This window comes from Balaenoptera musculus, chromosome 15, assembly GCF_009873245.2.
Source record: "Balaenoptera musculus isolate JJ_BM4_2016_0621 chromosome 15, mBalMus1.pri.v3, whole genome shotgun sequence".
In the NCBI taxonomy this organism is placed as follows: Eukaryota; Metazoa; Chordata; class Mammalia; order Artiodactyla; family Balaenopteridae; genus Balaenoptera; species Balaenoptera musculus.
The window spans coordinates 81852359-81924447 of record NC_045799.1 but is presented as its reverse complement, the minus strand read 5'-3'; the positions used below and the strand labels follow the sequence as shown (position 1 = coordinate 81924447).

General features: G+C 41.4%; 1 protein-coding gene across 2 annotated transcripts; it reads left to right on the top strand.

Moving 5' to 3' along the window:
* Nucleotides 1-27600: 27600 nt before the first annotated feature.
* LOC118880767 (cytochrome P450 3A24-like) lies at nucleotides 27601-71074 on the top strand. 2 transcript variants are annotated; one of them, XM_036824691.1, is made up of 13 exons: nucleotides 27601-27765; nucleotides 30207-30300; nucleotides 32152-32204; nucleotides 34577-34676; nucleotides 41524-41637; nucleotides 41899-41987; nucleotides 43668-43816; nucleotides 49456-49583; nucleotides 53308-53374; nucleotides 56313-56473; nucleotides 58918-59144; nucleotides 67694-67856; nucleotides 70532-71074. In XM_036824691.1, the coding sequence occupies exons 1-13, from the start codon at nucleotides 27695-27697 to the stop codon at nucleotides 70625-70627; spliced, it is 1512 nt and encodes a 503-aa protein (XP_036680586.1). In that variant the 5' UTR covers nucleotides 27601-27694; the 3' UTR covers nucleotides 70628-71074. The 2 variants fall into 2 exon arrangements, with proteins under 2 accessions (XP_036680586.1, XP_036680587.1); XM_036824692.1 differs by lacking the exon at nucleotides 30207-30300 and having other exon boundaries at nucleotides 27701-27765.
* Nucleotides 71075-72089: the final 1015 nt, after the last annotated feature.

The following is a 72089-nucleotide window of genomic DNA, read 5'->3' as shown; positions in this document are numbered from 1 at the left end:
ACTTCTTTCTTTTGCATGTGGATATTCACATTTCCCAGCACCATTTGTTGAAAAGACTGTTATTTCCCCACTGAATGGTCTTGGCACTCTTGTCAAAAATCACCTAGCCATTTTTATGAGGGTTTGCCTCTGGGCTCTCTTTTCTGTTCCATTAGTCTATATGTTTGCGTTTATACCAGTACCACACTGTTTTGATTACTGTAGCTTTGTATTAAGTTTCAAAATCTGGAAGTGTGAGACCTCCAACTTTGTTCTTCAAGATTGTTTTGTCTACTCAGGGTCACTTGAGATTCCATATGAATTTAAGGATGGGTTTTTCTATTTCTAGGGGAAAAAAACATGCTGTTTGGGATTTGATAGAAATTGAATTAAACCTGTAGATTGCTTTGGGTAGTATTGACATCTTAACAACATTAATTCTTCCAGTCATGACCATGGGGTGTCTTTCCATTTATTGGTGTCTTTAATTTCTTTCAGCAAATTTTTATAGCTTTCAGGGTACAGGTCTTTTGCCTCCTTGGTTAAATTTAATTCTAAGTATTTTATTCTTTTGGCTGCTATTGTAAATGGAATTGTTTTTAAGATTTCCTTTTCATACTCTTCATTGTTAATGTATAGAAACACAACTGATTTTTGTATTTTGTAATTTTAAAAAATTTATTTATTTATTTATTTTTGGCTGCATTGGGTCTTTGTTGCTGCGCATGGGCTTTTTCTAGTTGCAGCGAGCGGGGGCTACTCTTCGTTGTGGTGTGCGGGCTTCTCATTGCAGTGTCTTCTCTTGTTGTGGAGCATGGGCTCTAGGTGTGAGGTCTTCAGTAGTTGTGGCATGCGGGCTCAGTAGTCGTGGCTCACAGGCTCTAGAGCGCAGGCTCAGTAGTTGTGGCACATGGGCTTAGTTGCTCTGCGACATGTGGGATCTTCCTGGACCAGGGCTCGGACCTGTGTCTCCTGCATTGGCAGGAGGATTCTTAACCACTGTGCCACCAGGGGAGTCCCTGTATGTTGATTTTTATATCCTGCAACTTTGCCGAATTTGTTTATTAGTTTTAACATTTTGTGTGTGTGGAATCTTTAGGGTTTACAACATATAAGATCCTGTCATCTGTGAACAGAGATAACTTTACTTCTTTCTTTCCAATTTGGATGCCTTTTATTTCTTTTTCTTGACTAATTGTTCTGGCTTGGATTTCTAATATTATGTTGAACAGAAGTGGTGAAGGCCCTTGTCTTGTTTCTGATCTTAGAGGTAAAGCATTTAACTCTTGACCATTAAGTATGATGTTAGCTGTGGGCTTTTCATATATGGCCTTTATTACATTGAGGTAATTTCCTTCTATTTCTAATTTGTTAAGTGTTTTTTATCGTGAAAGGATATTAAATTTTGTAAAATAATTCTTCTGTATCAATTGAGATGATTAAGTGATTTCTTTCCCCCTTCATTCTGTTAGTATGTTCTATTACACTGATTGACTTTTGTGTGTTGAACCATCCTTACATTCCAGGAATAAATCCTACTTGGTCATGGTGTATGAGCCTTATAATGTTCTTTTGAATTCTGTTTGCTAGTATTTTGTTGAGAATTTTTGCATCAATATTCATTAGGTGTATTGGTCTATAGTTTTCTTTCTTGTCGTGTCTTTGCATGGCTTTGGTATCAAGGTAATGCTGGTATCATAAAAGTGAGTTTGGAAGTCTTCCTTCCTCTTTGATTTTTTGGAAGAGTTTGAGAAAGATTGGCATTAATTTTTAAAAATGTTTGGTGGAGTTCACCGTGAAGCCATGTGGTCCTGGAGTTTTCTTTTCTGAGATATTTTTGATTACCGATTCAATCTCTTTACTAGTTATAGGTCTGTTCAGACTTTCAGTTTCTTCATGATTCAGTCTTGGTAGGTTGTATGTTTCCAGGAGTTTATCCATTTCTTCTAGGTTAGCCAAGTTTTTGATGTACAGCTGTTCATAGTAGTCTCTTATGAACCTGTGCATTTCTGCAGTGTCAGTTATGATGTCTCCTCTTTCATTTCTGATTTTATTTAATTTATTTCTTTTCTTTCTTTTTCTTAGTCTTGCTAAAGATTTGTCAATTTTATTTTTTCAAAAAACCAGTTTTATTGATTTTTCTCTATTGTCCTCTTAGTCCCTATTTAATGTATTTCTGCTACAGTCTTTGTTCTTTCCTTCCTTCTCCTAACTTTGGGCTTAGCTTGTTATTTTTCTAGTTCCTTGAGGTGTAAAGTTAGGTTGTTTATTTGAGATTGTTCTTTTTTCTTTTTAATGTAGGCATTTACTGCTATAAACTTCTCTCTTAGAATTGCTTTTGCTGCATCCCCTAAGTTTAGGTATGTTGTGTTTCCATTTACGTTGGTCTCAAGATATTTTTTGATTTCCCTATGATTTCTTCTTTGACCTATTGATTGTTCAGGAATGTGTCATTGACTTCTTTCAACTTTTTAAAATAGATCTTTATTGGAGTATAATTGCTTCACAATACTGTGTTAGTTTCTGTTGCACAACAAAGCGAATCAGCCATATGCATACACATGTCCCCATATCCCCTCCCTCTGGAGCCTTCCTCCCATCCTCCCTATCCCACCCCTCTAGGTCATTGCAAAGCACCAAGCTGATCTCCCTGTGCTGCTGCTTCCCACCAGCCAACTATTTTACATTTGGTGGTGTATATATGTCAATGCTACTCTCAGGAATGTGTCATTTAATTTCCACATATTAGTGAATTTTCCAGGTTTCCTCCTGTTATTGATTTCTAGTTACATGCCATTGTGGTCACAAAAGATGCTTGATATAACTTCAGTCTTCTTATGTTGGTTAATACTTTTTTTTGTGGCCTAACATATGATCTATTCTGGAGAACGTTTTGTGTGCACTTGAGAAGAATGTCTATTCTACTGCTGTTGGATGGAATGTTCTGTATATGTCTGCTAGGTCTATTTAGTCTAAAATGTAATTCAAGTCCAATACTTCCATATTGATTTTCTGTTTGGATGACCTACCCATTGTTGAAAGTGGGGTATATCACTATATGTTTTCAGATATGTTAATATTTGTTTAATATATATAGGTAATCCAAGGTTGGGTGCATGTATATTTACACTTGTTAGATCTTCTTGATTAAATGACCCCTTTATCATTATATAATGACCTTTTTTGTCTCTTATTACAGTTTTTGACTTAAAGTCTATTTTGTCTGATGCAAGTATAACTCCTTTGCTCTTTTTTGGTTTCCATTTGCATGGAATATATTTTTTTCTATTCCTTTACTTTCAGCCTATGGGTGTCCTTAAAGCTAAAGTGAGTCTCATATCAGCAGCATAGAATTGGGTCTTATTTTTTAATCCATTCAGCTACTCTGTGCATGCAGAGTGGTCATGGAGTCAGGGTCTGAAGTGTGGGTGCAGGCAGAGCAGCCATGGCTCTGGGGCCTGGGACATTCACAAGATTAAGGAGGGCTGACAGCCCTCATCCTGAAGTGGTGCAACAACAACTCCTTCTTGGGAGGGGTGTGGAGTGGTGTCTCCCTCTTCAAGTAGTCTGTAGTCTCAAAGGCTACCTGTGTCCTCTGCAAAGCAGGTCATTGGGATCCATGCTGATGAACACTATGTGACCCTCCACTGAGATATCTGCGGGAGCCTGCAGTTTTTGATTCACAGTCTATTTTGTCTGATATTAGAATAGCCATCCCTACTTTCTTTTGGTTATAATTTACACTGAATATCTTTTTCTAACCTTTCACTTTCAACCCATGTATGTCATTAGATCTAAAACAAATCTCTTATAGACACAGTATCATTGGATTCTATTTGTTTTACCCATTCTGACAATCTCTGTCTTTTGATTGGGTAGTTTAATCCATTTATATTTATATTTAAAGTAATTACTAATAGAGAAGGACTTGCTATTACCATTCTGATATTTGTCTTCTGTATGTCTTATAGCTTTTTTGGACCCTCATTTCTTCCCTTACTGCCTTCCTTTGTGTTTGGTTGATTTTTTTGTAGTGACATGTTTTGATTTCCTTCTCATTCCTATTGTGTGTATTCTATAGATATTTTCTTTGTGGTTACCATGGGGGTTACATAAAACATCCTAAAATTATAACAACCTATTTTTTAAATATTTATTTTATTTTTGGCTTTGTTGGGTCTTCGTTGCTGCGCGCTTGCTTTCTCTAGTTGTGGCGAGCGGGGGCTACTCTTTGTTACAGTGCGTGGGCTTCTCATTGTGGTGGCTTCTTCTGTTGCAGAGCAAAGGCCCTAGGCGCGTGGGCTTCGGTAGTTGCGGTATGTGGGCTCAGTAGTTGTGGCTTGCAGGCTGTAGAGTGCAGGCTCAGTAGTTGTGGCGCATGGGCTTAGTTGCTCCATGGCATGTGGGATCTTCCTGTACCAGGGCTTGAACCCATGTCCCCTGCATTTGCAGGTGGATTCTTTTTTTTTTTTTAACATCTTTATTGGAGTATAATTGCTTTACAATGTTGTGTTAGTTTTTGCTGTATAACAAAATGAATCAGCTATATGTATACATATATCCCCATATCCCCTCCCTCTTGCGTCTCCCTCCCACCCTCCCTATCCCACCCCTTTAGGTGGTCACAAAGCATGGAGCTGATCTCCCTGTGCTATGCGGCTGCTTCCCACTAGCTATCTATTTTACATTTGGTAGTGTATATATGTCAATGCCACTCTCTCACTTCATCCCAGCTTACCCTTCCCCCTCCCCATGTCCTCAAGTCCATTCTCTACATATGCGTCTTTATTCCTGTCCTGCCCATAGGTTCTTCAGAACCATTTTTTTTTTTTTAGATTCCATATATATGTGTTAGCACATGGTATTTGTTTTTCTGCTTCTGATTTACTTCACTCTGTATGACAGACTCTAGGTCCATCCACCTTACTACAAATAACTCAGTTTCATTTCTTTTTATGGCTGAGTAATATTCCATTGTATATATGTGCCACATCTTCTTTATCCATTCATCTGTCGATGGACACTTAGGTTGATTCCATGTCCTGGTTATTGTAAATAGTGCTGCAGTGAACACTGTGGTACATGACTCTTTTTGAATTATGGTTTTCTCAGTGTATATGCCCAGTAGTGGGATTACTGGGTCATATGGTAGTTCTATTTTTAGTTTTTTAAGGAACCTCCATACTGTTCTCCATAGTGGCTGTATCAATTTACATTCCTACCAACAGTGCAAGAGGGTTCCCTTTTCTCCACACCCTCTCCAGCATTTATTTTTGTAGATTTTTTGATGATGGCCATTCTGACTGGTGTGAGGTGATACTTCATTGTAGTTTTGATTTGCATTTCTCTAATGATTAGTGATGTTGAACATCCTTTCAGGTGTTTGTTGGCAATCTGTATATCTTCTTTGGAGAAATGTCTATTTAGGTCTTCTGCCCATTTTTGGATTGGGTTGTTTGTTTTTTTGATATTGAGGGCAGGTGGATTCTTAACCACTGTGCCACCAGGGAAGTCCCGTAACAACCTATTTTCAACCTCACTTACATAAAACTCTACCTCTTTACAGTTCTGCACCTTCCCACTTTATGTTATTGATGTCATAAATTATATCTTTATATGTTGTATACCCATTAATATAGAGGTATAGTTATTTTTTATGCATTTGTCTTTTAAATCCTATAATAGAATAAAAAGTGGAGTTAGAAATCAAAGTTACAATAACACAGGTATTTATATTTGTCCATATATTTACCTTTACTGTAGATCTATATATTTTTGTATGGTTTTGAGTTACTGTGTAGAAAAAAAAAGGTGACTCCATTTCTACCAGCCTATCAGAGAGTAAAGGCCTCCTTCTTGAGAGGTATTTGAAAATTTCTGGCTTCTGCTACTGCTAAAGTAACTTCATAAGCATTGACTTATTAATTAAATAAGTTAATAATTTAATTAATAATTTAATGGGTATGAGCCTATAATATTTCAGGCAATATACATAAGGCCTTTTTTTTGGGTGAATATAATTTCTGGGCATGCAGGTAACAAACTTTTAGGTTGTCTTTCAATGTACATATTCTTAGAGAATTGAAACTGTCAAAGAAATCTTGACTTTTAGTGGCTGGCACCGGAGTTGTCCCATAATAGTGTGTTCCTGGGGTGAGCTGAATGCGTATTCTCAACTTTCCTGAACTAGTCTGATTATAATCTGAACTTCATAAGGTTCATGTGCCACATTGAGGTCGTTGTTTAATATTCAACAAGGATTATGCCAGCAAAGTAGTGCTGCAGGAAAACATGAGTTAAGTGTTGTCACTGGTGTCACTTGATTTGTGTTGCAACATATTCCACCTGGTTAATGATCTCAGTCACCACCCTTGCCTTGTATCTCTGTCTTCTAGGTCTGTAACCTTGGAAGTTTTGAACTTAGCTCATGGAATCCTAGTACCTGGCACTGAGAACATGTTGTACAACCTCCATATGTGACAGATAGGGAGCTGAGAGTGCAAGGGTCTTGTCCATCAGGTGAGTGAGCGACAGATTGGAGTGGGACCTTGGGGTCTGGACTCTCACGATGACTTCCTCTCAGCAACACTGTTCCAGTTATTCCTTCATTTCTTCTATAATCTCACGTCTGGTCAGATACAGCTGATTCCTGCTTTCCACTCCCTGCCTTCTCCAATGCTCCCTTCCATAGGTCACTCTGTGCCTCAGAGACCCTCTGTGGCCCTTGACTACATTCTTAGAAGGAATGCTTAGCCTCAGTTTACAAAGCTGTTCTGGGTGAAGCCGATGGGAGGCCTGGGCCTTGTCCACTTGGCATCATCATCTTCTGACGTCTGTTTCCCACCTTTAGGGGTGGTCCTCGCTTGAAAAGAGCTGATCCAGAGGGTCAGACTTGACTCTTTGGCTGATCTTGCAGTGCTCACTCAAGCTGCTGCCCTGTTCCTTTCTGCTCCATCGTTCATCTCTTAGACATGTCCTTTGTTCCAACCCAGCAATTCTGTGTGTTGTCTCCCTGCAGAGACTTTGCCTTCCAGGGCTGTGCCGGGCTCCATGGGGAGAGCTGTAGGCACTCAAGAGTGGCTTGTAGAAGGCTCTGGAACAGGAGGTAAGGCCAGCGTCAGCAGTTGGCAGGGCAGGAGGGAAAGGCTGGGCCTCAAAAGGCCCTCACTGTCATTCAGTTGGATAAACATGTCTTCCTAAGCTGTCTTGCCAGGCATGGTGCTTGATGGTGGAGAAATAAAAGCAAACTTACTTCCCTGCGTGGAGCAAGTCTATGAGCACCATTTTTTTCCAACAGCATGTGCTCAACTTCGTGTCTCTGTCACGTTTTGGTAATTCTCACGATATTTCAAACCTTCCACCAGCAAAAGATTATGACCTGCAGAAGGCTTAGATGGTGTTTAGCAATTTTCAGCAATAAAGTATTTTGAAAGTAAGGTATGTACATTGTTTTTTTTTTAAAGACATAATGCTATTGCACACTTAGTAGACTACAACAGATTGTAAACATAACTTATATGCACTGGGAAAACAAAAAATTTGTGTGACTTGCTTTACTGCGATATTCACTTTACGGCAGTGGTCAGGCACCGAACCTGCAATATCTCCAACGTATGACTACACTGTATTTGCATTCCTACCTTCCTTGAGTCACTTCTTTATCCTCTCAAAATGCTTCTTGGGATCACCCTCTAAATTAACTATTTATATCCAAGTATTTATCTCCGGGTCTGTTTGGGGGAAATTAAAACTAAGAGCCCTATTATGTACCTGGGGTTTTACATCCATTTTCTTATATACTTTTCACACAAGCTGTGGAATACGCATGGAATCCTTCTTAGAGATGAGGATGCTGAGGTTCAGAGAGGTTAAAATATTCCCCAGGATCACATAGCTAATGAGGGTAGAACCAGTGTTTGAAACTCTGTGTGACTCCTAAGCCTGTCCCATTTCTACCATTTCTGCTCTTTCAGGGAAAACCCCCTGCGTCAGGGTCAGCAGACCTAAGCTCTGGGTTCAGTTCTTCCTCCACATCAATGTGTGACCTTGGGCAGACCCCTTGGTTGTTCTTGGCCTAAATCTCATTTACATATTTAAAGGTTATCTCCCTGGAGCTGGACAGGATCAGACCTTTCTTTGGAATGTGCAGGGTTTGGACAACTCAGGTCTGCTGAGTTAATCCTTTACTGCACACTTTCATAGCTCTTTCTTGTCACTCAAGACCCAGCACAAACACGACTTCCTTAGAGGCTTTTGCCAACCAACCATCCTGAACTACCCTCATCACTTCTTACCGTTTTGCCTTGGTTTGTGTCATCATTGCTCTTTGCCATCTGTTTTCTTGTTTGTGTATCATCTACCTTCTCCTCTAGAATACAGATTCTTTGCGGGTGGAGATTTTGTTGATCATGTTGTATCTCAAATGCCAAGAACAGAGGATGGCAGAGAATAGTCATGAATAATAAACACTTTTTGCTGAATGAAGGAATCTGGACCACCATAGGCTGATTTCTAATATCTTTTCTAACTTTAAACGACCATTAATCAAGTTAAAGTATTCATATTTTTTAAACTAGATTTTGAGTTCTTGTAAAGAAAGACTTTTTCCCATGATTTTTCTACCTGAAAGTTCTGAAGGCTATTAGGCAGTCGGTTCTGTCAAAGGAGACTGGAGCCATGTGGACATATCTTGCATATGTTCTATAGCATTCCAGAGTTTTAGTTTCTTCAATCAATCTTTGTTGAACTCTTTTTTTTTTTTAAATTTTAATCCACTAGCTACTTCAGTCATTATTATTATTATTATTATTTTTAATTTAATTTTGGCTGTGTTGGGTCTTCGTTTCTGTGTGAGGGCTTTCTCTAGTTGTGGCAAGCGGGGGCCACTCTTCATCGCTGTGCGCGGGCCTCTCACTATCGCGGCCTCTCTTGTTGCGGAGCACAGGCTCCAGACGCGCAGGCTCAGTAGTTGTGGCTCACGGGCCTAGTTGCTCCGCGGCATGTGGGATCTTCCCAGACCAGGGCTCGAACCCGCGTCCCCTGCATTGGCAGGCAGATTCTCAACCACTGCACCACCAGGGAAGCCCCTGTTGAACTCTTATTGTGTGCCAGGTACTTTTTCAGTGTTGAAGATATGAGGGCCAACTAGACAGACGGGGTCCCTGCCCTCGAGGGGCTCACATTCCCAGTGGGGAGACAGACAGACAACGAGGAGACAAATACAGCAATTACATATCACTTAAGCGCCAAGACGGAAATGAACATGGTGCTGAGATGGCAAGTAACGGGGGATCCAATTAGTACGGAGGGTCAGAGGAGGCCTCTCTGAGGAGGCAGTATTTTAAGCTGAGACATGAAGAATTAGGGGAGGAGCATTCCAGGTGGTGGAAACAGCAAGTGCAAAGGCCCTGAGGCAGGAAAGGTCTTGGCTTTGTCTGACAATAATAGAAGACCATGTGTCTGGAGGGCCACGAGTGAGGCAGGTAGTAAAAGGAGATGAGGCTGGAGGGGTGGGCAGGGACCTCAGGGGCCAGTGGCAGGAGGCTGACTTTTAATAAGTGCATCTGGAACCCACTGGTGGGTCTTTAGCAGGAGAGCAACACAGGGTGCTTCCCCTGCAGGGGCAGTGGGGAGACTGGCCAGGAGGGGGCAGAGTGGAAGTGGGGGGCTGGCTGGGAGCTGCCCAGGTGCTCAGGTGAAAGATTCAGGAAGTGGAGGTGGTTCAGAGCAGACACAGCAGAAATGCGTCCTGTGGGAGGAATAGACAGGCCTTGCGGATGGACTGGAGGTGGGAGTGAGAGAGAGGGGCCCAGGGTCCTGGCCTGAGCAGCTTGTCGTCACTCACAGTGGCTTCCCTTCCGGCCTGTGCCATACATACCTGCTGTGCTTTGGGGACTCAGGTCTGACTCTTTGGGGCTCCATTATGAGAGGTTAAAGCCCAGAAAAGCGGAACAAGAGGCCAGACAGGGGAACTGGATCGCCCACTTCATGCCTTAAAGTGCTTAGTCAGCGGCTTCTCAGCCTCGGTTGGGTAATCTGAGCTCCTCGAGTTCAGTCTTGGCAATTGGCTCATCATTTCCCAAATCCTACAAGATGATGTCTGGTGTGTAGGGCGGGGTTGGGACTTTCGGGAATACGAAAGTGGGCCTCACAGGCCTCCATGGTCAGGGATGGGCTTCACTCGAGCTCCGCCCTGGGGCTCCCAGCATGGAGGGAGGGGCCTCCAGGCTGAAGGGGAGGTGGGACGCTGAGGCTCCGCACCTAGACGTCTCGGTGGGGGAGGCGCTGCTGGGCAGCGTGAGCCCCGGCTGCACCGAGGCGTCTGGAGTGCGGCCCTGCTCGCAGAGCCTAGTCTGCAGAAAGCCCAGGGCGCTCCCTCCCCTGCGTGCCCCCAGGAACCTCTGCTCCAAGGGTGGTGACAGGGGCCCAGAAGTGCCCCCCGAGGGAAGGAGAAGGGACTGTGTTAGTTTCGCAGGGCTGCCATAACAGTGTACGACAGACTGGGCAGCTTAAACAACTGAGATGTATTCTTTCACAGTTCTGGAGGCTGGAAGTCCAAGATCAAGGTGTCAGCAGGGTTGGTTCCTTCAGTCTTCTCCCTGTGTCTTCACGTGGTCTCCCCTTTGTGCTTGTCTGTCCTAATTTCCTCATCTTATAAAGATACCAGTCAATTGTGAGATGGGAATTGACATATATACACTCTTGAAACTGTGTATAAAATAGATAACTGGTGAGAGCCTACTGTAGAGCACAGGGAACTCTGATTATTGCTCTGCGGTGACCTAAATGGAAAGGAAGTCAAAAAAAGAGGGGATATATCTATACGTATAGCGGATTCACTTTACAGTGGAAACTAACACAACATTGTAAACGCAACTATACTCCAATAAAAATTAATTTAAAAAAAAAAGACACTCGTCGTATTGGGTAGTACTCACCCATATGACCTGTTTAAGCCTTAATTGCCTTTTTAAAGGCCCCATCTCCAACCACGGTCACATTCTGAGGTACTGGGGGTTAGGACCTCAACCTATGATTTTGGAGGGGACCCAATTCAGCCCAGAACAGGATCTCAGGAGAGAGCCCGTGGGCCTGCACATAGCTGTCACAGGAGGGCGAAGGAGACCTGCAGCAGTGAATGTGCACTGTCATCAAGGCTGGGGGGGGCGGGCGGCCGGGACCCGCGCCAGCGAGAAGGGCCCAGGTCAGCAGGGGTGACTCTCAGACCAGATAGAACCAGACCTGTGACCTTAGTCATTAAGCTGTGCTCATTCCAAATGACCTCATTAGTCCCCCTGCTGGGATGAACCACCCAAAGAGCAGGGGGGCTTTGAGGCTAATGTTGGCCCCATGGGTGTCCTTTTAGGGCCCAGCCCGCTGCTAAGCACATTGCAGACCCTCTGCAGAAACATCTCCTGGTTGTTTGTGAAACACCCTGTGGACGCCCAGGGGCACCGCTCATCCTTATGCCATTTGGGGATTTCCCAGCACCCGCTATCAGGAGGTTCATCTGAACCTCAAACATGCCTGGGAGTTCAGCAGGGGGGTTCTTATCCGGGCTTCTGTTTGGATTTACAGAGATTTCCTGGGTACCTCTCTGGGTCAGGCATGAAATGCTTCCAGTTTGGTGGGGAAATGTCAGACTCATGAACAGACCAATTCAATATGGTGAGAGGTTGGCCCTGGGGCTTTGAGAGCAAGAGACGGAGCACTTCGTCCCAAAGGGGTTTGGGAGGAAGTGACCGCTGAGCTGGCGCTTTTTAAATTTATTGTTAAAAACCAAATTCATAGACATACACGCTTTAAAAAGTGGAACAGTCCTACCCAGTTTACAGCAAAATTAGTGCTGCCTTGCTCTACCTGTTCCCCGCTCTGGTTTTTCCCGCCAGTGTCCATTTTCACCCCACTTAGAAGTTTCCTCTGGTGTTTGTTGCCATGTCATTAAATGACATGCTTATCCTACTGTTTCTTGATTACTCTGGGATATGAGAGTTCAGGTTTCTGGTATCCTTCTTGCCTCACACCCACTTCCTGCCTTCCCAAAACAGGGATAGGAATGGAATTCTTATTTGCTGTTTGCCTCATTATGACCTAAGTTCTCATTCACACTGAAGCCATGCACACGTCTATGCTTCTGTTTCTGTTCTTGACATCTTTTCATTTTCCTTGGAATCAATAATTCCTCTAGTAATGATGAGTTTTCTGTGTCCCAATCTATCACCTGTTTTCCACCAGAAGTGTAACTCCCCTCTCAGGACGTTCAAGCCCTCCCCAGGCTCTCTCCTTGCTTAGGCCTAGGCTGCTTGTTCCTGCTTCTACATGGCCGTTATCCTGGGCATTCCCCTTGCCTCTCTGCTGCACTGAATTACCTGGATCTGTCTCTTTCTTGGTTTTGTCCCTTGTTTTGGTAGAGGGCATCATCTTGTCACTTTCTGAGGAATGATACATAGGAGTAAATTTTTTTTAAAGAACTTGCATGTCTGAATAATGTTCTGTTTTGCATTCATGCTTGTTTCGGTGTAGAATTCTAGGTGGGGCAGAATTTTCTGTCTGAATTTGAGGACACAGAGTCTTGCTTCTGGTATTGCTGTTGAGAAGTTTAATGCCCTTCTGATTTCTGTTCCTTTGTGTGTGACCTGTTTCTTGTCCCCACTCCCTTTTGGAAGCTTTTGGGATTTTCTTTTTGTCCCTGGTCTTCTGAAATGTCATGACTATGTGTCCTGGTGGATCTGCTTTCATCCATTGTTCTAGGCCAGAGCTGTCCAATCCACCTTTCTGCGCTGATAAAAATGCTCTCTACCTGTGTTGTTCAATACTGTGGCCTCCAGCTGCTTGAGGCTGCTGAGCACTTGAAATCTGGCTGATGTGACCAAGGATCTGCTTGTCTGGTTTTATCTAATTTTAAGTAATTTATATTTAAATTTAATTAGCCATATGTGACCAGGGGCTACCATATTGGATAGTGCACTTCAATGACCTTTCAGTATGGAGACTCTTGCCCTTTGGTTCTGGGAAGTTTTCTTGAATTATTTCTTTAAGTTTTAAAAATTCTCTGTTCTGAAACCCCTATTGGTCAGATGATGAAACTCCTGCAACGATTCTTTATTTTTCTTATTTTTTCTCTCCCATTTTCCATCTTTGTCTCTATTTTTCTTTTGGAGTGAATCATTTAACTTCACTTTCATACCTTTCAGTGGGATGCTACATCTTGTGTTCTTTTTATTTCTATGAGTGCCTTTTTGCTCTCCGTTCTGATTTCACGTCAGCACAGCACTCAGGCCACTGTGACTGTTTTCCAAAGCTCCCTTCCTCCTCCCACATTGCTTCTGTTCCTTTGAGCTCCTTTTTCTGTTTATTTGGATCTTTCCCTTGAATGCTGGCTAGTCCTTGCCTGTCTGCTTGATTCTGAGGATGTGTGGGAGTTGTCAATGGTGGGCTTCGGTGTAGAGCTACCGGGCTGGAGGATCCCTGAATATCAGGATCTATAGATCCTTTGGGCTGTTCAGCTTCCCAAGAAGGAATTCCCTAGTCTTCTGCCCAGGAGACGGAGGGTGGTGGAAATCTCATGATTCCTTCTGCTTTCAGTAATGCATCCTGACCTCCTCTCTGCCAGGCGTCTCCAAGTCCAGAGTACGTCCAGTTCAACATGTGCAGAGAATATCCCCCAGTCTTCTACAGGCTAGGGGAGGTGGCCATAATAAACTACCACAACCTGAGTGGCTTAAAACAATAGAAATTTATTGTCTCACAGTTCTGGAGGCCAGAAGCTCAGGGTCAAGGTGTCAGCAGGGTTGGTTCTTCCTGGAGGCTCTGAGGGAGAATCTGCTCCATGCTTCTTCCTAGCTTCTGGTGATTGCTGGAAATCCTTGGTGTCCTTGGCTCGTGGCAGCATCACTTCTGTCTCTGCCTCCATCTTCATATTGCTTCCTTCTCTGTGTGTGTGTCTGTGTGTCTCTTCAATCATTGAATTAGGGCCCACTCTACTCCAGTATAACCTCATCTTAATTACCTAATTACATCTGAAAGTCCTATTTCCAAATAGGGTCATATTCTGAAATTGCTGGTGGACATGAATTTTGGGGGAACTTTATTCAACCAAGTACAAGAGGGAAGTCTAATACTTTATTACATAGACTTTACACAGTCCTCTGTTTTCACCCTCACTTAACACTTCCAATTACAGAGGTACCTGGTGCATGCAGTTCCTGAGTCTTTCTGGCCTCCAGTGGCGTGGTTCTGTTTACTTCTGGTCTCCCGAGTGCTGTGGGCTCAGCTTCAGTTTTCTCTGCTCTGCCAAGTGAGTGCTTTCATGGTAGATACACAGTGGTCATGGGCATAGACTCTGGGGCCACACCACCTGGGTTTAAAGCTTGACTCCGTGGCTGTGTGACCTTGTCCAAGTGACCTAACTCCCCTGTGCCTGTAAAAAGGGGGTGATAATGAGAGAACCTTCTATGTACTGTTATTCTGAGGACTAAGGAGAGAACTTAGGAAGGTGTCTTGCACGAAGAGCTCTTGATGACTCTTGGCTACATCTACTTGTAGGTTCAAACAGTTGGTGGCTGTGGTCTCCTATCTGGTTGTCTTTGTCCCTATGGATTTATGCCTTTTAAGAAAGTTCTTTAGGGACTTCTCTGGTGGCCCAGTGGTTAAGACTCTGCGCTCCCAATGCAGGGGGCCAGGGTTCGATCACTGGTCAGGGAACTAGATCCCACATGCATGCTGCAACTAAGAGTTCGTGTGCCACAACTAAGGAGCCAGCGAACCACAACTAAGGAGCCTGCGAGCTGCAACTAAGACCTGGTACAACCAAATAAGAATAAATAAATATTTAAAAAATTATTTAAAAAAAAGAAAGCTCTTTAGTGCATTTTACGGGGGCTTCAGGTAGCTTCAGAAGTAAATGCTCGTGTTAAACCCACCATGTTTAAGCTTCTGAGAGGAATCTTAAAGATGAAGAGGCATTCAGGAGGGAATAAACAGGTGGAGCAGCCTGAGCTAAGGTGGGGAGGTGTGAGGTAGCATGGGCTGTGCAGGGACCTGCAAAGACTCCAGTCTCATGCAGCATAAGGTCTGAGGAGGGGGGTCTGGGACGCAGCTGGGGTGTCACCTGTCACCTGGATGAGGCACAGGCCGTGCGGGACTGTGGGAGGGGTCAATCGGGGACGCCCTGATTAGATGTGCAAAGGCTACCCTGTGATAGGTGATCAGACAGGAGGCTGTGGTCATTGTCTAGGTCAGAAATGGTGAGGGTCTGCATGGGGGAGGGGAGTGAGAAGAGAGGAAATTTTTGAAAGATATTGAAACTCTTAAATATATTGTTAGTTATTCCTTCCTAAAATTTTATTTAAAAGAAATTCAAATACAGAAAATTTGAACAGAAAGATGGAAAAAATCTTATAGTAAACACCTATCTACCACCTTCTGGACTGAATAATTAGCATTTTGCTTTCTCTGTTTCATCACCCATCTTCCCATCCCTCTATCCATCCATCAGCCCATTTCACTTTTTGACTCAATTCAATGTACGTGCAGAATGAGAATACTTTACCCCTGAACACTGCAGCATGAGTGTCATTAACTAGATGAACCATGATGAGTAAATAAAACTGATCTACTGATACTATCTTTCTTTAAAATTATGATATTTTGTTCTTCCTAGATTTTTTTGCATTAATATTGATTTTTTTAAATAGTAGGTTAGAATATAATTTGTCTTGATCACAGATTTTTGACAATTTTCTGCTCAAGTGGAATGCCTTACTTTCCTCGCCCTATTCCCTGCCCTGCCTGGAAGTCCTGACTGAATTTTATAAATACACTGTGTCTGTAAGGAGGAAATGAGCTCTCCTTACTCCTGTTTTTGGTTCCTTTGGGAATTGTCTTTTCTCTGTCAACAATGCACTCACTTTGGGAATTTTTAGAAATAATTTCTGCCCCAGGGTAGGAGGAGGAGAGTGGGAGGGATTTCAACCCAGGGTCTTTGACATCCTACAGGGATGGGGAAACCTGGGGCTGGAGGTCATGCTCAGGGCCCTGAGCTCACACAGCTGGACAGACACCCCCAGCCCCAATTAGAAACCAGGAAATTAAGTCCTGAACATTTATGACTCAGTGTCTCCACACACAGCAGGTGGTAAGAGGAGCCATTTAAACACGATCAATAAGAAGGAAAAAGGTAAAGAGTTCAGAGTCAGCAAGCTCCCAACCTTTTAATTAGTTTTCAACTACAACTTGAACTCATGTCTCCTCCTCTTGCTAACAAAAAGTACATTCCGTAATCTGTGATTACTCTATAATTCTTGTCCTTTTTAGCCACTAGTTGAACAGTTTATGAGCTCATATGAGTGAACGTTTCTAGAGGGTCTGCTGAGGGTCAGGTATCTGATGGGCAAGGTCACATGTTCTCTTCACTCAAAGCCACCAGGAGGCCAACTTGCAGATCCAGGACCCAAGCCCTTCAGGTCACAGACCAGGGTCTGGTCTGATCTGGGCTCCTTTAGGAGGAAAAGACATAACTATTAACGCTCATTTTATAGATTAGGCAACTGAGGTTGAGAGGGTTTAAATGACTCACCCCGGGCCCGCATATCAGTCACATTTTGTGGATCCCTACTAGCCAGCTGTCTACACAACAGCATAGGTGTCCCTGGAGTCCGTAGAAAGCTCAAGGACCTCCTGCAGCGGGTTCCCAACCACACCCTTTGCTTGTCCCCCTCTACCTCTGGCAAATTCTCACAGATTCTTAACTAATGTGGTTGCACAAAGTCAAAATCCCTGAAATTTTGCTATTTCACAACCACTAGGATGGCTATTAAAAAAAAAAAAAAAAGGAAAAGAACAAGTGTCGGTGAAGATGTAGAGAAATTGGACCCTCATCGTTTGCTGGTGGCGATGTAAAATGGTGCAGCCGGTGTGGAGAAGAGTTTGGTAGCCTCTCAGGTACTTAGGCATAGAATAACCATACGACCCAACAGTTACACCCCTGGGGAGATACCTAGGAGAACTGAACACAGTTTCTCAAACAAATACGTGTACCTGCATGTTCATAGCTGCACTATTTACAGTAGCTAAAGGGTAGAAACAAGGCAAATCAGTGGATGAATGGATAAACAAATTGCAGTGTATCCATACAATAGAGTATTATTCAGCCATCAAAGGAGTGAAGTACTGATACACTGTACAAGAGAGATGAACCTCAAAAACATGTAAATAAAAGAATCCAGACATAAGAGGCCACACAGTACATGATTCCATTTATATGAAACATCTAGACAAGGCAAATCCATGAAGACAGAATGTACTTTGGTGGTTGTGAGGGCTGGGGAGAGGAGAGGGGGGGGAGAAACTGCTTATTGAGCACAGGAGTTTACTCTGGTGTAATGGGAGTGTTTTGGAACTAGAGGAGGTGGTGGCACAACATTGTGAATGTGCTAAATGACAACGAATTGTTCACTTTAAAACGGTTAGCTTTATGTCATGTGAATTTTATCACAGTAAAAAAAAAAAAGTAAATCCCAGGAACATACCCCAACAAGTACAAGACGGGTCATTATGGTGCCTGCGAAGCCCAGTGGCTTTTTCCAGAGGCCCTGAGCAACTTTCAGCCCCCTGCTGAGCTGTCCAGGATGGAACCTTGGTCCTAGAATGATAGGATCCCCAGCTTGGCCTGTGATCTGATCACTTCCTTATTAGCAGCAGTAAAAATTGGGTTGATTTAGACCCTGTGCTTTGCAACCAAGAAATGACAAACATACTCAACAGTGATAATGATGGTAAGATGGGCCATTCTCACAGCCCACAGTGCTGTGTCCTTCTCTCCTTCTGGCCAACATCGCTGTGTCCATGGTAATGCGAGCAGCACCGCCTCCTCTGGGAAGCCCATCCATCGCCGCGGTGGCTCCAGATCCCATTATCTCTGCCTTCCCCAAACTCCTGATGCCTCTGGAGGTGTCTGCTTGCCTGGAGCATCCCACCTAGGTAAGTGCCCTTCTTGACAGTCCTGTTCACACTTTGTCCCCATGATGGTGCTATGACGCACCGGGCACAGTGAAGACCAGTGAAGACTGATAGAGAGGGCCCTATGACCCTGGGGATAACTGTGTCACCAATGGAATAGGGCATCTTGTATTGGAGTCCAGGTGTGGGCTGAACTTGGCTGGGCGGGGTCCCTGGAAAATGTCACTGGACTTGGCAGGCACCATGGTGACGTGTACTTAGGAACCTCTTGGAATTGCATGCACAAATGAACGGTGTTCATTTATTTTCTGGGGATGTGGTTTATTTTTCCCATCTGATTATCACAGGAGCCTGTGTTCTAACTAAAGATAAAGAACTCAGCTTGTGAACCTATGTGATCTCTGCTGAGTGAACCTGCTGAATGAACCCTTGTTTGGTCAGTTCAAACAGCCTCACAAGGTAGAATATATATAATTTATTCAGTGATTTTGCAATTGTTCACCCTGGGATCCACAAGCTGGATTTCTGACAAAAACAAGCAATGACATTCTTTTCATTTACAGCAAAAAGTTAAATTGATGGAATTTTATTTTTTTTTCCTTTTTAAGAAATTAATTTATTTTTATTTATTTTATTTTTGGCTGTGTTGGGTCTATCATTGCCGTGTGCGGGCTTTCTCTAGTTGTGGCGAGCGGGGGCTACTTTTCATTGCGGTGCGTGGGCTTCTCATTGCGGTGGCTTCTCATTGTGGAGCACGGGCTCTAGGCTCGCAGGCTTCAGTAGTTGTGGCTCATGGGCTCAGTAGTTGTGGCTCATGGGCTCTAGAGTGCAGGCTCAGTAGTTGTGGCACACAGGCTTAGTTGCTCTGTGGCATGTGGGATCTTCCCCGGGCTCGAACCCGTGTCCCCTGCATTGGCAGGCGGATTCTCAACCACTGTGCCACCAGGGAATTTTCTTTACTTAAAAAAAAGTTTCAGGGGCTTCCCTGGTGGTGCAGTGATTGAGAATCCACCTGCCAATGCAGGGGACATGGGTTTGATCCCTGGTCCGGGAAGATCCCACATGCCGTGGAGCAACTAAGCCCGTGCGCCACAACTACTGAGCCTGTGCTCTAGAGCCTGTGAGCCACAACTACTGAGCCCACGCGCCACAACTACTGAAGCCTGCGTGCCTAGAGCCCGTGCTCCACAATGAGAAGCCACTGCAATGAGAAGCCTGCGCACTGCAACGAAGAGTAGCCCCCGTTCGCTGCAACTAGAGAAAGCCCGCGTGCAGCAGTGAACACCCAACACAGCCAAAAATAAATAAAATAAATTTTTTAAAAAATGTTGCTTTAAAAAAAAAGTTTCAAATTTTGAAAAGGCTATATGTGCATATGGTAAAACATTAAAATGATATAAGCAGGCAATGCTTTTATACTATGAAGAATGATGTTTTCTTAGGTTTTCTGGTAGATACTTTCATTAGATTAAGGAAATTCCCTGCTGTTAGTAGTTTAAGATCATCTTATATCATGTGATTTGAATATTATCAAATGCTTTTTCTGAAACTATCGGGATGATATGACTTTTTAAATTGGTTAATATGATAACTATTATTTATATTTATTCTCTGGTAAGTATCCTCCTTGAGTTCCAGGGTCAAATCCCGCTTAGTCATGATTATCATCACTGCTAGATTTGGTTTCCTACTATTTTTTGGGGGGGGAGGGGAGTTTTGCATTGATGCCCATGAGTGAGACTGGCATGCAGTCTGTCTTTCTTGTCCTGTTTTTTGTCTGATTTAGATCAAGTTGATACTATCTTCCTAGGATGAGCTGGGCATGACTGGATTGTTTTTATGTGACGACTCAGAAGCCCTTGGCTTCACCTCTGTGGTCGCATCCTCTAAGGTGGCCGCCAATAGTGCTGCCTCCTTGTAGTTATGCCCTGTTTAGCCCCTCTCACTGGTGTGGCTGGGACAGGTGACTTGCTTCTAATAAATAGCATATGGCCACAGATATGGGATGCCACTTCTGAGATTAGGTTATGAAAAGCCTGTGGCTTCCACCTTGGGCTCCCCCTCTCACCCCCTCACTCTGAGGGAAGCGGCTGCCATGTTGTGAGCTGCCCTGTGGAGAGAACCAGGTGGCAGAGATCTGAGGAGGGCTCCTGGGCCACAGCCAGCAAGGAACTGAGTCCTTGAGCTTGTGAGGGTCTGAATCCTGCCAAACCACCTAGAGGACCTGAAAGTGGATCCTCCCCGAGTTGAGACTTTGGATGAGATGCAGCACAGCCTGACATCAGGACGGTAACCTCATGAGAGAGCTTGAGCCAGAGGTACCCAGCTAAGCCACACCTGGTCTCCTACCCCAAGGGACTGTGACATCATAAATCCTTGTTGTTTCAAGCAGTTACATTTGGGGATAATCTGTTGGACAGCGTTGAGAACTAGTGTACCTATCCTGGTCTCTGTTCCAGCCACAGCTGCAGGGACCATCTTCGCATGGATTCCAATTTAACTTGTGTAGGTGAAGCCTGGCAGTGCCTCCCAACCTAGCAAATCATGTGTAATACAAAGTTTTAGAGAGTTACTTCTCCACGGGAGGAACATTTTCCCAAAGGGAGAAGGAAATCAGTGGATACCCCCTTACCCCTTCCTTCCCTTGGATGGGCTGTTCTGGATGTAGTGGTCATATGGCCTCTCAGAAGATGGTCTCTGTTGATCAAAGATTTGGTTGCTTTCAATACCAAGTGTTGGCCAGGTTGGTTAAGGAACCTGGTATAGATTCTCCTTCCTTCCATGCTTTGTTCCTGTTTTCCTTCACTCTTGCTTCCCTGGGTGCAAATTCCCATAAGATAGTAGAACAAAAGCCCGTGTCTCGGGCTCTCCTTTCTTGGGAAATCAAGCTAAGTCATATGTGTTCTTTGAAGGGTAACATAAAACTCCCTGGACATGATGTTTTCCTTGTGGGGAGATTTTGACTTCCACTTAATTTTATTTTACAACTTTTTTGACTGTTTATCTTTCTATTCTTCTTGGGTTGGTTTTGGTCAATTACGTTTTCCTAGGAACTAGCCTATTGCTTCTAATATTTCAACTAATGTTTTTTGCAATTCTTAGCAACAAATAAATTAATAGGTATGATTTTCTTGAGTTTGACTTCATCCCATCAGTTTCAGATTTCAGGTGCACCCAGGCATGTGTATTTTTAAAAGTTCCCGCTGCACGTGGATTATAATGAGCATCATGGTCTGAGAGTCACTATGTGTTTCTATGTAAGAACCGTGGTCATGCAGAAGCGGGAGTCTCCCCGCCACCTACATGCTGAGGCAGTGGGCGAGGGTAACTGGGGAAGATGATACCCTGACTGACTCCCGGAGCAAGGAATTCACCAGATGGAAAATGGGTTGGGCCCATTCCAGGGGGAAGAACAGTCTTTTTTCGGACCCTAGGAGAAACAGTTATGTCTCATTTTGGGGGGCTTGGGAACTGGCAGATCATACCTTGTTTAGAACATCATGTGCTTACTGGAAGTGTACTGAGACAAGACTGAGGAAGCCGGCTGAGCCCAGAGGCACATGGGGCTTTGTTTTTCACCCTTTATTTTATTTTATTGTTTATTTTTTATCATTTTTGAAAACTGAGTTATACTTAACATACAGTGTTATACAGTTTAAGGTGTATGACATAATGATTCCATATTCTAATACATTATGATTTGATCACCTCATTAATACCAGGAACCATCTGTCATCAAACAAAATTGGTACAATATTATTGACTATATTCCCTATGTGTTCATTGTATCCCTCTGACTTATTTATTATATATTTGGAAGCTTGTAGCTCTTAATCCCCTTGGCCTATTATGTCTGTCCCCCATCTCCCTCCCCTCTGGCAACCACCAATTTGTTCTCTGTCTATGAGTCTGTTTCTGTGCTGTTTGTTTTGTTTTTTAGATTCAACGTATAAGTGAAATCATAAAATACTTGGTTTTCTCTGTCTTATTGACCTCTAGGTCAATACAGTGGATTGGCCAAAAAGTTCATTCGGGTGTTTCTATAACCTCTTATGGAAAACCCAAATGAACTTTTGGACCAACCCAATATATATAAAGAACAACCTGATTTAAAAATGGGCAGAAGACCTGAACAGACATTTTAATTTTCCAAATGAAGAAATACAGATGGCAACAGGCACATGCAAATGTGCTCAACATCACCAATCATCAGGAAATGCAAATCAAACCCACAATGAGATACCACTTCACACCCCTCAGAATGGCTATCATCAAAAAGACAAGAAACAACAAGTGTTGGCAGTGAAATGGAGAAAGGGGACTCTCCTGCATAGTTGGTGGGAATACAAGTTGGTCCAGCCACTATGCAGACTAGGATGGAGGTTCCTCAATAAACTAAGAGTAGCACTACCATATGACCCAGCAATTCCACTTCTGGACATTTATCCCAAGAATATGAAAACATAAATTTGCACACTGCAGCACTATTTACAGTAGCCAAGCTATGGAAGCAACCTAAGTGTCCAACAAGGTTCTTGAGTTGCCACCACAAGGCATTTGGATTTTATCCTGTGGATGATGGGAGTGGTTGGAGAGATTTGAACAACAGAAGAATGTTATAAGTGTAACATTTTAATGTGTTTTAACAGGTTCCATCTGGTGGCAGAGTAGGGGGTTCTCAGGATGAGGCCAGTGTAGGGTCAAGCAAAACTCATTAGGTGGTTACTGCAAAAATTAGGAGAGACCGCCAACCCTTCACCCCCTCTTTTGCAAAATAACCTGTGATGTTCATCTTTCCCTTCATCTGACACTTGCTGTTTCATTAATTACCTTCCTCATGGTCTTCTGAAATTTGCCTCCCGGCCTGTGATTCCCCTTTCACTCATTGATTTCTTTTTTTTTTTTAATAAATTTATTTATTTTATTTATTTTATTTTTGGCTGCGTTGTGTCTTCATTGCTGCACACGGGCTTTCTCTAGTTGCGTCCAGCAGGGGCTACTCTTCGTTGTGGTGCACGGGCTTCTCATTGCGGTGGTTTCTTTTGTTGTAGAGCAGGGGCTCTAGGCGTGCGGGCTTCAGTAGTTGTGGCACTCAGGCTCAGTAGTTGTGGCTTGCAGGCTCTAGAGGGCAGGCTCAGTAGTTGTGGCGCACGGGCTTAGCTGCTCCGTGGCATGTGGGATCTTCCTGGACCAGGGCTCGAACCCATAATCCCCTGCATTGGCAGGCGGATTCTTAACCACTGCGCCACCAGGGAAGCCCCACTTATTCATTTCATCATTTTTTACTTCCTGCTTCTTGGAAACCCAAATGATTCTGATTGCTACATGTCAGAACTGTTTGCAGCATCCCCTATCTGCTGACACCATGAGTTCAGTGAATACATAACATTTAGTAGGCAGAAGGGTGTGCTGTCATTTTTGTGGCCAAAATCACCTCTGTAGCATTTGCACAACAGTGGAAGCATGGTGGGAGGAGTGGAAGGAAATATTTATCCCATGTGATAAGTTATAACCTGCCAAGTTATTTCAGGAGGCCCTTTGGAGCCCAACCATATATGCCACTGGCACAATTTTGAATCACAAGATGTGGCTCTGTTTCCTGGATTCATGGTTTAATTGCTTGGGCAAGACCCTTCCCCACCCTGAGCTTCTGTTTCCACATCTGTAAAGCGGGAACTAAATAATCCCAGCACTGTTTATCTCACAGAGATTTCATGAGGATCAATTAAGAGAGACATGAAAGAACTTTATAAACTGTACTTTGCAGTAGAGATGTTAGTGGTTAGTTTATAATGATAAAAATTCTGAGATTGTGGAGAAAGTGAGCAGCCAGAGGAAGTCCTCCTCCTCCTCTTCTTCCCTTTGCTGTAAAGTCTATGGAAGTGCTTCTGCTTCTGGGCCTAGGGGAGGGGGTGTGTAGCGGGGCTTTCTGCATGGTGAGGTATGTGTGGGTCAGAAAGAGCATAGCCCTGCCTTACCCCAGTCCCCACTGACAGGCTTGCTAGGGGGCCTTGCCTCGTCTCTATGCTGGGGCAGAGCCCTGGGTCACTACCCTCTCAGAGGACCTGGGCTCTAGACCCAGTCGTTCCACTAATTCTTGGGCAAGGATGGGCCTGGTAAAGTTAAGACCTTGGGTTATAAAACTAGAAGATCTAGGTTTGAATCCCAGCTCTGCTAGGAGTTAGTTATGCATCCTTGGCTGGTCACTTACTCTTTCTGTGCCCCAGTTTGCTTATTTGTGAAAAAGGGACACGTATTTTGTAAGTTTAAGGTGTACAACATGCTGATTTGATACATGTATATATTGCAAAATGATTACCAAAGTAAGGTTAGTTAACGTATTCATCACCTCACATAATTACAGTTTGTGTGTGTGTGGTGAGGACCTTTAAGATCTGCTCGCTCAGTAACCTTCAAGACTATAATACAAAATTGTTAACTCCACTTGGATTACTCAGGACTGAAAAAGCAGATAAGCCACTTACAGTTGATGAGGACACTGTGTTTCTTATATCTATATAATTACTTTAACTTGGTTGTATTGTACTATAATTACCTGTTTATTTGTCTCTATCTTCAACCTGATTATTGTCTGGGTCTTAGTCATATCTGTACCCTAAGCGCTGAGAACAGAGCTTTGAACGTACATGCCGTGCCCTTTAGTGCACAAATGAGTAGATGAGAGATGTGGGGTGTGGGGTGATCTTCAGGCACACGTCTTCCTTCACAATCTTAGCCTGTCAGACTTTTAAGTTAGGTGTTCCCTGCTGTGGAATGAAGGGGCACAAAGATCATGCCTTCTATTATTTCCCCTTGCAGAGCAAGGTCATTTGCATTGATTAGAACAGGGTACTTGCAAAATTTCAGTCCTAAACAATGAGTAGCCTATCGCCTTTGGGATAGATTCCAACCGGCTGGACCAGGCCCTGAGGCAAATAGGGCAGCAGATGGTCCTGTGGGTTTAGTGAGAAAAATCATTGTAGCCCAGTATGTGTTTTGGAGGAAGATGAAGGCATATAGTTTCCACAATGGTTTTGTTTCCAAGAAGAATAAGAAAGGCTGTGGGTTTAGTTGAGTGAACTAAGTTGTCAGAAGTTATCAGATGACACCGCAGTCATCCCATGTGGGATGTATTTTGTGTTCCTCTCAGTTGGGAACATACAGAGGTGGATCCTGCACACAAGACCCTAGTGTCCTCATGACCTGCACCTGTCTCTGTTCCTGCTGAGGTGAGGCAGAGTCCTTGGTTCTGGAGACCCGTGGGGGAGCTCCTGGGCAGGGGTAGCCATGGAGGTAGGAGCCAGAATTGTAACCAAGTTGCTGTTGTAGTCTTGGGTCTCACTATTTCACATAGTGACCCTCATCATGAAACAGCAAACGTTGAATACTGATATTTCAGTGCAGAAGACTTGCCAATCTATCTCATGTTAGCTTACATATGACAGGTTGTGATCAATAGCTGTTGAGAAGCCACCTGCAGTCCCTGAGCCTCATTTTCTGTATCTATAAACTGGGGATTGTAACATGACCCTACTTAACAGCACCCAGAGAAGGTACCGAAAGAGGGCAGAAATGTATCAGAATTTGTGGGACTTTCTAAGCTACTTTTCCTCAGGATCATCTTCCAGCTTCCCAGGTCTGTCCTTTGTTGGTACTCAAGCTTGTATCCACTTCTCTCCTTCATCACCTCTCTGTAGGGCTCCATTATCCTAGAGGTTCCAGAGGTATGCTACATACTATCCTTGGTTGTGTGTCTCACTCCCTCCTCTGGGAAGCTGCTCTCAAGGTAGGGGACTGTATGGGCTTCTAGCCCCCAGCCCAGCACAATACCTGCACCTGACATTCACCCACTTGGCCTTGAATCAATGCGTGGATGAACAGATATATTCAGGCATTGTATTTCCAGTGGCAGCTATGGATTTTAACAGGTGCCTCCTGGAGAAAGTCTGAACCCAAACTTGACAAGCTATGATGGTAGAAATTTCATGTTGCGTGACAAGGTCCCAAGGAAATAAAAAAGGCAGGTGACATAGTTGGGACTTACTATAATTTACCAATGAGACCTCCACCCACTCAGGCCAGTGTTGGGCAACCCTGGGGACTTTCAGGCCAGAGGGATGGAATGTATTGGCAAGAGGTGAGTATCGCTTGCTCCAGAAGGACTGAAAATGAGAAAGGATAAAGGGAGAAGGAAGTGCACAAACACAGCTTAAATGTCCTGTGTTTCTATTGAGTTTTAAGAACTTTTGAGGTTTTGTTTTTCGTATAATGCACAGTTTCTCAGGCCAAGGAGATACAGGATTTTGGTCAGAGGGAAGACAATGAACCAGTGTAAATTTCAGACCCTCAGTCCTCTAATTTCTCCCATGAGGAATGGGGTGGGGGCTCACAGATGCCACTGACTTCTACTACAGACCTCCTCCTTAGTAACACCTTGCTACCCCTTAAATATTTTCCATCTAGTCAATGATAAGGAAGCATCTGCTCTGACCGCCCCCGCTTTGCCCCATAGAAAAACCTCATGTCCTCTTTAAGGAGTCTTGTTTGCTGTGTATGCCACATCACTGGTGAATAAGGAGGTTGGGGTCCACTTGGTCACTGGGCTGCTTTCTCCGCTTCGCTCCCTTCACTCTCATTGATTTTGGATTTGTGGCCTTTCCAGAGAGAGGGGGTCATTCTTTGGTTAAGAATCTGTGTAACTGCTGTCCACTGAAGGACCCTCTGAGGGGCGGGAGAGGATGACTGAATGGATACCCCTTGGTGCAGCCGTCACCACAGGGTCCACGTCCTGTCTCTCCTTCGGGGGCCCTCTTGTCAACAGAACCCTGATGGATCACCCTGAACGTGCAGGGATGGTGGCCAAGGCACAGCCAGGCCCTCTTGTATTAACAATACAGGAAGATGATGCGGTCACCAAATAGCCACAGGAAACAGACACACAGGGGCCCAGAGTTCTCACTACCACCAACTCAAGTCCACCAACCTTTCTGATTTCCATGCTGCAGAAAGCACTCTGCAAGGTACCAGGGGCATAAGGGTGACTAATACTCGGACTGTAGCCCAAACTCTCAATCTGTTAAGGGAAATAGGTGTGGAAACCAACAATGATTCTGGAGGATAGAAGGACAGTGATAGAATTTTGTGTGTGTGTGTGTGTGTGTGTGTGTGTGTTGGGGTGGGGGTAGGGGGCACGATAGAAGTCATCCAGAAGAGGAAGTGGTTATTCCTGTTGGTTAGGGAAGTCTCTAAAACAATGTTCTTTCTGAGCTGGGATTTGAAGGATGAGTAGGTGCCTTATGGGGAAACAAGGATATCTAGGCAGAGGAAACTGCATGGTAAAGATTAGTAGACCTAGCATGTCTGAAGGATTTCAAGTTTTGGAGTTCAGGCAGTTAGAGAGAAAAGGGCAGTTTAGAGGATATTTATGGCTAGTGGTTTTATTTGAGTTTCTGTAACCTTTGAAATTACTGATAACACTGATTGAGTTGTTATTGAATGGCCACAGAATATGAAGGCAAGGGAGGTCAAACTGAACTGTCTGTGATGCTTTGCCAACTATCAAGGCAGAGAGGGCTCATGCAGGTGGAGCACAGGTAGCCCTTCTATTGGCTGCAACTCCAGCTCCACCCCCTTCCCTGGACATAAACATTTCAGCCTCAATGAATCATCACTGGATGTGAAAGGAAGCAGGCAGGCAAAGAGTAACACACACAGCTGAAAAGAAACTCAGAGGAGAGAATCACCGAGGAAAGTAGCCATGGACCTGACCCCAAGCTTTTCTGTGGAAACCTGGGTTCTTCTGGCTACCAGCCTGGTACTCCTCTATCTGTGAGTATCTGTGAGTCTGATCTCCCCTGTAACCTTGGACTTGAGGTGCTCATCAGGTCCCACTTTCCCTTTACTGTTTTGAGGATCAGTTAGTGGAGGGAAAGTTGCTTAAGCTGTGGGTGCTACAAACACCAAAGGGGTTATTATCGATCTTAACCCAGTTCTGTTGAACGAGTAACCAACCAACAACCCCCCCTACCACCACCCCGCAAGTTTTTATCTTCTGTAGCTAGGAGGGTTTAGTGACGTTATTTGCTCCTGGGGATGATTGACTCCCCGTTTCCATGGACCCAGACTAATCAACCAGAATCCAGCAGGGGAAGATTTAAAACAACTGGTCCCTGTGCAGTGGGGTGCTGTCCCGTTCCCAAGCTCTGGGGATCCTGGAGACATGAAATAACTTGGGATTTGTCTCATGATCTTCACCTTCTGGTTTCAGTATCTGCTGCAAGAGTTGTGTAGAAGGATTGGCTCCTGTGTCACTCAGGGGGTTCCTGCTTCCTTCCCTCCCTCCCCGGATGTCATTTACACAAGGCACCTTGTCACCCAGGGGCTGGAAATTGATCACCCTTCACTTCAGATCAGCTCTTCCCCCTTTCCTGTGTCCCTCCTATTGCACCCTCTTCCAAGACTCAATTCCCCCACCCTGTACTATGCAGAACTATCTACCCCCAAATGAGAAATCTTTAGAGGAGAGGACACTTGGCAGAAATCTTGAAATTATATTCATTTCTTTCAGCTTTTCCTCTCGTCTCTGAGAGCTTTAGCATCAGCATAGGAATTTGAGAGTTCATAGAACACATTGAAAGTTCAGAAAGAGAAATTGATTTGCCCTGGTTGTGAAGGCGAAGGAAGGAACTGGGGTGGGAATAGCCCAAGTCACTCTCATTTTGGAAGCTGGTACTCACACCTCCACCAACTTTTCTGGAGGAAGGATCTAAACACCCAGCTGGGCTTGGCCAAAGTGCCTCTGCTGCATCTTCAAGCACAGTTTCTTTCAGGCAATTTTTGGGTTTATTTTATCACATAGTATAAGATTTGATGGATTTGTACAGAATATGTGGAACCTGTGAGACCTTAAAAACTAAGCTTCAGAGAAGAAAAAAGTCTTAATCAAACATTCTGGAACATTTTATGGTTATTCATTCTGTGTTGCACGATGCCTCTTTTGCTATCTTCAGGGAGGTATCTGAAGTTTGCAAGGCCCACTTTTAGCTAAAAGTGCTTGCAGAGCATATTGAAGCATTTATACATAGCACACCCTTCAGCCATACCTTTCTAATTTGCCCCTACAGAGTTAGTTTTGGTGGCCTAGCAACTTCATCACTAAAACCATTGCCAGCAACCTCTTCCCCTCAACCTCTCTTTTCCTCCACTCTGTCAATTCTCAGAAACACCAGACTGAGAAGACCTGCAAGATTTCAACCCCCCCCCCCCACTGTGGGATTCCACACAGAACACATGTAGATGAGTTTCATGTACACCAGCTGTAGGAAGCACCAGCCTTAATGGCTTTTTGAGGTAGTTGGCGCACAGAGGCAGTAAACAAACTAATCTGTGATTGAGGATCTTGAAAAAAATGAGTGTGCCTGGTACTGTGTTTAGCAGGTGAGTAACACAGGTTGGAGGACCAGATGCCATTTGAGAAAGAATGGTCTGGAAATGGATCCTCTCGTCATTGGTTCACTTATACAGTTATATTCAGGGAACATATGTTCAGTCACCCTTCTCTGTAGGGCAAGTCAAGCAAATTGCCTGACAACAGAGACTTGAGTGTAGCTGAAAGGTGCTCACATTTCTATGATGCCAATGGAAGCCTTGAACGCAGTTTGTATTTTATAGAAATAAGGACACTGTTATTCTCTAAGGCTTGACTATGACGTTGGATTTAAGAAGAATTAAATCCTAAAATGGGGTCAGGACATAGAGGGAAAGAAAAACATAAAAATCTCCATGCAAATTGTAAGAACAATGTCACAGTAGACTCTCAATAACTGTTATTTTGCAGACGAAGTTAAGCAAAATCTCATTATTGGAACAGAAAAAGAAATTTTCCCTTTCTACCTAGAATGAGAATCTCCAAATCATGTAAGAGTCAAGTTACTAAATAAATATGAGTGAATTCCCTGGAAGAATTCCAGCCTGAACCTCTCAGGACCACTCAAATTAGAAACATTTATAAAGTATTCACCCTAAGATTGGAACTATGAAGACTTCAGCTGCCTTTAGCTAATCGTCATTACCTTTTATGGGTCTCATATTGGTGGTGGGCAAGGAGATGATGAGTGAATGTAATGATTGCTTTTGGAGTTGCTGATATTATTTATTGCCTACATGTTATCTCCCTAGGTTGACTGTTCCAGTTCTGAGTCAGTGACTGGCCAGCTCCAGCACCAATATTCCACAATTCCTGTGACCTGGTTTCCTCTTTCACTTTATAGATATGGGACTTATTCACATGGACTTTTTAAGAAGCTGGGGATTCCTGGGCCGAGACCTCTGCCTTATTTTGGAAATATTCTGTCCTACCGAAAGGTGTGTGTTATTTGAGCTCCAGCTTTGCTTCTTATGGTGGCAAATCTCAGCTGAATAATATAGTAAAACTGCCCCTCGTCAGGAGGAAGTTCTGAGGTTTCACACTTTCCAGAAATATCATGGACCCCACCCAGCATATGGCCAATTTTACAACACGCCATTTTTAGCTGTTAGGAGCCTCAGGTTTTGCCGCCTCAGACAGCCCAGCTCTCTAGCTGATTCAACACAGGACTTGATGTTCCATCTGGTGAGTATTGTGAAGAGGATTTTCTTTCTGCCAGGTGCAGATTGCCAGGAAGGCACCATCCCTTTAGTATTAGGAGAAAAGCATGAAGAGGGTGCCTGGTCGTGGCTTATTAAGCTGCGTACACTACAGTCGGGCTTTCCTGTTGGTAGCATAAGCTCTGGGTAGCATTTTTTTCTTCCTCCTGGATCGCTTGGTAACTTCAGTTTCTAATGCAGCCTGAGTATTCAATGTCGGGTAATTTGCACATACTTGAATTATCTCAAGAACTACTAATGCCTGCGGTTATTTCTGTGGCTCTACTCCATTTTTGCTAACCCTGACATCTTTTGCGTTTCGAGGGGTGGAACAAGAGCTTTTTGCTTTACTTCTGTGCCTCCAAAGAAAGCACCTTATGGTTGCATCTGAGCAGTGAGTAGGTGTAACGGAGACAAGATGGTGGTTGTCTAGTTACTTCAGGTATTTAACCACTAAATAAGTTGTGGGGTTTAAAAAAAAAAAAAAGTAAGGCAGAATCACATATACAAAATCACTAGAAAGGATATGATTTGACAAAATTATTAAAAATTGAACTGAACTCAATAGAATGTACTAGGTGGCATATGGGCTATGAATTCTGGCCAAGCCTTGATATTAATCCAGCTCTGATGCCTTGCCCAGGGCCTGGCCCCTGAAATGAAGGCCATGAGCTACGTCCACGTGTCCAGGGGGCAGAGCCTCGTGTGCAGGCTGCTCTCTGGCTCAGATTTCCTTTCCTGCAGACATAAGGCTTGTTTCTCAGATCCTGATTCTCCCGATTGAGGTCTTCATTGTCTCATTACTGCCTATGAACTTCATGAACTTTTTTCTCTCTGAAAAAGCAATAATTTATTTTCCACCTTTCCCGGATGAACTCCTTAGTAGATGCACACCAAGACCCATGTTTCTGAGACCTTCATTTTCGTTGGTAAACCATCAAATATCACAGCAGAAACTTAGTAACAGGAAGTTTCTTTTTCCTTTAAGCAACAGAGGGAAAATTCAGGGCAAGTGTTTTAACTGGCGTTGTTGTTTGTAGTTGTGTCAACTCCCCATCTTTTCTGTGTTGAGCTGGAAAACTAGAAGGTGATCTACTTTGTCATTCATTCATTCACTCGTTTATTTTCTCACTCAACACACACCCCTTAGACTTATTTAAATCTGCTGGACTAAAAAGGTCGCTGGTGTCTTTAACTTCCTAATTCTGCTAGAAATCTAGAGAGGGCTCATGAGATAAACGAAAAGGCTGCTTAACAAGGAGATGAAAGTGTGTACAGGCCGATCTAACTTACCCTTCGCTTCAGTTTTCTCACGAAAGACAAGGAGGTACTTAGTATTCACAGGCAAAGGTAAGCATTTAGTATCTGTAACAGTTAGAGGAAATGCAAGAGTGATTTAAAATTCTCTGTTTCCAATATCTCCTCTATTTTCCTTCATTTCCCCTAAGACGTCTCTGAATAAGAACTTCCTTCCAACTGCCAGTGGAAAATAGTAAACCTGATTTCATGGGTTTCAAGATATTTTTGTCCCCAAAAGAGGTAGGGTTCAATACATTTAGTTTAATAATCTAATTTTGTTTCTCCTTGCAGGGTCTTTGGGAGTTTGACAACAGATGTTTTAAAAAGTATGGAAAAATGTGGGGGTGAGTATTCTGGAAAGTTCCATTGGATAGACTTGTTATGACGTGGCGCCCCCCTGTGGTATGGAAGACAATCTCAGTCCAGAGCTTCTTGGGATGAGGTCATCTACTGTAAAGCTTTGGAGGCTTGTTCTATCTACCAGGGATCCAAGGTGTCAGCCAGGTGTCCAGGTCTACAGTCTGAATTAGGCCTGGAGATTTGCAGGTCATCACTTTTCTCCAGACTTTGAGGCCCAGGGACTCCTAACATCGCTTTCTGTCCAGTGTCATGCTTCCCCCCTTCTCCATTTTTCTTTCCTTAGGTTGCATTTAATTGCATAAAATGCATTATTCCAGAACATTCTAATATGTGCCCATAAGTGCATTTTTTGACCCTTTCCCACATGATTCACTTTTAATTAAAAGCCAAGAATCCTTTATTTAAGTTTTGCATTTAATATGTCCTTTTGGAAAAAGAGCTGGGGGTTATAGGTAAAGAAAATAGGAAACAATTTCTGCTCAGCTTTTTACTTTCTCTACAAGTATGGAGGTTTTTTGGTTATTGTTTTGTTTTTGTTTTTAATTTTCAGCCAAGACTTTCCAATGTAATTGTATTCAATTATTGTTTTATCTACTATTTTTCTCTGACTTTGAAGAGATGTGGGATATATCTAACCCAGAGTGTATCATGTGGGCTCAGAGATTTTAGGAGTTTTGTAGGTTTGATGAGAGCAGCAGGAGAGGTGTAATGTAGTGACTATTTGCCAAAAGGAAGTGGGAGAAGCCTCTGCCTCTCTGTACCTCTTCATCTTCTCTGATCAAGTCCTCAAGAACCATAGGGCCCTGCTGAGTTGCCATGGCCCCAAACGTCAATGTGATTGAGTGGACAGAACACATAGCCCTGGATCACGACTGGACCAGCTCCAACTGCCCCTCCAACATTTAATACTTGTGAGGTCTGGATAGAGTCACGTTTTCTTGGTGGATCCCAGTTCTCTCATTAGAAAATGGTTCTCATGCTTGGGTGTAAATGAGAACCACCTGGGAGAACTTGTTATAAATACAGAACTTTGACCCCACCCATCAGCATACCAAATCAATATGATCTGGGGTGGGGCCCAAGAATCTGAATTTTAACTGGTAGTATAAGAAATACTAAGGCTGGAGTGACATCTGAATATAAAGCGTCACCCCAAACCACTATCCCTTCTCCACCCAGGTGTTTTTGAAAAAACATGATGGGAAAAAGGGAATCATCCAAGTAATATGGTCAATCAGATGGAAGAGCAGGTTAAGTGCCTCTTCAATCCCTTCCGTCACTGCTTCAACTCTAAATGCACATGACACCCGCTTAAACCCTCTGAGTTTTAGAATTTTTTGGGGGGGGGGAAATAATGCACTGGTTCTCATCCATTTTTATATGAAATCACAAAACCATTTGAAATTCCTGTGTGAAGTCAGAGGAATAATAGGTAACATGTAGAAAACCTTCCATTGTGTTCTAGCCACTGCAAATGATTGATAGAGGAAACAAAATGCCAGAAGACAGTGTGATTAACTTAGAGTCAGCCTCATGCCAGCGGCCCATTCCCATGAACGGGCGTCCTGCCAGTCAGGACATCAGGACAAATTGGGATGTATCACATCTGAGGAGTTGGCTTTTTGTGGTTAGGTGGGTCAAACGTAGGCCTGCCCTGCTGCTAATGGCTGTTACCTACACGGAGCCTGAGGCCCACTTGGGACTCATGTCGAAGAATAAATATAAGTAATGAAAAGAAAATATTTTTAAAATGAATTATACGTGTTCCTCTGAATTTCTTTATTCTCTTTGTCCTTTTGTTTCAAATTTTTATAACCTTGACGCTACCAAGGATATCTCCTTATTAATATAATATGTCCTTTTAAAAATTATGAACTAGAAAGCAAATTTTAGAAAATAGAACAGAGAAAATCTTTCATAATCCCACTCTCACTTGTGGAGTATTCCAAATCTTCTTCCATTTGCAGACACATTTCACCTATTTATGATCAGTGTGTCTATAAGTTTCATAGGCCTTTTTCATGCTTTTGATATATCTTCAAAAATGAGTGGGTGGACTCTCCTTAATTAATTATTTTTTTCATTCTTAGACGATTTACTTGCCTTCAATTATTTACTAAGCTAACTTCCTTTTTGATAATGAAATATTTTAAACCTATAGAAGTTATGGAGAATGGCATAGGAAATACCCATGTAAACAACACCTAGACTTAACAAATGTTCTAATGTTATTTCTAACCATGATCTCTAGGAGTAAGGTTTATGTAATGTCAGGATGAGAGTCTGGACTTAAGCTGTGACTCCAGCTGCAGAAACCGGATCATTAAATTTAATCACATCTCTTTTCCCTACACAGGTGTTATGAAGGTCAACAGCCTCTGTTAGTTATCACAGATCCAGACATAATCAAAACAGTGCTAGTGAAAGAATGTTATTCTGTCTTCACAAACCGGCGGGTAAGCATCCATTTTTTTTTTTTTTAATTTATTTATTTATTTTTAATTTATGGCTATGTTGGGTCTTCGTTTCTGTGCGAGGGCTTTCTCTAGTTGTGGCAAGTGGGAGCCACTCTTCATCGCTGTGCGCGGGCCTCTCACTATCGCGGCCTCTCTTGTTGCGGAGCACAGGCTCCAGACACGCAGGCTCAGTAATTGTGGCTCACGGGCCCAGCTGCTCCGCGGCATGTGGGATCTTCCCAGACCAGGGCTCGAACTCGTGTCCCCTGCATTAGCAGGCAGATTCTCAACCACTGCGCCACCAGGGAAGCCCAGCATCCATTTTTTAAGTTTACATTTTATTTATTTATTAAATATTTATTCTGTAATAATTATAAAATCACAGGATATTGTCAAAAGAGAAAAATACAGGAAGGTGCTCTGAAGGAAACCCTTCATCCTGTTTCCCCCAAAGGTTAATATCTTGCATAATTATAGTACAATATCAAAGTAGGAAATTGACATTGATACTATCCACATAGCTTATTCAGATTTCATCAGTTTTATGTGCATTCATTTGGTGTGAGTGTGTGTGTTACTCTATGAAAATTTATCATAGATGTAGATTTGTGTAACTACCACCACAATCAATGTATAGAAATGTTACTTCCCCATCAATCTCCCTCTAACCATTCTTTTATAGTCACAGTGAGTATCTTGTCTTTTCCTCTTATCAGGGTCTTAGTAGACCAATTTTTTTTTGTATTTTTAAAAAAAATTTTACACATTATTTATTTATTTTTGGCTGTGTTGGGTCTTCGTTTCTGTGCGAGGGCCTTCTCTAGCTGTGGCGAGCGGGGGCCACTCTTCATCGCGGTGCGCGGGCCTCTCACTATCGCGGCCTCTCTTGTTGCGGAGCACAGGCTCCAGACGCGCAGGCTCAGTAGTTGTGGCTCACGGGCCTAGTTGCTCCACGGCATATGGGATCTTCCCAGACCAGGGCTCGAACTCGTGTCCCCTGCATTGGCAGGCAGATTCTCAACCACTGCGCCACCAGGGAAGCCCCTTTTTGTATTTTTATAGTTTATTATTTTATCAATACTAAAACACTTAATGAAATCACTTACTTTTTTCTTTTTAACATCTTTATTGGAGTATAATTGCTTTACAATGGTGTGTTAGTTTCTGCTTTATAACAAAGTGAATCAGTTATACATATACATATGTCCCCATATCTCTTCCCTCTTGCATCTCCCTCCCTCCCACCCTCCCTATCCCACCGCTCTAAGTGGTCACAAAGCACCAAGCTGATCTCCCTGTGCTATGCAGCTGCTTCCCACTAGCTATCTATTTTACGTTTGGTAGTGTATATATGTCCATGCCACTCTCTCACTTTGTCCCAGCTTACCCTTCCCCCTCCCTGTATCCTCAAGTCCATTCTGTAGTAAGTCTGCATCTTTATTCCCATCTTGCCCCTAGGTTCTTCATGACCATTTTTTTTTTTAAGATTCCATATATATGTGTTAGCATATGGTATTTGTTTTTCTCTTTCTGACTTCACTCTGTATGACAGTCTCTAGGTCCATCCACCTCACTACAAATAACTCAGTTTCATTCCTTTATATGGCTGAGTAATATTCCATTGTATATATGTGCCACATCTTTATCCATTCATCTGTTAATGGACACTTCAGTTGCTTCCATGTCCTGGCTATTGTAAATAGAGCTGCAATGAACATTTTGGTACATGACTCTTTATGAATTATGGTTTTCTCAGGGTATATGCCCAGTAGTGGGATTGCTGGGTCATATGGGAGTTCTATTTTTAGTTTTTTAAGGAACGTCCATACTGTTCTCCATAGTGGCTGTATCAATTTACATTCCCATCAACAGTGCAAGAGGGTTCCCTTTTCTCCACACCCTCTCCAGCATTTACTGTTTGTAGATTTTTTGATGATGGCCATTCTGACTGGTGTGAGATGATATCTCATTGTAGTTTTGATTTACATTTCTCTAATGATTAATGATGTTGAGCATTCTTTCATGTCTCTGTTGGCAATCTGTATATCTTCTTTGGAGAAATGCCTGTTTAGGTCTTCTGCCCATTTTTGGATTGGGTTGTTTGTTTTTTTAATGTTGAGCTGCTTGTAAATTTTGGAGATTAATTCTTTGTCAGTTGCTTCATTTGCAAATATTTTCTCCCATTCTGAGGGTTGTCTTTTTGTCTTGTTTATGGTTTCCTTTGCTGTGCAAAAGCTTTGAAGTTTCATTAGGTCCCATTTGTTTATTTTTGTTTTTATTTCCATTTCTCTAGGAGGTGGGTCAAAAAGGATCTTGCTGTGATTTATGTCATAGAGTGTTCTGCCTATGTTTTCCTCTAAGAGTTTGATAGTGTCAGGCCTTACATTTAGGTCTTTAATCCATTTTGAGTTTATTTTTGTGTATGGTGTTAGGGAGTGTTCTAATCTCATTCTTTTACATGTAGCTGTCCAGTTTTCCCAGCACCACTTATTGAAGAGACTGTCTTTTCTCCATTGTATATCCTTACCTCCTTTGTCGTAGATTAGTTGACCATAGGTGCGTGGGTTTATCTCTGGGCTTTCTATCTTGTTCCATTGATCTATGTTTCTGTTTTTGTGCCAGTACCATATTGTCTTCATTACTGTAGCTTTGCAGTATACTCTGAAGTCAGGGAGTCTGATTCCTCCAGCTCCGCTTTTATTCCCTCAAGACTGTTGTGGCTATTCGGGGTCTTTTGTATCTCCATACCAATTTTAAGATTTTTTTGTTCTAGTTCCGTAAAAAATGCCATTGGTAATTTGATAGGGATTGCATTGAATCTGTAGATTGCTTTGGGTAGTACAGTCATTTTCACAATATTGATTCTTCCAATCCAAGAACATTGTATATCTCTCCATCTGTTGGTATCATCTTTAATTTCTTTCATCAGTGTCTTATAGTTTTCTGCATACAGGTCTTTTGTCTCCCTAGGTAGGTTTATTCCTAGGTATTTTATTCTTTTTCTTGCAATGGTAAATGGGAGTGTTTCCTTAATATCTCTTTCAGATTTTTCATCATTAGTGTATAGGAATGCAAGAGATTTCTGTGCATTAATTTTGTATCCTGCAACTTTACCAAATTCATTGATTAGCTCTAGTAGTTTTCTGGTAAAGTCTTTAGGATTGTCTATGTATAGTATCATGTCATCTGCAAACAGTGACAGTTTTACTTCTTCTTTTCCGATTTGTATTCCTTTTATATCTTTTTCTTCTCTGATTGCCGTGGCTAGGACTTCCAAAACAATGTTGAATAATAGTGGCGAGAGTGGACATCCTTGTCTTGTTCCTGATCTTAGAGGAAATGCTTTCAGTTTTTCACCATTGAGAATGATGTTTGCTGTGGGTTTGTCATATACGGCCTTTGTTATGTTGAGGTAGGTTCCCTCTATGTCCACTTTCTGGAGAGTTTTTATCATAAATCGGTGTTGAATTTTGTCAAAAGCTTTTTCTGCATCTATTGAGATGATCATATGGTTTTTATCCTTCAATTTGTTAATATGGTGTATCACACTGATTGATTTGCATATATTGAAGAATCCTTGCATCCCTGGGATAAATCCCACTTGATCATGGTGTATGATCCTTTTAATGTGTTGTTGGATTCTGTTTGCTAGTATTTTGTGGAGGATTTTTGCATCTATATTCATCAGTGATATTGGTCTGTAATTTTCTTTTTTTGTAGTATCTTTGTCTGGTTTTGGTATGAGGGTGATGGTGGCCTCATAGAATGAGTTTGGGAGCATTCCTTCCTCTGCAATTTTTTGGAAGAGTTTGAGAAGGATGGGTGTTAGCGCTTCTCTAAATGTTTGATAGAACTCACCTGTGAAGCCATCTGGTCCTGGACTTTTGTTTGTTGAAAGATTTTTTTTTTTTTTTTTAGATTTGAAACAATCTGAATTTTTCATGCTTTCTTTTTACCTAGAGGTTGCTTCAAAGTTTAGCTGTCAGTGGAAAAGCTTTCTCTAATTTTTTAAAAAATTTTATCTATTTATTTATTCATGGCTGTGCTGGGTCTTCCTTTCTGTGCGAGGGCTTTCTCTAGTTGCGGCAAGTGGGGGCCACTCTTCATCGCGGTGCACGGACCTCTCACTATCGCGGCCTCTCTTGCTGCGGAGCACAGGCTCCAGACACGCAGGCTCAGCAATTGTGGCTCACGGGCCTAGTCGCTCCGTGGCATGTGGGGTCTTCCCAGACCAGGGCTCAAACCCGTGTCCCCTGCATTGGCAGGCAGACTCCCAACCACTGCGCCACCAGGGAAGCCCCTGTTGGAAGATTTTTAATCATAGTTTCAATTTCATTACTTGTGATTGGTCTGTTCATATTTTCTGTTTCTTCCTGGTGAGTCTTGAAAGGTTATACCTTTCTAAGAATTTGTCCATTTCTTCCAGGTTGTCCATTTTATTGGCATAGAGTTGCTTGTAGTAGTCTCTTAGGATGCTTTGTATATCTGCGGTGTCTGTTGTAACTTCTCCTTTTTCATTTCTAATTTTATTGATTTCAGTCCTCTCCCTCTTTTTCTTGATGAGTCTGGCTAATGGTTTATCAATTTTGTTTATCTTCTCAAAGAACCAGCTTTTAGTTTTATTGGTCTTTCCTATTGTGTCCTTCATCTCTTTTTCATTTATTTCTGATCTGATCTTTATGATTTCTTTCCTTCTGCTAACTTTGGGGTTTTTGTGTTCTTCTTTCTCTAATTGCTTTAGGTGTAAGGTTAGGTTGTTTATTTGAGATGTTTCTTGTTTCTTGAGGTAGGCTTGTATAGCTATAAACTCCCCTCTTAGAACTGCTTTTGTTGCAACCCATAGGTTTTGGATCATCGTGTTTTCATAGTCATTTGTCTCTAGGTATTTTTTGATTTCCTCTTTGATTTCTTCTGTGATCTCTTGGTTATTAAGTAGTGTATTGTTTAGCCTCCATGTGTTTGTGTTTTTTACGTTTTTTTCCCTATAATTGATTTCTAATCTCATAGCGTTGTGGTCAGAAAAGGTGTTTGATACGACTTCAATTTTCTTAAATTTACTGAGGCTTGATTTCTGACCCAAGATGTAATCTATCCTGGAGAATGTTCCATGCACACTTGAGAAGAAAGTGTAATCTTCTGTTTTTGGATGGAATGTCCTACAAATATCAATTAAATCTATCTGGTCTATTGTGTCATTTAAAGCTCGTGTTTCCTTATTAATTTTCTGTCTGGATGATCTGTCCATTGGTGTAAGTGAGGTGTTAAAGTCCCCCACTATTATTGTGTTACTGTTGATTTCCTCTTTTATAACTGTTAGCAGTTGCCTTATGTACTGAGGTGCTCCTATGTTGTGTGCATATATATTTATAATTGTTATATCTTCTACTTGGATTGATCCCTTAATCATTATGTAGTGTCCTTCCTTGTCTCTTGTAACATTCTTTATTTTAAAGTCTGTTTTATCTGATATGAGTATTGCTACTCCAGCTTTCTTTTGATTTCCACTTGCATGGAATATCTTTTTCCATCCCCTCACTTTCAGTTTGTATGTGTCCCTAGGTCTGAAGTGGGTTTCTTGTAGACAGCATGTATATGGGTCTTGTTTTTGTATCCATTCACTGAGCCTGTGTCTTTTGGTTGGAGCATTTAATCCATTCACGGTTAAGGTAAATTATTGATATGTATGTTCCTATTACCATTTTCTTAATTGTTATGGGTTTGTTTTTGTAGGTCCTTTTCTTCTCTTGTGTTTCCCACTTAGAGAAGTTCCTGTAGCATTTGTTGTAGAGCTGGTTTGGTGGTGCTGAATTTTCTTAGCTTTTGCTTGTCTGTAAAGCTTTTGATTTCTCCGTTGAATCTGAATGAGATCTTTGCTGGGTAGAGTAATCTTGGTTGTAGGTTCTTCCCTTTCATCACTTTAAGTATATCATGCCACTCCCTTCTGGCTTGTAGAATTTCTGCTGAGAAATCAGCTGTTAACCTTATGGGAGTTCCCTTGTATATTATTTGTCATTTTTCCCTTGCTGCTTTCAATAATTTTTCTTTGGCTTTAATTTTTGCCAATTTGATTACTATGTGTCTCAGCATGTTTCTCCTTGGGTTTATCCTGTATGGGACTCTCTGCGCTTCCTGGACTTGGGTGGCTAATTCCTTTCCCATGTTAGGGAAGTTTTCAACTTATAATCTCTTCAAATATTTTCTCGGGTCCTTTCTTTCTCTCTTCTCCTTCTGGGACCCCTATAATGCAAATGTTGTTGCCTTTAATGTTGTCCCAGAGGTCTCTTAGGCTGTCTTCATTTCTTTTCTTTCTTTTTTCTTTATTCTGTTCCACGGCAGTGAATTCCATCATTCTGTCTTCCAGACCACTTATCCGTTCTTCTGCCTCAGTTATTCTGCTATTGATTCCTTCTAGTGTAGTTTTCATTTCAGTTATTTTATTGTTCATCTCTGTTTGTTTGTTCTTTAACTCTTCTAGGTCTTTGTTAAACGTTTCTTGCATCTTCTCGATCTTTACCTCCATTTTTTCCCGAGGTCCTGGATCATCTTCACTATCATTATTCTGAATTCTTTTTCTGGAAGGTTGCCTATCTCCACTTCTTTTTGTTGTTTTTCTGGGGTTTTATCTTGTTCCTTCATCTGGTACACAGCCCTCTGCCTTTTCATCTTGTCTATCTTTCTGTGAATGTAGTTTTTGTTCCACAGGCTGCAGGATTGTAGTTCCTCTTGCTTCTGCTGTCTGCCCTCTCCAGATAGCTATTTCTTTGGAGCTTCAAGAATAGGCTCCCAGATCTGGTCAATCACCTTGGGACAGTGCCAGTAAGACTCTGTGTTTTGCTTTTGACTCTAGGCTTTTGGTCCAGTGGGAATTATGAAAAATGCCGTCTCTCTGTCTGAGGATGAACAATGGAAGAGAATACGAACGTTGCTGTCTCCAGCCTTCACCAGCGGAAAGCTCAAGGAGGTAAGAAAAGAAGAGGACTTTCAATTAGAAACTTAAGGAATGACTCTAGGGACACGTAGAAAATAAGATCATAGTCCCTTTCCAAAGAGGAGTCTGCTGAATTTGAGTTTTCTAATGATGGTCTTTTATCTTTACATCCTAGAAGAGACATTTTAAGATTCCTTATAAAATACCACTTACTGCTCCATGCTTGGGAAAGCCAGGTCCTTCTAGGACTTGAGTCTGCATTTAACTTCAGGTGATGTTGTACTTTGTATCTAGATGTTCCCCATCATTAGCCAGATTGGAGATGTGTTGGTGAGGAACCTGAAGAAGGAAGCAGAGAAAGGCAAGCCCATCAGCATGAAAGAGTAAGTAGGGGTGAAGCTGCTGGTACATGAGCTCCATTGAGACCCTCCAGCTGCCTGCCATGGAGCCAGATTCCCACTGCTGAGTTACTGTAGTGACCAGACAGAAGTAGGTATGTGGTGGTACCACTCCAATGGGCCACCCCAGAATGAGTGGTGGCTCACCAAAGAAAGCAGGGCAGCTGGGAGAGAAAGGGTCTTCTCCTGTGTACATGAGCCAGGATGAACTTATCTGCTTAACTGTCACTTTGGATATTCTGGAAGACAAAAACACATAGTTTAGAAAGGAGAAACATTGTTGTGCACAGTACTGAGTGTAGGGGGTGTGGAGCGGAGGTGGGGAAGGCTCTTTGTACATATTGGCAGGCAGTGCACTGGGCAGGAATGTTACAGTATGGAACTTGAAACAACTTAAATCTCTTCACAGTTTTCCTGAGGAAAATGCTAAATATTAATTCTTTTTTTTTTTTTTTTTTTTTAATCTTTATTTATTTATTTATTTATTTATTTTTGGCTGTGCTGGGTCTTCGGTTCGTGCGAGGGCTTTCTCTAGTTGCGGCAAGCGGGGGCCACTCTTTCATCGCGGTGCGGGGACCGCTCTTCATCGCGGTGCGCGGGCCTTTCACTATCGCGGCCCCTCCCGTTGCGGGGCACAGGCTCCAGATGCGCAGGCTCAGCAGTTGTGGCTCACGGGCCCAGCCACTCCGCGGCATGTGGGATCTTCCCAGACCAGGGCTCGAACCCGTGTCCCCTGCATTAGCAGGCAGATTCTCAACCACTGCGCCACCAGGGAAGCCCTAAATATTAATTCTTAACCACCATTTGTTCTTCCTTCAGCCTCAAAAGAGAGAAGGCCCTGTACAGGCTATGGGTAGAGTGATCATAGCATTTGTTGTCTAAACTGAGATTTTTTTTTTTTAATTCTGCTGTAACAACAGGTATAAACTGAGAATGTCACAGGAAAACTGAGGACATAAGATCACTTAGCTATGGGATTCCCTAAGTCAAATTTGGAGTAATTTATTATTTTTTTAACTAGAAATATTTTTAGTTCTTACATTTCACAGAAATGAGTCTGCCCTCAGGGCAACCACAGACCACTGGAGTTGAGGAAGTGTGGGTCTTTCAGGATCCTTAGCAGAGGTGTAAGACAGTGAGGGATGATGTTCCTGGCAACTCAGAACAAGGTGGTGCTGTTCTGTAATTCACTGAAGAGGAATCAGCTCAGAGTGCACGTTCTGTGGTGAGGCAAGACCCAGATCAACGTCCCCTTTCTTGACTCCCCCAGGATGTGTTAAATTTACACCCTTGGTTATACTCAGACACAGTCCTTATACACTTATTATTGCCTGTAGTCAAAACACACTACTGTACTTTGTCTTATTATGGGTGTCTATCCCTCTATGACTGAGCTCCTTGAGTTTGTGGGGGGATGTCTAACTTGCCTTAGTGTCCCCATCCCTCCTGGCACAGGGCCAGCTGCATCACTGGCACCTCAGACACACCTCAGGAGTGAGTGATAGTAGCATAGACTCTTCCATGGTCCAGCATGGTTCTGAAAGAGTGTGGCTCTTTACCTGCCTTGTCTGGGCATCTGATTTTACATGCACTTCTTGTTATATGTGTTGGGTAAGGAGAGTAAAGAGGTGTTGATTTTAGTTGTTCATATCTTTCTCTACTCAGCTTCTTTGGGGCCTACAGCATGGATGTGATTACTGGCATAGCATTTGGAGTGAACATTGATTCCCTCAACAACCCACAAGATCCCTTTGTGGAATATAGCAAGAAGATCTTAAAATTTAATCTCCTCTCTCCATTACTTCTCTCAATAGGTATGTGGACTACTTTATTCCTTTTTCTTTATTCCTTCTTCCATCCCTCCTTCCCTCCCTCATTTCCTCCTTCTCCACCTTTCTTCCTTTATCTTTCTTTTTTTTTTTAAACTATTTTTGTTTTTATTTATTTATTTTTGGCTGCACTGGGTCTTCATTGCTGCACGCAGGCTTTCTCTAGTTGTGGCAAGCGGGGGCTACTCTTTGTTGCGGTGCACTGGCTTCTCATTGTGGTGCCTTCTCTTGTTGTGGAGCACGGGCTCTAGGCGTGTGGGCTTCAGTAGTTGTAGCACACGGGCTCAGTAGTTGTAGCTCACGGGCTCAGTAGTTGTGGCGCACGGGCTTAGTTGCTCCTCAGTATGTGGGATCTTCCTGGACCAGGGCTCGAACCAATGTCCCCTGCATTGGCAGGCGGACTCTTAACCACTGTGCCACCAGGGAAGCCCTATCTTTCTTTTTTAAATAACAGCTTTATTGAGATACAATTCACATGCCATATAATACACCACTGTAAAATGTATAATTCATTGGTTTTTACATCCTACCTATCCATCAACAGATGAAATGGACAGGCAAAATATATACAACATTCAATATACACAACTGGATATTGTATGTGTGTATGTGTACATATACACACACATATATATGTGTGTATATATATGTATATATACATATATATATATATATGAGAGAGCCAGCTTCTTCTATTCTAGGACTTGAGTCTCTCTCTCTCTCTCTCTCTATATATATATATATATATACATATACATATATATACACACACACACACAATTGAATATTATTCACCCAGAAGAGGAAGAAAATCCTGCCATTTGCCACAAAGTGGAAGGACCTAGAGGGTATTACGTTAAGTGAAATAAGTCAAACAGAGAAAGGCAAATACTTATATGTAGAATAAAAAAAAACTAAACTAAAAAAAAAAAGAAAGAAGAGGAAGAAAACCAAACTCATAGAAAGACAAGATCAGATTTTTGGTCACCAGAGGTGTGGGTTGAGTGGTGGGAGAATTGGATAAAAGTGGTCAAAAGGTATAAATATTCAGTTGTAACATAAAAAGTACTGAAAGTGTAATGTACACTGTGAGTATAGCTAACACTGCTGTATGATATATTTGTACATTACTAAGAAAGTAAATCGTAAAAGTTCTCATCACAGGGGAAGATTTTTTTTGTAACTATATGAGGTGAGGAATGTTAACTAAACTTATGGAGTTAATTCCACAATATACGTATGTTAAGTCATTATGCTGTACCCAAACTAATACAGTACTGTATCTCAACTATAACTCAGCAAAGTTGAAAAAAAAAGGGTTTTAGTACATTCAAAGATACGTGCAACCATCACTACAGTCAATTGTTGCACATTTTTGTCAACTCACAGGCCCTGTTCCTGATAACTGTCACCTCTCACTCCTCTTAGCCCTAAGCAACCACTAATCTACTTCCTACCTCTTTAGATTTTCTTATTCTGGACACTTCTTATAGATGGAATCATATATGTGGGCTTTTGTGGCTGGCTTCTTTCATTTATCATGATGTTTTCAAGGGTAATCTAAATTGTAGCATATATCAGTACTTCATTTCTTTGTATGGCCAAATAATATCCCATTATATGGACATTCTGCATTTTGTTTATCCATTCATCAGTTGACAGACACTTGGGTCATTTCCAGCTTTCGGCTATTATGAACAGTGCTGCTATGTCCATTCATGTACAAGTTTTCGTTTAAATACCTGTTTTCAATTCTTTGGGTATGTAGTCAGAGGTGAAATTGCTGAGTTATATAGTAACTCTGTGTTTAACTTATAAGTAACTGCCAAACTGTTTCCCCACAGTCTTTTTTAGGTAAATGTCTATTCAAATATTTTGCCCATTTATAGTTGGATTATATTCAGTACTTCTGTTGTTGAGTTGTAAGTGTTCTTTTTATATTCTAGGTAAGAGTCCCTTATCAGACATGATTTGGAAAGTTGTTTTTTTTTTTCCTTTCTGTAGGTGTCTCTTCACTTTCTTGATAGTTTGCTTTAAAGTGCAAAATTTTTTATTTTCATCATGCACGAATTCTTTATTTTCCTTTTTTTCCCTGTGCTTTTGGTGTCATATCTAAGAATCCATTGCCAAATCTGAGGTCATGAAGATCTACCCATTGGTTTTCTTCTAAGAGTTGTATAGTTTTAGCTCATATGTTTAGGTCTTTGATTTATTTTGAGTTTATTTTTGTATATGGTGTAAGGTAAGGGTCTATTTCATTCTTTTGCATGTAACTATCCAGTTATCCCAGAACCTTTTATTAAAGACAATTTTGTCTCCATTGAATGGTCTTGTAACCCTTCTCAACATTCAGTTTACCATAAACAAGTGGATTTATTTCCAGAGTCTAAATTTTATTCTATTTATCTATATGTCCATTCTTATGCCAGTATGACATTGCCTTGATTATTATAGGTTTATGATAAGTTTTGAAATCAGCAGTACGAGTCCTACAACTTCATTCTTTTTTTTTTTTCAAGATTGTTTTGGCTCTTCTGTGCCCCTGGCAATTGCATATGAATTTTAAATTCAGCTTTTCAGTTTCTACAAAGAAGCCAGCCAGAATTCTGATAGGGAATGCATTAAATCTGTAGAGTTGCTGTCTTGACAATGTTTAGTATTCTTATACATGTACATGGGATGTTTTTCATTTACTTAGATTTTCTTTATTTCAACAATATTGCAGTTTTCAGGGTAGATGTTTTACACTTCTTTTGTTAACTTATTCCTAAATATTCTTTTTTTATGTTATTATAAATAGAGTTATTTTCTTAATTTCACTTTTGGGTTATTTATTACAGTGTGTAGAAATAGAATTGATTTTGTATATTGACCTTGTTTCCCGAAACCCTGTTGAAATTGTGTATTAGTTCTAATAGGATGTTAGTGGATTATTTAGGATTTTTTATATACACGATCATGTTATCTGGTAGAGGAGTTTTACTTCATTTTCTATACGGATGCATTTTATTTCCTTTTGTTGCCTAATTACCCTGGCTAGAACCTCTAGTACAATGTGGAGTGGAAGCGATGAGAGAGGCTTCCTAGTCTTGTTTTTTTTTTTTCTTCTTTAAATTATACATATGTATTTTATTTACACTTTGTATTTGATATATTTCATGATAAACATTTTTTTTTCCATCTTAACCATTTTTTAAGTGTGCAGTTCAGCGGTATCAAATACGTTCACATCGCTGAGTAAAAATCACCTCTGTCCATCCCCGTAACTGTTTCCATCTTGTGAAGCTGAAGCTCTATATGCATTAAACAATAACTCCCTGTTATTCCTTGCCCCCAGCCCCTGGTAACCACCAGTCTACTTTCTGTCTTTATGATTTTCCTAGTCTTGTTCTTAAACTTAGGGAAAGTTTAAGCTTAGGGGAAGCATGCAGTCTTTCATTATTAAGTATAGTGTTAGCTTAGTTTTTCGTAGATGTCTTTTCTCAAATTGAGGAAATTCCCTTCTGTTCCTGTTTGTTGAGTATTTTTATCACAAGAGAGTGTTGGGTTTTGTCACATGCTTTTTATGCATCTATTAGATAATCATGTGGTCATTGTTTTTTATTCCTTTGACATGGTTTATTATAACACTTTGTATTCCTGGGATAAACCCCACTTGGTTATGGTGTGTATCACTTTTTAAATATTATTAGATTCAGTTTGCTAGTATTCTGTTGAGGATTTGTGCACCCATGGTATAAAGTATGTTGGTCTGTAGCTTTCTTTACTTGTGCTGGTTTGATTGATTGATTAATTGATTGATTGATTGATTGAAGCAAGGTATAGTGACTTTATTTGGAAAGCCAATAGACCAGGAAGATGGTGGACTAGTGTCCCAAAGAACCATCTTATCCAATTTGCCTGGTTTTAGTACAGATTCATACAATTTGGAAGTGTTCCAACATCTTCCACTTTTTGGAAGAGTTTGTTAAAAAAAAATGGTGTTAATTCTTTAAATATTTGGTAGTATTCACCATTGAAACCATCTAGACATAAGCTTTTCTTTGCCAAACTGTGGGTGGTTTCTTGATTACTGACTAAAACTTTGAACTTCTTATAGGTATATCAGATTGTCTATTTCTTTTTAAGTCAGTTTCTATAGTTTGTATCTTTCTAAGAATCCATCCATTTTATCTAAATTGTCTAATTTATTGCCATACTGTTGTTCATAGATTACTTTTTTGTATTGAAGTTAAGTTAATTTACAATGTTGTGTTAGTTTCAAGTGTACAGCAAAGTGATTCAGCTATGCAGACACACACACGTATATGTATTCTTTTTTAAAAAGCAATTAATTAATTAATTAATTTTTGACTGCGATGGGTCTTCGTTGCCGCGCGCAGGCTTTCTCTAGCTGCGGTGAGTGGGGCTACTCTTCACTGTGGTGCGCGGGCTTCTCACTGTGGTGGCTTCTCTTGTTATGGAGCATGGGCTCTAGGTGCATGGGCTTCAGTAGTTGTGGCTTGCGGGCTCTAGAGCACAGGCTCAGTAGTTGTGGCGCAGGGGCTTAGTTGCTCTGTGGCATGTGGGATCTTCCCAGACCAGGGATCAAACCCGTGTCCCCTGCATTGGCAGGCAGATTCTTAACCACTGCGCCACCAGGGAAGTCCCTGTATATGTATTCTTTTCCAGATTCTTTTCCTATAGGTTATTACAAGTTATTGAGTATATGTAGATTTCTTTATAGTCCTTTTCATTTTTAAAATGTCAGTAGCGATTTCTGATGCTAACAATTTGAGTGTTTTCTCTTATTTTCTTGGCCAATCTATCTAAAAAACCTTTTCAAAACATCAGCTTTTGTTTTCACTGATTTCCTCCATTGTTTTTTATTCTCCTGTTCATTATAGTTTCTTCACTTATCTTTACTATTTTCTACCTTCTGCTTACTTTATGTTTTGTTTGCTCTTCTCTTTTCAGTGTATTAAGGTGGAAATTTAGCTTCTTGATTTGAGATCTCTGTTCTTTTAATATCTAAACATATAGCCATAAATATCTCTCTGAACACCACTTTTGCTCCATCCCATCAGTTTTGGTATATTGTGTCTTCATTTTTATTCATCTAAAAGTAATTTATGATTGCCTTTTGATATCTTCTACAACCTATTGGGTATTTAAGTGTGTGTTATTTAATTTCCACATATTGTGTGTTTCCCAATTTTCTTTCTGTTACTGATTTCTAATTACATTCCATTGTGGTGGAAAGACACTCACCATATTATTTATATCATGACTTTTATTTTTTAAACTGCACAATTAATTGAAGTAACAGATTACAGTCTGGTTTATCCAAAGAGATGCTAGTCCAAGAATTAAAGGCCATGAGGTCCCAGAATGTAATCCAGTTCCTTTGGTCAATCCAAAGATGCAGAAGGGGCCACTGATCTCACTGCTGTAGTGATGGCCCCTATATGTGGACTTGGCCTTGCTCAGTCATTGGCTTGGAAGTCTGAGCAAAGGTCATAGAGGCCATGGGTCATGATTGGGTATCGTGGTGGTTTTACTTTCTTGATTGGTAGAGCAAATTACGATTGCTCCAAGTAAACTTTGCATTTTCACTGTGCTTCCTTTTATCTTTTTCCCTACAGTATTCTTTCCATTCCTCACCCCAGTCTTTGAAGCATTAAATATTACTCTGTTTCCAAAAAGTTCTTTGAATTTTTTAACAAAGTCTGTAAAAAGGATAAAAGAGAGTCGCCTCAAAGATAAACAAACGGTAAAGTCTGGTGGTGGTTACATGAGGGGGTTCACTTTTTGATAATTTATTGAGCTGTACACATATTTCTTATGCATATCTCTACATTTTTTAAAGGTAGATAGAAAACTATAGAGTTTAGAATAGGAGAGCTCTAAAATTTGGGGGGAATGAATAAGGAGGAAGTTGGGGGAGGAAATAAGAGTATGAGCCAGAGAGCAATATTTAAATATAATAATAGGCATGCCAATTAGTATGTCACTGCATAAATATTATTTAGATAAGGAGTTTACCACTTTTTTTCAATAAATGGTTAAGGGATAAAAGTTGCTGATTAAAAATGATTTCACTGGTATTTCACCAAATATTAGCTTGGCAAAGAATCACTTCAGTTCCAAGCTTCCTATTTCACAGGTTGTCCAGTGGAAGGCCCTGTCAGGCACCTGATGCAGTGTAGTCATTTTAAAAGTTGAGCCCACTCATAGTTGGAGTGGGCAGGAGTCTTCTCTGGCCAATGAAGCCACAAGTGGGTTAACCCAGCTTTGCCTTCATGAGGGCTGGAGGCCAGCACAAGGATGTCTGCAGGTTAGGGGACAGGGCTGGGTACTCAGGATGTCACTGAAGAATGTGTAGCATTCTGGAAGGGTGAAGGGCTTGAAGATGCTTCTACAAGCGCTGCTGATGAACTCTGCAAATATCAGGGGATTAATTTATGTGGTCATTAATTAAGAATTAAAGTTGGAGACAAGCCTCTTAGACAGCCTCATCCACCAGAGGGCAGACAGCAGAAGCAAGAAGAACTACAATCCTGCAGCCTGTGGAACAAAAACTACATTCACAGAAAGATAGACAAGATGAAAAGGCAGAGGGCTGTGTACCAGATGAAGGAACAAGATAAAACCCCAGAAAAACAACAAAAAGAAGTGGAGATAGGCAACCTTCCAGAAAAAGAATTCAGAATAATGATAGTGAAGATGATCCAGGACCTCGGAAAAAGAATGGAGGCAAAGATCGAGAAGATGCAAGAAATGTTTAACAAAGACCTAGAAGAATTAAAGAACAAAGACCTAGAAGAATTAAAGAACAAACAAACAGAGAGGAACAATACAATAACTGAAATGAAAACTACACTAGAAGGAATCAATAGCAGAATAACTGAGGCAGAAGAACGGATAAGTGGTCTGGAAGACAGAATGGTGGAATTCACTGCCGTGGAACAGAATAAAGAAAAAAGAATGAAAAGAAATGAAGACAGCCTAAGAGACCTCTGGGACAACATTAAACACAACAACATTCACATTATAGGGGCCCCAGAAGGAGAAGAGAGAGAGAAAGGACCTGAGAAAGTATTTGAAGAGATTATAAGTTGAAAACTTCCCTAACATGGGAAAGGAATTAGCCACCCAAGTCCAGGAAGCGCAGAGAGTCCCATACAGGATAAATCCAAGGAGAAACACGCTGAGACACATAGTAATCAAATTGGCAAAAATTAAAGACAAAGAAAAATTATTGAAAGCAGCCAGGGAAAAATGACAAATAATATACAAGGGAACTCCCATAAGGTTAACAGCTGATTTCTTAGCAAAAACTCTACAAGCCAGAAGGGAGTGGCATGATATATTTAAAGTGATGAAAGGGAAGAACCTACAACCAAGATTACTCTACCCAGCAAAGATCTCATTCAGATTCAACGGAGAAATCAAAAGCTTTACAGACAAGCAAAAGCTAAGAAAATTCAGCACCACCAAACCAGCTCTACAACAAATGCTACAGGAACTTCTCTAAGTGGGAAACACAAGAGAAGAAAAGGACCTACAAAAACAAACCCATAACAATTAAGAAAATGGTAATAGGAACATACATATTGATCATTACCTTAAACATGAATGGATTAAATGCTCCAACCAAAAGACACAGGCTCAGTGAATGGATACAAAAACAAGACCCATATACATGCTGTCTACAAGAAACCCACTTCAGACCTAGGGACACATACAAACTGAAAGTGAGGGGATGGAAAAAGATATTCCATGCAAGTGGAAATCAAAAGAAAGCTGGAGTAGCAATACTCATATCAGATAAAATAGACTTTAAAATAAAGAATGTTACAAGAGACAAGGAAGGACACTACATAATGATTAAGGGATCAATCCAAGTAGAAGATATAACAATTATAAATATATATGCACACAACATAGGAGCACCTCAGTACATAAGGCAACTGTTAACAGTTATAAAAGAGGAAATCAACAGTAACACAATAGTGGGGGACTTTAACACCTCACTTACACCAATGGACAGATCATCCAGACAGAAAATTAATAAGGAAACATGAGCTTTAAATGACACAATAGACCAGATAGATTTAATTGATATTTGTAGGACATTCCATCCAAAAACAGAAGATTACACTTTCTTCTCAAGTGTGCATGGAACATTCTCCAGGATAGATTACATCTTGGGTCAGAAATCAAGCCTCAGTAAATTTAAGAAAATTGAAGTCGTATCAAGCACCTTTTCTGACCACAACGCTATGAGATTAGAAATCAATTATAGGGAAAAAAATGTAAAAAACACAAACACATGGAGGCTAAACAATACACTACTTAATAACCAAGAGATCACAGAAGAAATCAAAGAGGAAATCAAAAAATACCTAGAGACAAATGACTACGAAAACACGATGATCCAAAACCTATGGGTTGCAACAAAAGCAGTTCTAAGAGGGGAGTTTACAGCTATACAAGCCTACCTCAAGAAACAAGAAACATCTGAAATAAACAACCTAACCTTACACCTAAAGCAATTAGAGAAAGAAGAACACAAAACCCCCAAAGTTAGCAGAAGGAAAGAAATCATAAAGATCAGATCAGAAATAAGTGAAGAAGAGATGAAGGACACAATAGGAAAGACCAATAAAACTAAAAGCTGGTTCTTTGAGAAGATAAACAAAATTGATAAACCATTAGCCAGACTCATCAAGAAAAAGAGGGAGAAGACTCAAATCAATAGAATTAGAAATGAAAAAGGAGAACTAACAACTGACACTGCAGAAATTCAAAGGATCATGAGAGATTACTACAAGCAACTATATGCCAATAAAATGGACAACCTGGAAGAAATGGACAAATTCTTAGAAAAGCACAACTTTCCAAGACTGAACCAGGAAGAAATAGAAAATATAAACATACCAATCACAAACACTGAAATTGAGATTGTGATTAAAAATCTTCCAACAAACAAAAACCCAGGACCAGATGGCTTCACAGGTGTGGTGTGATGAATTGGGAGATTGGGATTGACATATATACACTAATATGTATAAAATGGATAACTAATAAGAACCTGCTGTATAAATAAATAAATAAATAAAAGAATTAAAGTTGGAGGGAAAACAAGGACTGAAGTCATGGATCTTTTCCTAAGCAAACAGGTATGACAGGAGAGAAAGCACATAACTCTTTAGTTAAGAAGCTGTTTCAAAAGCCAGAGAAACCAAAGATCAGAGAGAGGGAGGACCAAAAAGCAGTTGGACATGATGGCTGGGTTTCTCTCAGGGAAACATCATGCTCTCCAAGATTTGTAGGTGGATGTTTTGTTCACTGAGGACTTAGTCAGTACTCGTCAGCCTTCAGCTCTTTAAGGGGCCATATTCTCAGGAAAGAGGTGTGAAATATGCACTCCTGATTTATTTCTGTCTTCACAAGTAACTTTCTGCCATTGACATTTCTCTTTCTGTTTCCAGCATCGAGTGGATTTTCTTCAGCTGATGATTAACTCCCAGAATTCCAAAGAAACTGACACCCATAAAGGTAACCAAGGAGATCTTCAGAGGGGCCACTGTCGGTGGGGCGCAGAGCTAGGGGGTGGTTGTGAAAATGTGCAGGAAGTTTTCCAGGCAGCTGGGGATTTCTGCCAAGTTGAAGGAAGACACATGGTCAGATAAAAATGGTAGCCAAAGATACTTCATAGGTGTATGCAGGCACAACTTTGTTCAGAGCTTGAAGGGCAAGTATAACAAGGATGTCATGCCCATCAGTCAGTCATGGTCTGTGGATCACCTACCGCCAAACCTCCGGGGAGCTTGTTTCCAATGTCAATTCTCAGGCTCCTCCAGACCCAATGAGTCAGAACCTCTGCCTGGAAATTTGCATCAAGACTTTATCCCATCAGGAGGCACATTGCCCCAGTGTTGGTTGCCCCTTAACTTGGAACACTTGGTTAAAGTTGTGTTCACTAGCTTAGCCTACTGTAAATTTCAATTTTTTCCTTTGTCATCAACAAGTACCTTATGGGAGAAGCCTTTGAGACTGGAAATATACTGTTTCTCTTCAAATTGTCACCCACTAGTTTTACCATCCATGGATGGTTTTTGACTGAAACCATTGTTACTATGGTGGTTGCAATATGATGACTTTCTAATTCCATCATTCTTCTGTATTTATGAATTGATGTTCTTTTGTAGGGAGAGCTCTCCATTCTCCCCCAGTCATTTATTTGTTTATTTATATCAGCATGATCTCATGTATAACTAACTTACTCTCTTACATCATTCTTCATTTTGATTTTCAGGTTCTTTCAGTTTTGTCCACTGGAGCTTTTTCAAGTGCGATCTTGTATTCTTTTTTCTTCTTTCTTCTTTTTAAATCTTTTTTTTTTTTAAACGGACTATTTTTTAGAGCAGCTAGGTTCACAGCGAAATTGAGTGGAAAGTATAGAGATTTCCAGTATATACATCCTACCCCAACTACACACAGCTTCCCCACTATCAAAAGATGATACCAGAGTTGTGCACTTGTTACAATCAATGAACGTACATTAATACATTATTATCACCCAATGTCTATAGTTGACCTTAGGGTTCATTCTTGGTGTTGTACATTCCATGGGTTTTTGACAAATGTATAATGAGCTATATCCACCATCACAGCACACAGAGTATCCAGTATTCTTTTTTTTTTTTTTTTTTTGCATTATAAATAATTCTTTAATACCTCCATGAATATCCAGTATTCTTTAATCTATCATTTTCTGGGAACTTCCTCACTTTCTGATGTAAGACAGTTCAGGTTTCTCTTTTATTTCCCCTGAGTAGCCCTGGAATCAGCCATTTTTTCCCAAGGAACTCTGGTTCCCTTTAGTGAGAAATGGTATTTAGAAATCAAAATCTGGGATCTTAGGAATGCTCATTGCTACTAGGGTTTCTTTGCTTCTGGATCCTCTCAGTGGACAAAGTTAAGAACATCAAATATATTTATACAAGACTGATGAACATAAGGATTTCTATATCACCCATAACCAGTGATATAAACAGCCTTGCTCTTTCAAACAAGAGGGCCCTGATCTTTAGTTTATTCCATGACATGAATACTCCCATGTGGTTAATTTCAAGCTATGAATGGTTTGACAACCATCTCACAAAATTCTTGAATTTTAAAAAAGTGTTCTTGAGCAGGGACGAGCTGACGCCAGCACACCACTATAAATATATCTAAAACTATGTGTAGATCTTTTTCACACTCATTTTGTATTATTTGTGTGTGTGTGTGTGTGTGTGTGTGTGTGTGTGTGTGTGAATTGCTTGGTTGGGGCAGATACCATGTTGATCTGAGTGCTCTAAGTAACTAAAGGTCCTACTTCAGTCCCATCAAATAGATAAGAGCCTGATCACGCTTGGTCTCTTGGGAGAAAATAAAAAGAGAGACCTATTTATAATTACATGGGCTGTTTAGTGAGGCTAAAGGAGAGCAAAGAGAGGGGGCGTGTGCTGAGAAGATGACATTCAGGCCATGATTGAATAAGCGTTGCTAATTCCACTCCCTGGACCCTATTTTTCTATATTGCGTGCTGACTAATACCCTTCTAGGGACACATTCTTCCTTCTGCTACTTTAATGCCATTGGTTAGACTAGGGTCAATCACAACTCTTTTAGCTTTTAGTCAATCTCTGTAGTTTCCATACATATCTGAGATCCCCCAGAGAAGACTTATGCCCCAGGTCTTCCATTGCCTGATGCCTGTCAAATGTATAATCCATGCTTCTCAGGCCAGGTTTTGCTCGCAAATCATCATATATATATATATATATATATATATATATATATATATATATATATGAAAGTTCAGACTCTGATTCTGTAGTTCTAGTTTAGGATTGAAGACTCTGAATTTCTCATAAGTTCCCGGATGTTGGTGATGCTCATGGTCCGTCAACAGACTTTGAGTAGAAACAGCCTTATGTTGTTCTCTTAAGTTCGCACAAACATGTTTAGATAAAAGATAACTTCATTTTCCCTATAATATAGCCTTAGTCTTGTAAAATCTGCCAAAGAATCAAGTTTTACTTTAGCTAGAATAATTTAAATTATTCTGGAAGAGAATGTTACCCCATATTAATAACAGCTAAAGCACTTTTAGGATTCTCCAGGGGACATACTAATAGTACTGTGTAAGTTAGACAAAAATGCTGTCACTTGAAATTACCCAGCTGTGCCGTGAGGGAGGTGGCGTAGTCAGGAGCAGGGGCCGAGGAGAGTATAGACACTGGGGAAAACTGGATTCAGACAATTCTTGCTTTTTTCTGGCTCTTTAAGGAAGACATGAGAATGCAAAGCACTACTAGTTTAATTTTCAATTGCTTTTACATTTTCCCACTAGGGATTTGGCAGTTTCATTTGGATTTCTCATCATCTAAACTGTGATGTTTTATATTGATGTGGTTTATCTAAAATGTCTCTTCTCTCCTTTTAGTTCTGTCTGACACAGAACTCATGGCCCAAAGTATTATCTTTATTTTTGCTGGCTACGAGACCACTAGCAATTCTCTTTCCTTCATTATATATGAATTGGCCACTCACCCTGATGTCCAGCAAAAGCTGCAGGAGGAGATTGATGCAACTTTCCCCAATAAGGTGAGTGATGATACCTGGAGAGAGAGGGGGAAGATGAAGCCTTAGCAAGAATGCCTCCTCATCACTTCTTAGAATATATTTGCAGAAAGCATGAACCTCAAATCTTTAACCTGTGCTATTTAGGAAGGATCTAAAGCATACAAAACAAAGGGGAAAACATAGGTTATGTGTGGTACACACAGGAATATAAGTACTGTGGAAAAAGCGCTGGTACTGGCATATCATATATTACAGTATGCCATGTAAAACTCACAATACCTCAGTGGCATCTAACAGTAAGCATTTATTGCTCCAGTGTCTGCATAGTTAGTTATCTGTTGATATGGCTGGACTTCCTTGGTTCTGGGTGTTGGCTGATGTAGGCTGGCCTTGGCTACGCAGTCGGGGTGACTCAGCTCCACACGTGCTCCACATGTGTCTCATACTCTACATGTCTGCTTCTCAGGGCAATGGCGGATGGCACAAGCAGGAAGCCCAATCATGTGGGTGACTTTCAGATTTCTGCAAGCACCACACTTAGCCAACTTTCCACTGGTTCAAAGTGAGTCACCTGGCCAACGCGAGTCAGAATGGGAGGCACCACTGGGTTAGATGACAAAGGGCATGGACCCAGGAAGGGCTGGAGAACTGGGACCATGAATTCAGTCTACCGCCCTGGGTAAACTGCTGACTAGGAGGAGCCTTGTAACAACAAAGGGCTTAAAGTAGGAAACAGAGGATGTGAGTTTGAGTCCTGGCTGTGGTTTTAGACAAGTTTTATCGCCTTTCAGAATCCTGAGTCCTTCAAATACAAGATAAGGATAGATTGCAGTGCCTACCTAAGTTAGAGATGATCTGTCTTCTCTGGTAAATCTCATATTGGGATTCTTTTGATGCAATAAGGTGAAAAGGTCACTAAGAGACAGGCTAGCTAAAGCATTGTGTTCTCCCCTTTTTATAATAATACTTATAATAACAACACTATTGGCTAACATTTGCTTCTTATGATATATGTCTATCTAAGTACTTTCTAGTTATAAATGAATCTAACCTTCATAAAATTCTGTATAAGTCAGGAGAAGCTAGGTTATGCCTCAGTAACAGGTTAGCCCTCAAATCTCAGTGGCTTTACAGAGCAGAGGTTTCCTTCTAACCCACGTCTACATGACCAGCATGGCTTGTTAGCGGAGAATGGGAGCGGGCAGCTCCGCTCCACAGCGTTACTCAGGGATACAGGCTAAGAGTCTCCACCTTCCTGTAGCTGCCTTATCTGGAACATGAGGACTTCCTGTTGTCCGGGGAATAAGGGACTCGAGCGCTGCTCACTGGCTTTTCAAATGATTTGTCCCCGATCTGACATAATCGCCTCAGTTCACAGCCCATTGGCAAAGCTGGTTTCCTGTAACTTCAAGTGGGCTGGGAAATACAGGGACTACATGGATACTGGGTGAGCAGTGAGTGTCTCTGCCACACAAGCCTATGAAGTGTCAACTCTAATTATCTCCATGTAACATTTCAGAAACCTGAGCGACAGAGAGATGAAATACTTTCACATACTAGTCGTGTACCTAGTGGTGAAAACGCCAACCTATGTGCCAGGGTGTCTGTCTCCTGAGGCAACTCTTACCCTCTACAATGTTGCCCCTTAAATATAACCCCACGTGACAGCCACGTGTCACCCCCACTGGTCTCAGATCTCTGCCAAGAGTGGAATTCTTTGTGGTGTGAGGAGAGCTGGCCTCTGGGGCTGGAGTGGCTTGTTTAGACCTTCAGACCTTACAGTCACCCCTGCAGGGACAATAGGAGACTGTTCCAGCAACAGAGGCTGTGGCTGAGGGTAGGGGTCTCATCCTCTTGTAACTTTCCCTGGATCTGAAATTGTGTTCCTTGTAGCACCCAATCTTGCTTTTTGTTTTCGTATTTGGTTTAAAAAGGAACTCGTTTCTCCCCAAATTATTTATAGAGTTTTCATATAATATAGTGCTTCCAAACTTTATATGTATAATGAAAAGAATTAGCAGTCAGGAGTTTTCAACTAAAAACCTTTATGTTGAACAGGGGATTTGCTCTTTTATACATTTCTTTCCTTGGTACAGATGTGTGGCCTCACTTTCAAAAGGAAACAGTGACTTTGGCCTATTTCACTTAAGACTAAGGGTCATAGTCTATTGGTCACATTTGTTCTCATGAGAAAGAAAATACACTAGATGATAACGTGCGGGATTTCAGGCCCTGTTTAGGGCATTGTCCTAACATCTCCCATAGTCATAACTACTCTACACACCTCTGTGGGCCATTGAGCAGGTCAAAGCACATGATAGATATTAAAATGTCTATAAATGCTAAGGTCCTCTACCAATTTAAATTATTCCCTGGAGCTCCTAACATTTCAATAGGACTACACAGATGGAGTTGAAGGTTGATCCGAAATCTTAATTTATCGAAATCTCTTTTTCTCTTCCCAGGCACCTCCCACCTACGAGGCTCTGGTACAGATGGAGTATCTTGACATGGTGTTGAATGAAACTCTCAGAATATTCCCAATTGCTGGTAGACTTGAGAGGGTCTGTAAGAAGGATGTGGAAGTCAATGGGGTGTTCATTCCCAAAGGGACGACAGTGGTGGTGCCACTCTTCGTTCTTCACAACGACCCAGAGCTCTGGCCAGAGCCTGAGGAGTTCCGTCCTGAAAGGTACAAGACCCTGAGGAAAGGACACCCACCCTGATCCTTTTGGTGCCTGCATATTTTGACAACTCTCATTATAGTTGACAAATGGGTGATCATGCAATAATTTATTTGTATATCTTTTTACTGTTGGAAGATTTTTCTCTTTAAGGGTGTTCATTATGTGAGTCAAAATTATGCAAACTATAGACTAGAAAAAGAAAATTATAGCTGTCTACATTCCTAATACCTTAAGATAGGCCTCATTGATAATGTGATATATGTCCTTATGGACATTTTTCTATGCATATATAGATTTTAAAAACAGGATGGTATTATACTTTATTTGGTTTTGAACTTCTTACTTTATTTAACAGTAAAGTATAAACAACATTCTATGTGTATATGTTTGTATGCATAGGCCATAATTTACCTAACCACTGTCTTTTTATTTCCTTTAAGCCTTTCTCTCTGTTCTCTCTTAGCTCTCTGAACTCACCCCATGTTCCCACATTCCATCATTATACTTTCTTTTTTTTTTTTTTTAAGAAATTCACGTTCTTTTATTTATTTATTTATGACTGTGTTGGGTCTTCGTTTCTGTGCGAGGGCTTCTCTAGTTGTGGCAAGTGGGGACCACTCTTCATCGCGGTGCGCGGGCCTCTCACCATCGCGGCCTCTCTTGTTGCGGAGCACAGGCTCCAGACGCGCAGGCTCAGTAATTGTGGCTCACGGGCCCAGTTGCTCCGTGGCATGTGGGATCTTCCCAGACCGGGGCACGAACCCGTGTCCCCTGCATTGGCAGGCAGATTCTCAACCACTGCGCCACCAGGGAAGCCCCCACATTCCATATTTTTAAACATTGGCTACATTTCGTCTAGCATTACTGTGAGAGTGCAGGCTGGGGACCTAGAGGTCTCGTCCCTGGTGGTTCAGGCAGCCTCACTGAGGACGGAGGTGCACACAGGTGCCCTGGTTCTGTCTGTGGCTGCACACCTGGGTCAGGTCCCTTCTACCTCAGTATTTGGTGACTTTCCAAAGTGAAGTCATCTGCTCTCTAGATGTCTGAGATTTCCTCCTTGGACGGGTCTTGAGCATCCTCTTCTGGGAATTCAGAGCCAAGATCTGGTATGGGTACAGATTGGACCCTGGAAAGAGGTAATGCTCTCCCATTTACTGTATGGTAAGCAAAATTTGGAATGAACTTTTTAGGCCAGTACCTGAGATCTAGACCTTTATTACACCCTATCAGCTCCCTGATGGCCAAGAGTTGTTTTGTTTGCCATGGTGTCCTGAGTACTAGCACAGTGGTGACACATAGCACTTATTGACAGAAGAGTCAGAGTGGACCAAGTCCTCTGTTTTCTGGGCCAGGGAACCTCTGCAGTTCCTCCAAGCTCAGTAGCTCCCTGTCCTGCAGCTTCACGAACCTGGAACCAGAGACCACTCACTGTACTTCCCTTTGATTCATTCAGTCGTCAAGCAGAGAATAAATGCTCACCTGTGGGTCAGGGACTGGACCAGGCAGTGAGAAATCCAAAGGTTAGGAAAAAAGCCCATTATGGAGAATTTTAAAAATATTCACAAGTATGTGTGATTTGACACGTACACAGGAATATTCTATAGGCACAAGCCTATGAAATACTTCATTAAAAAATTTTTTTAAACATCTTTATTGGAGTATAATTGCTTTACAATGGTATGTTAATTTCTGTTTTATAACAAAGTGAATCAGCTCTACGTATACACATATCCCCATACCTCCTCCCTCTTGCGTCTCCCTCCCATCCTCCCTATCCGACCCCTCTAGGTGGTCACAAAGCACCGAGCTGATCTCCCTGTGCTATGCGGCTGCTTCCCACTAGCTATCTATTTTACATTTGGTAGTGTGTATAAGTCCATGCCACTCTCTCACTTCGTCCCAGCTTACCCTCCCCCCTCCCCGTGTCCTCAGGTCCATTCTCTACATCTGCGTCTTTATTCCTGTCCTGCCCCTAGGTTCTTCATAACCTTTTTTTTTTTTTAGATTCCATATATATGTGTTAGCATACGGTATTTGTTTTTCTCTTTCTGACTTACTTCACTCTGTATGACAGACTCTAGGTCCATCCCCCTCACTACAAATAACTCACTTTCGTTTCTTTTTATGACTGAGTAGTATTCCATTGTATATATGTGCCACATCTTCTTTATCCATTCATCTATTGATGGACGCTTAGGTTGATTCCATGTCCTGGCTATTGTAAATAGAGCTGCAATGAACATTGTGGTACATGACTCTTTTTGAATTATGGTTTTCTCAGGGTATATGCCCAGTAGTGGGATTGCTGGGTCGTATGGGAGTTCTATTTTTAGTTTTTTAAGGAACCTCCATACTGTTCTCCATAGTGGCTGTATCAATTTACATTCCCACCAGCAGCACAAGAGGGTTCCCTTTTCTCCACACCCTCTCCAGCATTTATTGTTTGTAGATTTTTTGATGATGGCCATTCTCACTGGTGTGAGGTGATACCTCATTGTAGTTTTGATTTGCATTTCTCTAATGGTTAGTGTTGTTGAGCATTCTTTCATGTGTTTGTTGGCAATCTGTATATCTTCTTTGGAGAAATGTCTATTTAGGTCTTCTGCCCATTTTTGGATTGGGTTTTTTGGTTTTTTGCTATTGAGCTACATGAGCTACTTGTAAATTTTGGAGATTAATCCTTTGTCAGTTGCTTCATTTGCAAATATTTTCTCCTATTCTGAGGGTTGTCTTTTTGTCTTGTTTATGGTTTCCTTTGCTGTGCAAAAGCTTTGAAGTTTCATTAGGTCCCATTTGTTTATTTTTGTTTTTATTTCCATTTCTCTAGGAGGTGGATCAAAAAGGATCTTGCTGTGATTTATGTCATAGAGTGTTCTGCCTATGTTTTCCTCTAAAAGTTTGATAGTGTCTGGCCTTACATTTAGGTCTTTAATCCATTTTGAGTTTATTTTTGTGTATGGTGTTAGGGAGTGTTCTAATTTCATTCTTTTACATGTAGCTGTCCAGTTTTCCCAGTACCACTTATTGAAGAGGCTGTCTTTTCTCCATTGTATATCCTTGCCTCCTTTGTCATAGATTAGTTGACCTTAGGTGGGTTTATCTCTGGGCTTTCTATCCTGTTCCATTGATCTATATTTCTGTTTTTGTGCCAGTACCATATTTTCTTGATTACTGTAGCTTTGTAGTATACTCTGAAGTCAGGGAGCCTGATTCCTCCAGCTCCATTTTTCTTTCTCAAGATTGCTTTGGCTATTTGGGGTCTTTTGTATTTCCATACAAATTGTGAAAATTTTTATTCTAGTTCTGTGAACAATGCCATTGGTAGTTTGATAGGGATTGCACTGAATCTGAAGATTGCTTTGGGTAGTATAGTCATTTTCACAGTGTTGATTCTACCAATCCAAGAACATGGTATATCTCTCCATCTGTTTGTATCATCTTTAATTTCTTTCATCCATGTCTTATAGTTTTCTGCATACAGGTCTTTTGTCTCCTTAGGTAGGTTTATTCCTAGGTATTTTATTCTTTTTGTTGCACTGGTAAATGGGAGTGTTTCCTTAATTTCTCTTTCAGATTTTTCATCATTAGTGTACAGGAATGCAAGAGATTTCTGTGCATTAATTTTGTATCCTGCTACTTTACCAAATTCACTGATTAGCTCTAGTAGTTTTCTGGTAAAGTGTTTAGGATTGTCTATGTATAGTATCATGTCATCTGCAAACAGTGACAGCTTTACTTCTTCTTTTCCGATTTGGACTCCTTTTATTTCTTTTTCTTCTCTGATTGCTGTGGCTAAAACTTCCAAAACCATGTTGAATACTAGTGGTGAGAGTGGGCAACCTTGTCTTGTTCCTGATCTTAGTGGAAATGGTTTCAGTTTTTCACCATTGAGAATGATGTTGGCTGTGGGTTTGTCATATATGGCCTTTATTATGTTGAGGTAAGTTCCCTCTCTGCCTACCTTCTGGAGGGTTTTTATCATAAACGGGTGTTGAATTTTGTCAAAAGCTTTTTCTGCATCTATTGAGATGATCATATGGTTTTTATTCTTCAATTTGTTAATATGGTGTATCACATTGATTGATTTGCGTATATTGAAGAATCCTTGCATTCCTGAGATAAACCCACTTGATCATGGTGTATGATCCTTTTAATGTGCTGTTGGATTCTGTTTGCTAGTATTTTGTTGAGCATTTTTGCATCTATGTTCATCAGTGATATTGGCCTATAGTTTTCTTTCTTTGTGACATCTTTGTCTGGTTTTGGTATCAGGGTGATGGTGGCCTTGTAGAATGAGTTTGGGAGTGATCCTCCCTCAGCTATATTTTGGAAGAGTTTGAGAAGGATAGGTGTTAGCTCTTCTCTAAATGTTTGATAGAATTCACCTGTGAAGCCATCTGGTCCTGGGCTTTTGTTTGTTGGAAGATTTTTAATCACAGTCTCAATTTCAGTGCTTGTGATTGGTATGTTTATATTTTCTATTTCTTCCTGGTTCAGTCTTGGAAAGTTGTGCTTTTCTAAGAATTTGTCCATTTCTTCCAGGTTGTCCATTTTATTGGCATATAGTTGCTTGTAGTAATCTCTCATGATCCTTTGTATTTCTGCAGTGTCAGTTGTTACTTCTCCTTTTTCATTTCTAATTCTATTGATTTGAGTCTTCTCCCTTTTTTTCTTGATGACTCTGGCTAATGGTTTATCAATTTTGTTTATCTTCTCAAAGAACCAGCTTTTAGTTTTATTGGTCTTTGCTATTGTATCCTTCATCTCTTTTTCATTTATTTCTGATCTGATCTTTATGATTTCTTTCCTTCTGCTAACTTTGGGGTTTTTGTGTTCTTCTTTCTCTAATTGCTTTAGGTGTAAGGTTAGGTTGTTTATTTGAGATGTTTCTTGTTTCTTGAGGTAGGCTTGTATAGCTATAAACTTCCCTCTTAAAACTGCTTTTGCTGCATCCCATAGGTTTTGGGTCGTCATGTTTTCATTGTCATTTGTTTCTAGGTATTTTTTGATTTCCTCTTTGATTTCTTCTGTGATCTCTTGGTTATTAAGTAGTGTATTGTTTAGCCTCCATGTGTTTTTATTTTTTACAGATGTTTTCCTGTAATTGATATCTAGTCTTATAGTGTTGTTGTCAGAAAAGATACTTGATACAATTTCAATTTTCTTAAATTTACCAAGGCTTGATTTGTGACCCAAGATATGATCTATCCTGGAGAATGTTCCATGAGCACTTGAGAAGAAAGTGTATTCTGTTGTTTTTGGATGGAATGTCCTATAAATATCAATTAAGTCCATCTTGTTTAATGTATCATTTAAAGCTTTTGTTTCCTTATTTATTTTCATTTTGGATGATCTGTCCATTGGTGAAAGTGGGGTGTTAAAGTCCCCTACTCTGATTGTGTTATTGTTGATTTCCCCTTTTATGGCTGTTAGCATTTGCCTTATGTATTGAGGTGCTCCTATGTTGGGTGCATAAATATTTACAATTGTTATATCTTCTTCTTGGATTGATCCCTTGATCATTATGTAGTGTCCTTCTTTGTCTCTTATTATAGTCTTTATTTTAAAGTCTATTTTGTCTAATATGAGAATTGCTACTCCAGCTTTCTTTTGATATCCACTTGCATGGAATATCTTTTTCCATCCCCTGACTTTCAGTCTGTATGTGTCCCTAGGTCTAAAATGGGTCTCTTGTAGACAGCATATATATGGTTCTTGTTTTTGTATCCATTCAGCCAGTCTATGTCTTTTGGTTGGAGCATTTAATCCATTTACATTTAAGGTAATTATCAATATGTATGTTATTATTACCATTTTACTATTACCATTTTCTTAATTGTTTTTGGTTTGTTATTGTAGGTCTTTTCCTTCTCTTGTGTTTCCTGCCTGGAGAAGTTCCTTTAGCATTTGTTGTAAAGCTGGTTTTGTGGTGCTAAATTCTCTTAGCTTTTGCTTGTCTGTAAAGGTTTTCATTTCTCCATCGAATCTGAATGAGATCCTTGCTGGGTAGAGTAATCTTGGCTGTAGGTTTTTCCCTTTCATCACTTTAACTATGTCCTGCCACTCCCTTCTGGTTTGCAGAGTTTCTGCTGAAAGATCAACTGTTAACCTTATGGGGATTCCCTTGTATGTTATGTGTTGTGTTTCCCTTGCTGCTTTTAATATTTTTTCTTTGTATTTAATTTTTGATAGTTTGATTAATATATGTCTTGGTGTGTTTCTCCTTGGATTTATCCTATATGGGACTCTCTGTGCTTCCTGGACTTGATTAACTATTTCCTTTCCCATATTAGGGAAGTTTTTGACTATAATCTCTTCAAATATTTTCTCAGTCTCTTTCTTTTTCTCTTCTTCTTCTGGGACCCCTATAACTCGAATGTTGGTGTGTTTAATGTTGTCCCAGAGGTCTCTGAGACTGTTCTCAATTCTTTTCATTCTTTTTTCTTTATTCTGCTCTGCAGTAGTTATTTCCACTATTTTATCTTCCAGGTCACTTATCCGTTCTTCTGCCTCAGTTATTCTGCTATTGATTCCTTCTAGAGAATTTTTAATTTCATTTATTGTGTTGTTCATCATTGTTTGTTTGCTCTTTAGGTCTTCTAGGTCCTTGTTAAACGTTTCTTGTATTTTCTCCATTCTATTTCCAAGATTTTGGATCATCTTTACTGTCATTACTCGAATTATTTTTCAGGTAGACTGCCTATTTCCTCTTCATTTGTTTGGTCTGGTGGGTTTTTACCTTGCTCCTTCATCTGCTGTGTGTTTCTCTGTCTTCTCATTTTGCTTAACTTACTTTGTTTGGGGTCTCCTTTTTGCAGGCTGCAGGTTCATAGTTCCCACTGTTTTTGGTGTCTGCCCCCAGTGGCTATGGTTGGTTCAGTGGGTTGTGTAGGCTTCCTGGTGGAGGGGACTAGTGCCTGTGTTCTGCTGGATGAGGCTGGATCTTGTCTTTCTGGTGGGCAGGACTGCATCTGATGGTGTGTTTTGGGGTGTCTGTGACCTTATTATGATTTTAGGCAGCCTCTCTGCTAAGGGATGGGGCTGTGTTCCTGTCTTGCTAGTTGTTTGGCATAGGGTGTCCAGCACTGTAGCTTGCTGGTCGTTGAGTGGAGCTGGGTCTTAGCGTTGAGATGGCGATCTCTGGGAGAGCTTTCGCCGTTTGATATTACGTGGAGCCGGGAGGTCTCTGGTGGACCAGTGTCCTGAACTCGGCCCTCCCACCTCAGAGACACAGGCCTGACACCTGGCCGGAGCACCAAGACCCTGTCAGCCACACGGAATTATCAAGATAGTGGTCACTGGCAAGTGAAACCACAAGAGAAGAGGCCCGTGCTATGCCTGGTCCTGCTGAGCAATTTTCAGACTTCAGCTCATTCTGGCAAGAGGGCGACTGGGTCAGCGAGGCAGGGTGGGGTCTGTGAGGCGGGCGGCGCTCAGCTGGTGCGCGGCCTGAGGGGGCCGGTCGAAGCCCTCGGGGAAGGCCAACGGCGGCCCAGCCTCTGGCCTCCTGCAGCTGTGGCCTCTTAGGGGTCTCCCTCCCGGCGTCAACTGGCTCTCACTCCTGCTTTGGCGGCTGTGCCTTTACCCTGAGCTTCTTCACTAGGCGAGCACTCCCTGAGGTGACACGCAAAAAGCACGGGCCCAGCTGAAGCGCAAGAAACGGGGGCGGAGCCACCTGAAATACTTTCAATGTACCTGTATGTGCACATTCCCTGCTTAACAACCATCAGCCCATGTCTCTGTCCCATCCACATGCCACTGCTGCCCTTCTCCATGTTATTTTAAGTCACATTGTCTGTAAATATTACAAAATGTTTTGCAAAATAGGGCCTCTTTAAAATATACATAACTGCAACGCCATTATCACTTTCCCCAAATATACATTTTTTCCTTGACATATTCAAATATCGAGGAGTCAAATTTGAATAGAACAGATGTCTAACCATCAAGGAATTTATAGACTAGTGGAACAGATAGACAAGGAAATCAGTGATTATTCTGGAGTAGAGTCATATGCCCATGTACATATTCTGACCTAAGCATCCCCTGTGTGTGGGAGAGAAAGACAGAGAGACAGACAGAGAATGTCACAAGGGAATTGGAAGGGAAAGGAGAGGAAAACAATTGAAAAATAACAATTTAAATACTCAGAAACGTTTCTCCAGCTTCCTTCCCCCATGAGCACATGACCAACATAAGTGTGCGTGGAGATGGGAACCCATGTTTCCTTCAGTCAGTCTCATTTCCTAACTGCCATTCAGAGTGTGAACATCTCACCACCCTGAATGTAATTTTAGTGTTTAAAGATAAATTTTCTTTAAACAGCATTTATCTCATCTCCTCAACAGGAGTGAAAGCTCCTGTAGAGTCAGGGGAATGGGAAGGACCTGGAACTTTCCATGCTCACACATAATAACCACAGCAGGATTCAATGACTAGACCACACAGATATCTCTTATGCTACTGGTCCAAGAGTTAAGTTAAAACCTCAGATCTGGAGCTCTTGTGGTTTTTCTGTTTCATTAACTTGTCTCATCTACTTTTATGATTACAGGTTCAGTAAGAAGAACAAGGACAGCATAAATCCTTACACATACCTGCCTTTTGGAACTGGACCCCGAAACTGCATTGGCATGAGATTTGTTATCATGAACATGAAACTTGCTCTCGTCAGAATCCTGCAGAACTTCTCCTTCAAACCTTGTAAAGAAACACAGGTCAGTAGTTAATTTTCTGCATGAATAACATTTTATTGGGAGTTTTTTTTTTTTTTAGCTGATGGGTCTCTATATATCTAAGCATGTTATCAATTCAAAGAATAATTTATTCTATTAGCCAGAGAATCTGTTTGGAGCCATCTGAAATCTTTAATTGTCAATCATCCATGGAGGGCTAAGTCTGTGGCCTTATAAAGCCCCAACTATAAAGGTCATCTAGAGTCAATGCAGTTAGCATGAGATGATTATACACAGTGCATTGAACTTCAGAAACATCTTAAATTTGGTTTCAAGTCCACTGGAATGCAGGGAAGTGTGTGCACAGTCATGAGAGCACACACTGAACAGTCATGGCTTTTCAGTGATGCTCTTCCCTGCCAGAACTTACAGAAGCTCTCCTGACAGCGGTTCTCAGCCTCTGCTTGTATAATGAAATTGATGGGGAGCTTTAAAAAAGCCTTGATGCCTAAGTCATCTCAGACTTTCTAAAATAATTCACCCGGAGTGTGGCATTCAAAGCGGCCCCACTGATTCTCCTGTGCAGCCACAGTGAGAACCCCTGATGGAAAGCATTTCTGCCAGATGTGAAGGACTCCCACAGCCCCCTCACCTTCCAGGGGTCCTGCTGCCATCAAGATGGGCTCCCTTTACATTCTAATAATAACTCTCTGTGTGCTCTTCCCCGCCCCCATTCTATTCTTCCCCCTTCAAGTTCTAGTTCAATCCCGAGCCCCTCCCTGGAGCCTTCCCCACCCAGTCCAGAGCCCACTCTCCCCTCTGCTCTGTTATCAGTTCCCACAGGCTGGCATCATGGTTCCTACCACCTAACTTAACACTTTGTCATGGAACCATCCAGTTTGGTTCTTATATTTTCTTTGCCCCTAAGAATGCCCTTAACTCTAGCTCCTCATTTTATTCCTTTAATAAACTCCCAATGCTGCCTTGCTGTCATCCAGTAAATGCTTGAAGAGTGACTTTCAGTTGATTTAGAGTTCTGGGACACAAATTATGTTCAGTTTGAACTTTTAAAATATAAAAAAATGACATGTAAGTGCATGCTTAGTGTGTGTGTGTCTATTTGTCTGCAGGGGAAATATATGTATGTCATATGAAATTTTAAAATACAAGGTGTTACGTGTATAGAAAGATCTGGAATCTCTCCTCTGAGGAGCACAAAGAACAGTTGCCATTGTTCATTCATATCAAGCACGGCCCTGTACTAAGGCTTATTTCTAGGAGTCACACATTTAGTAAGCAGCTGCCCCACTTGAGTAGGCTTTCTCAGGGAAGGGGAGGATAGAGACGGTTTCCGTTTTACTTGTGGGCATCTGTGTGTCCATACTGTAGGTGTGTACAGACAGGGGACTTAGCCCTGAGAGAAAGGGGGCCTCTGGCACACCTGGGAAGGGCAGATGCTCCCTGAAGCTCCACCCAGGCATCCACAGGCTGGGGCTTCTCCCTCCACGACAATTTGCTTGCCCTTCAGTCAACTGAGATGAGAAGGTCGCTGTTGGTTCCCCCAACTCTGAAGGAGTGACTGGGTGAGAAAGGGGCTAAAAGTCTCAGACCAAACACTGTGGTCATCAGAAGTTTACCATTTGCACTACACTTGGAGCCAGGAGGTGTTAAGAAACAGACATAATGCTTCACAACGACCTCTTCCCATCATGAAACTGGGTGGATTCTACTGGGAGAGGTGATTGGACGCTTTAGAAGTTGAGGAATGTGCTTACAATTAAAATTGTAATACCTACTCAGGATTACCTTGTAAGTTCCAACATACACAAAATTACCTCTATATCCTTTTCCGAGAAATTTTGCCATAATGCCTAATAATCTGATATGTTTTTAAAACTCAGTATTTTTGCTTAAAATTTAAATCAATAAAGAACACAGGCCAACCTGATTTTGTATCAAGCCTGGTACAGAATAGGTGCTCAATAGATATTTTGCAGAATGAATGATGGATGAATTCTTTCACTATCCCTCTTGACACAGCTTATAGAATAAATATAAAGAATCAAAGATAGGTAGGGAGAATTGAATGAAGGTGTGCAAAAGGTACAAACTTCCAGTTATAAATAAGTACTAGGGCTATAATGCAAAACATGATGACTATTGTTAATATTTCTGTATGGTATAAGAGAGTAGGTCCTAAGAGTTCTCACAAAGGGAAAATAATATTTATTTCTTTCTCTTTTCCTTTCCTATCTATATGGGATGATGAATGTTAACAAAACTGTGGTAATAATTTTATGATATATGTAAGTCAAATCATTATGCTGTACACCTTAAATTTATGCACTGCTGTAAGTCAACTATATTGCAATAAAAATGGAAGTTAAATTCTGATAGGACATGATAAGGGAATACCGTGAACAACTGTATTCCCATATGTTTTATAATACACGTTAAATAGACCAATTCTCTGAAAGACACAAACTATTAACATTCAATCAAGAAAATATAGATATCCTGGCTGTCCCTATATCTGTCCCTCTATCTATCAAACATATTGAATCAGTAGTTTAAAAAAATCAAATATACATGATGCTAAAAGTAGCTTTTACATGTTTGTAAAGCATTATTGTCCATAATGTATCTCGTCTACTTTGCTTTTTTTTGTTGGTGGGGCTCCATTAATCGGTTCTCATGTGTTTGTTTAAATGTTGCAGATCCCCCTGAAATTGGTCACTCAAGGACTTACGCAAGTGGAAAAACCTGTTGTCCTAAAAGTTGTGTCAAGAGATGCGACCATAAGTGGAGCCTGACTTTCTCGAAGGACGTGGGCTTTGATCTTCAAGGAAGCTGTATCTGAGAACACCTGAGACTTTACTTACTTTGTGATAAAACCATTAAATGAAGATGGGCTTCACCTACTGCCCTTGATGGATGACTAGGTATTCTGCCCAATCATTTAGCTTTCTCATTGTCTATGTGGAGTGTTATATATTGCATCATATAAAGGAGGTGACAAGTAAGTGCCGGATACTCAACTTCATGGGTCCTCCTAGGACCACCTCCATCCACCTCCAGTTAGTACCATCTACTCCTCCTGAGCACTGATCAGAACGAAAATTTCTCAACAAACTCTAATGAAAATAAGAATGATTGTGGTGACTGAAGTAGTGACATTTATCTCACAGATTTTATTTTGAATATTCTAAATTAAATATTATATTGAGCAAGTCAATAAATACCTCTTTACAAAAGTATTATCTGATGCCTTTGTGCACATAAGGGGGAATGTATACAGCAGAATCAGAGAGATTCAGGGACTAAATGCTTTTGACCATCACAATCCCTGGTGGGTGGGGCCTTTTAAAAACTCCAGGTTGACATATTAAATAGGTAAGAGTTCATTGACTGTGACTTTGCCCAGTGCTTAGAAATCTGCCTTTTAAATCTACCTTTATAGTTTAAATCTACCTTTTTTGGAGCACATATGTTTTCTTTCTTTCTTTTTTTAAAATTTATTTATTTATTTATTTTTGGTTGCGTTCGGTCTTCTTTGCTGCGCGCGGGCTTTCTCTAGTAGCGGCGAGTGGGGGCTACTCTTCATTGCAGTGTGCAGGCTTCTCATTGCATTGGCTTCTCTTGTTGCAGAGCACGGGCTCTAGGTGTATGGGCTTCAGTAGTTGCAGAACGCAGGCTCAGTAGTTGTGGCGCGTGGGCTCTAGAGCACAGGCTCAGTAGTTGTGGAGCACGGGCTTAGTTGCTCCGTGGCATGTGGGATCTTCCCGGACCCAGGGCTCAAACCCATGTCCCCTGCATTGGCAGGCGGGTTCTTAACCACTGCGCCACCAGGGAAGTCCTGGAGCACGTATGTTTTCATACCTCTTTGTATTCCATCCTCGACTCCCAACTGTCTTAATGCAATGAACATGGAATAAAGGTGGCTGATTGGTCAGTTCATTGGGCAGAAAGGCTACAAGCACTGGTCAGTTTCATTTGGTATCAGAAGCGGCACAGGGCTCTTCCTTTCCCTTTTCTGCCCCTTCCCTCCCTTTTCCTTCCCCTGCCTTGCCCTCCTGGATAATCCAGCCCTAAACCAGTAAGTGGGACACAGAAGGTGGGCAGCTCACACTTCAGGGCGGGAGCAGAGAAGGGGGCACAGTGACTCCAAGTCAGAGACAAAGTAGGGAATAGAGGGTGTCCACAGGGATGGCAGCCCAGCATGGGTGTGGGAACCCAAAATAACCCACTCATAGGGGTGGCCTGTAACAGCAGCCA

Bases quoted from the DNA above. Each gene is read 5' to 3' on its own strand.
- LOC118880767 (XM_036824691.1), top strand. From the start codon at position 27,695: ATGGACCTGACCCCAAGCTTTTCTGTGGAAACCTGGGTTCTTCTGGCT. The intron at 34,677-41,523 runs GTAAGCATCCAT...TTTTGACTCTAG, and splicing joins CTGTCTTCACAAACCGGCGG to GCTTTTGGTCCAGTGGGAAT. The intron at 43,817-49,455 runs GTATGTGGACTA...TTTTCCCTACAG, and splicing joins TCCATTACTTCTCTCAATAG to TATTCTTTCCATTCCTCACC.